The sequence below is a fragment of the Pipistrellus kuhlii genome, unplaced genomic scaffold (assembly GCF_014108245.1).
Source record: "Pipistrellus kuhlii isolate mPipKuh1 unplaced genomic scaffold, mPipKuh1.p scaffold_m20_p_75, whole genome shotgun sequence".
Taxonomy (NCBI): Eukaryota; Metazoa; Chordata; class Mammalia; order Chiroptera; family Vespertilionidae; genus Pipistrellus; species Pipistrellus kuhlii.
Window position 1 is genome coordinate 630994 of NW_023425579.1, and position 69941 is coordinate 700934.

Sequence of the window (69941 nt, forward strand, 5' to 3'; positions counted from 1 at the left end):
CCGAGGTGCACATCGCACACCCCACCAGACCGAGTCTGGTGCTTTCAGCATGTGGGCTGTGGAACCAGGACTCCTGGTCTCCCAGTGGGGGAGGGGCAGGAAGCAGGTAGCAGGAGAAAGAAGGAGCAGAACAGAGTGACCCCAGAGTAATAGTCAGGAAAGCAAAGTTGATTTCTGCCTCAGTCACCAGCTTAGGGCCCCTTTCTGGGAGCTCTCTCGTCTGTGCAGTCCGCGTGTGCAGTCGGGCTCTGGTCTGACTCGGGGCTGGAACTGCATGTGGTGGATTCTGGGCCGGAGGCTATGGGCAGGGCCTCCCGTGCGGGGAGGGCAGACAGTGGACGTGAAGAGTGAGTGACCAACAGCGAGTGCAAACCATGTGGTACCACGGACAGCTCCCACCCTGGCCTTGTTCCTGCAGAGCCAGCAAACTAGGGGTGTTAGCCTCGCCCCCCCCCCTTCTTTCTCTCTCTCTCTCTCTCTCTCTCTCTCTCTCTCTCTCTCTCTCTCTCTCTCTCTCTCTCTCCTCTCTTTCCCTCCTCTCTCCTCCCCGCTCCCCCCTCTCTCCTCCCTCCATCCCCCCTCTCTCCCTTTTTCTCTTCCCCCCCCCTCTCTCTCTCTCTCTCTCTCTCTCTCTCTCTCTCTCTCTCTCTCTCTCTCTCTCTCTCTCTCTCACAATTAAGCTTTAAAACACTATGTTAAAGTAAAAACATTTCCTTGCTAATGGACTGTTTTAGCCTTTAATAGCCTCCTGTTTTCCCTGGGAGGTTAATGATCTGGAGATACTTGTACAGTTGAAGGAGGGAATTGTACTTGGCAGAGCCCAGCAGACAGGGTGAGTGCCCTTCAGAGGGCGGGTGGTCGGGGAAAGCTGAGCTGTTGAGCCTGCGCCCAGGCCTCTCCCAGGCAGAGGGAGCTCCGTCACCACGGTAAGCGTGTCTGCCCCGACCTGAGAGGAGATCTTGGCAGGTGAGCCCGCCTCCAAGTGCATCCGGCTCCCGTCAGTCAGACGGTAGTCACCCGGTGTCTGTGTTCCCGCAGCTCCGCCCTGGCCACGCTCTGGCTCTGTGGGCACCTGTGTCTGTAGCATGGAGCCATGAGGACGCTACAGCCTCAGCTCAGACAGCTGGGGTTGCTTTCAGAAGGTCCTTCACCAGCAGTGTGCCATCCTCTCGACAGTGTCAAAGGGCTGCTGGAAGTGTCTCAGGGCATCAGATCTTGTCTGAGCAGTGAGACCCATTCTTCTTCTCCAAGCTTGTTAATCAGAGATTTGAGGGATGCACTTAAGCTGTCGTTACCTTTTGCAGCTCCTTTACCGGATGCACCAAGGAGCAAGCAAAGCAGAGCACAGAGTAATTGGACGGGAAATCCCTGCAGGTCTGCACCAACGTGGGTTTCACACGTTCTTACTCATCCAGGGGTCTTCCCATTCTCACTGCTCACCTTTGTATAAATAGTTATTTTCAACACATGAAACGACAGATACCAAGAGGACTCCACTTCTGAGTTTCATGAGATTAATGTTGACAATGAATTTCCAGGCTTAGAAGTTTGAGAATCAATAACCCAACCAAGTAAGTGAGCTGAAAGAAAATGCTTTGGTTCTGTGTCCGCACACCAGTGCCAGGAGCATCCTATTGGCAGCTCCTTGGCCACCATCAGGTGGAGCCAGTGAGCCGGTGGGAGGTTCGGCCGCCCCCAGAGGGCGGTCCCAGTGTGACCTCGGGCCAGCGCTGCTCACTGCTCGCCTGCCTGTGATGCCTCAGTCTTCCCTGCTTGTCGCCAGCACGTTGGAATGGGGAGGTTTTATAGGGAACAAGCCTACACTCTGACTTTCTTACCAGGTGGGAGAAGGATGCCGGTGTTTCTCATGGGGCAGCATCTGGTGGGAGCTTGATCAGTGCCGTCACCTGTATCGTCTCCGAGGGCAGATGCAGCCCAGTGCCCACCTGGGCAACTCACCACAGCTTTATTGTCTCAGGCCAGGGTGTGGGTGTCTGAGGCCGGGGTGTGGGTGTCTGAGGCCGGGGTGTGGGCGTCTCAGGTTGGGAGGTGGGCGTCTGAGGCCGGGAGGTGCCACAACCCAGGCATGTGCCGTGACCAGGAATTGAATTGTGACCTCCTGGTTCCACGTGGCTGGGCTTGCTCAGATTTCTGAAAGCTCTGCTGCACTGAGTTTATCTGAGGAGAAAGACAGGGGGTCCAGGCCACATCCCAGCTCCTTCCCGGGGAGATGCACCCTCTGCTGTCTGGAGAGCAGCGGGCGGGTTTGGTTCGTCCTCGGGGCTCCGAGTGTTTTTTGTTCCTTTGTTTATTGAAGCGTTTGCCTTGGACTTATTCCTCTAAAAATAAAGAGGCTTTTCAAGTCAGCTGGGCTCTGCGTGCCATCAGCCAGGAAAGGGCGCTCCTCAATGGCCCGCTGTTCCGCCGGCCACTCAGCATGCAGCGTGCGTCCCCAGTCCCACCTGCGGAGGGCTTTCTGCATTTAACGCTTTGAAACAGATGTGACCTCGTGAGTCACGAGAGGCAGCTGACAGATCGTTCCTCTGCCGTGGACTGTGTTTTCCCACACGCATGTTTATTGCCACAATCCACGTGTATGTCAGCCAGCGGCAGCTGATCGCCCACAGGAAAGGTGCCGCCCAGGAGAAGGAACCAGAACCCCCAGGCCCACCTGCCTGGACGAATCCGCGACTTCCCTCCTCCCCAAAGGAGGTGCTGATGGGGCACGTCATCCCGTAGCACGGATTACCCTGAAAGTCCGGGCATGAGACAGGGTGACTTTCACGCCGCCCGTGACCAGCATGAGGCCAGCAGCAGTGACCAGGCCTTAACCAAAGCCATCGTGAAACCCAAGCTTCTCTCCTAAGAAATCCAGAGTTTGTCTTTTCTCCCGGAACCGAGTGGGCTGCGCACACTTTTATTACCATTGCTTATTACCCTGCCTCGATATGTGATTAGGGCTGAGGTTTAGAAACCCCAAATTAAAAAAAAAACAACACATAAAAACCCACAGTAAGAGGGGAAATAGTCACTGATCTCACAGGAAGTATCGATGGTGATTGGACGCTGGTGCCCACATCCCAGCAAGGACCTCGCGGGGAACAGGTCGTAGGTTAAAGGCCACGACTCTGCAGCGTGGCCAGCTTCCTAGGGGAACTCGGCGCCTCCTCCTTCTGCAGAAATTGTTGAGTAACAAGCAGCCATGCCCTGCTTCCGGGGAGGCAGGGAGCTTCCTTCCCAGATTGAAGACAAACGGAAAAGCGAATTCTGGGACAGCTTGGCATGGCCATGGCAGCGGAGGAGACTTGACCTTGACAGCTGCCAGGGGAGGGGCCACCACTGGCCAGCAAGCTCCAGGCAGGTCCTGTGGCCTCAGGCTCCGTGTCACCAACCTTAGCGGCTGAGGAAAAGCTTCCGGAACATTGAACAGTAAGGCGATCCCATCACAGAGAACGCGCCAGCCCCGGTGAAGTGTGAACTGCGGCCCTTTGTAGGGGTGTCGAACTCAATCAGAGAAGGGGCCAAAATCTAAAATCCAGCCTAAATCACGGGCCGAATGGTTTACTGAACAGTCATAAGCTGTCATTGTGATGGAAACACAGCGGAGTGCAGTGATGACAGCGCGGTGTGGGCCACATTGCAAGGCCTGGCGGGATGGATTTGGCCCGAGGGCCTTGTGTTTGACACATGTGCTTTAGAGGGTCTGACAAGGAGATTCGTTATCACAAGTGAAAACAGATGCTCAAACAGGCAGAAGACATTGCCCAGTCACAGTTACGTCCCTAAGCACGAGCCCTAAAATAGTTACGCCCCCGCCGACTCGGTCCCAGATTTAGTCATTCTTTTCTAATCAAACACGATTATGTGAATTAAATGCTCTCAATAACTCCGCAATTAGATGGCGCCGTGCACCTGCTGCCTCTCCTGCCAGCAGCGGAGCCGCGCGGGGACGCGGAGCGGCTGAGCGGGCCAGAAAGGAGACGGGAGAATGAAAATAGAGACGGAAGGGAAACGGACGAGACAGCCTCCCACTGCGTAAAATCAGATCGAGGGAAAGAGACACGGGTCAGGAGCTAGGGCCCGGCCAGCAGACGACCTTTCCACGTCCAGAGGACAGCCAGGCCACGTCACTACGATGACCCCCCGTGGAGGAGTCAGGTGGGAGGCGAGCCGTGTGTCTTAAAGGGAAGTGCAGTGTCCCCAAGGACGTGGCTGGTAAAGGTTAGATTTATTCTCAGTGGCAGGAGGCAGGACCATAGGACAGCATCCTTCTGGGAAGCCATATTGGTGTCGGGAGCACAAGACTCTGAGTTAAGAGCTTCGTGTTAGGAGTGGAATGCAGTGCGGGTCCCAGATTACAGCGAAGCTCACAGGAAATGACACCACATTAATCTTCTCCCCGCGCACGGCACGTCTGGTCCATGCACTTCCAGCCCAAAACAGTCAGAAGCCAGCACCGTCCCCAGGACTCAGAGGCCTCTTGTCTCCGGGAACAGCGCTCACGTGGATTCTCATCTCTCTGCCCCTTCCCCAGGGGGTGCTCTGCCAGGAAAAGGGGCGGAACCCCAGGTCTCCACTGGTCATGTCGCATGAGGCTCATGTCTAGAGACAAACGGCTCCTTTCAACACTGGGAAAGCCTCTGCTGCCCGACACCCAGCTGAGAATGTATAACCTGGATTCCACTCACAGCTCAGTCCATCTTTATATGCCGTCCCCCATGGAGTTCCCGTGGCTGTGAGATGGTCTGAGCCACGAGGATAAGCCACGATGGCTTTCAGACGCGCTGTGGTGGGCCGTGGGGGAGAAGGTTTGATGAGCTGTCAGCGTTGGCTCAGGTGAGGCTGGGTCAGGAATTAGCCACTCTGTGGGCAATTGAAGGAATCAGTAACGATGGTAAATACAATACAATTTGGAAAACGGGGCAGTAAGTCCTGGTGGGAATAATCCACTCCTTTCATTATTATGTGCTTGTGGTTGAAAGTCAAATATCTGAAAATGAAAATAAAATTCGCGTCACTTATTAGCCAGAGAGAAAAATCTGCCCCGGACTTTCCGAAGCCTGGAGTGCTGTGCTGCTGACCCCCAGGCCAGTGTGTGGTGGGGTGGTTAGTGCCTCCTCAGGCAGGTGCTGGGGCCTGGGCAGACGGTGGCTTCTAGTTACCTGGGCAACGAAGGAGGAAGGCCAAGTGCCTACCCTCTGCCCAGACCTGCTGGCTCTCCTGATGGCAACGATGGCAGGGGCAAGGCATTCCCAATCTGCAAACACCCGTAGGGTCAGGTGGACTCTGTTGCAGGTGGCAGACAGGAGCGTGTGTGCACCAACCCAGGGTGAGCAGCTTCTCAGCCAGCTTCCTCCATCACCCCTCCCTCCACCCCACCCCTACTCCCCCTTACACAGGGGAGGGCCTCTCACCTGCGGGCCAGCAGCTCCACCCCTCGCTCATAGGAGAGCTCAGGAGAGATGCTACTTTATTGAGCCTCTGTGGCCTCCCTGTGACAGTGGGGGGCCGACCCCTCATGTGCTGTGAGGATTAAACAGGTGACCAGCTTGGACCCTGAGCACTCACCTGGCCCATGAAACGTGACTCCCCGCCCCCCCCCCCCCCCCCCCTGCTCTGCTCCTTGTAGCCTAGACCCATGGTCGGCAAACTGCGGCTCGAGAGCCACATGTGGCTCTTTGGCCCCTTGCGTGTGGCTCTTCCACAAAATACTACGGTCTGGGCAACTCTATTTTGAAGAAGTGGTGTTAGAAGAAGTTTAAGTTTAAAAAATTTGGCTCTCCAAAGAATTTTTTTTTTTTTTTGCATGATGGCCCGCCGGTGTTAAAAGAAATTTCAATCGTTCAATCGTCGTACTGTTGCTAATTGGTTCTGTTGACTAATGAGTTTGCGGACCATGGGCTTAGAGCACGTGTGTCAAACACAAGGCCCTCGGGCCAAATCCGTCCCGCCAGGCCTTGCAATGTGGCCCGCACCGCGCTGTCATCACTGCACTCCGCTGCGTTTCCATCACAATGACAGTTTATGACTGTTCAGTAAACCATTCGGCCCGCGATTTAGGCTGGATTTTAGATTTTGGCCCCTTCTCTGATTGAGTTCGACACCCCTAGCTTAGAGCAAGCGAGAGACTCCTAATCCCTCTTTGAACGGTGATTACAAGCTACCCCAGGTAACAACTTCCCAATTGTTGTGGGTTTATAAGAAGCTGAGAAGAACAATTCTTTTGAAGAGAACCATACTCAATTTTTCTTACCTCTATTTTTTTTCTGTAGGATTTTTTTTTATTTTTATTGATTTTAGAGAGGAAGGGAGAAGGAGAAAGAGAGAACATCGATGATGAGAGAGAAATATGGACCAGCTGCCTCCTGCACACCCTACACTGGGGATTGAGCCCGCAACCCCGGAAATCGAACTGTGACCTCTTGTCTCTTAGGTTGATGCTCAACCACTGAGCCACTCCAGCTGGGCCAGATCTGTGGAAGAGGAAGGCCCCCAAAAAAAGTTCGGGTGGAGGGAGCAGGTAGACAAAGGCCAGCAGCCGGGGAAGAGGCATCACCCTGCTGGCTCACCCCAGGAGCCGCCTGCTTCCTCGCTGCAGCCCAGGGGTCAGGGGAAAGCAGCGGCCTCCAGCGGAGCCCGCCCCAGCCCACTGGTGCTCTGTGAATACGTGTGGTGAGTGAGGATGGAGGAGGGCGGGAGAGGTGGGAGGACAGGACAGGACAGAAGGCAGGGGGTCCCCATGGCTGAGGAGGACAGAGGAGACCCTGGGCCACTGGGAGCCCCATGGTGTTATAAGCATTAAGGAGCCTTTTACTGCACCTGACACGCTTCTGTTCAGGGACAGACCGTTTCCAACCACAGTTAAAATTGATGGTGTGTAGTTATCACTTCCTTAAATCACTAATGTTCCTGTCAAGGTGCTGACTGCCTCCTGCGGTAGATGAAGGAGCCCTCATGCAATGGGCCGATGCCAATAAAACCCAACAAGAACTCATTACCACGTGTGGGAGTCCTGATGGGTCAAGTGAAGCAGAGACACGTGGATCCACCCACAGACACCGGGCCTTCCGGACCGAGGCTGCTCCATCGCCCTCTCTGCCTGGCTTTCAGCCGTGAGCGCTCAGCCCAAGACGCAAGATGCAGAATGAGGACGTTTGAAGACTCTGCCATTTTACTGGTTGGCAAGCTTGATTAAAAACTGAAGTGCTTTTTACATAAATGTTTGTGTTTGTGGTTTTACAAATAAATGATGTACGTGGAGTATAGTGTCAGAAGTAGGAATTTCCACTGACTGCACTATTTCTCGAGAGACAGCCTTGCTGTTCAGCTCACCCGGTTTCACGGAATGCCCTTTCCTACAACTACGCTGGAATCCTGGTGGCTTTCCCTTTTAAAATGCCCGAAAGGGAACACGTCACTTACATGTGAGATGCAGGCCTGCCTCCTCCAGGGAATTGGCATTGAGCCTAAGGAAGATTAATGGCTGTTTCCTTCTCTGCTTCCTACTGCAAGCCTCCACGCAGGGGGGACAGATGTGAGGAGCTTGGCACCGAGCAGGGCCAGGCGTAACTTTCCTAATTAATTTGGCTGGAAACCCACGGGCACTGACTTCACTCTCAGAGTATCCCTTAGAGGGTGTGCCTCTTCCCAGTGATGTTGTCTAGATCTGCCTGGAGGTGTGGTCTGTGGCAGCTCTCTCCTCCACCTGGAGCACCTCCTTCCTTCTGCCCCAGGGGTGAGGCTGGAGGGCTGGCCTTGGACCAGAATGGGGAGGCGGGGAAGTCCAGGCTGGGTCCATGCAGATAGTGAGATTCGGGGGGTCAGCTGCTGCTGCACCTGAGGCCCCCACGGAGCAGGCCAGTGAGAGAAGCAGGGGGCAGGGGCGGAGGCTGTGGCTCTAAGCCTGGCACCTGGCTGGGCTTCAGATTTGGAGTCACCTGGGACTTCAGAAAGGACTCCTCCTCATCAGCTCCTGTGACTGTCACCGGCCTGTAATAATAATTATTTTTTTTGTATTTATGCTTTTCTGAAACTTCCATATGTTCTGCAATAAGCATTTATATTGTAATTTAAAACATTTAATAGTATAAAAATATAATTATACTCCTGTGAATTATTTTTCAGAACTAACTTCATAGAATTAAAACCAACTATAAGCACAATATTTACTATAGCTTTATCTTTGTTACTTAAAAAAATGGAATAGCTTGAATATCAGGCAAAAGTGGAATAGTTAAATAACTTGTATATCCACTCTACCAAATATTGTGAAATCATTAAATCAGTAATTATGATTGGATTTAAATATTATAAATATGATTTTGATAGAATGATCAAGTAAAAATTGAAGATGTCCGAGTACTATGCAACTACATAAAACATATCTTCATTTGGCAAGGTCTGGGAGAAATGTGTAAACACAAAAATAATTACATTAGCGAGTGAAGAGTGTGAATATATATTTTTAAGTTCTTATATTGCCCTTCATATTGCAGAAGAGTCCAATGTGATGGCCCCTAAGCAAGCACTTTCAGCAAAGACCAGGGCAGAGGGAGACCCTGCATGGTCTTTTCATATAGGCTGATTGATTCAGTCTGTCCACACTTCCACACTCAAGCCTTGCTTTTTTTGAATCACGGCACTAATCCTGAGTTATGTCTTAAATTACAAGTCGGTCACCTACCCGGGGTAGAAGCACAGTATGACACGCAGAGGTAGAAAGAAACAGTGGTGAGTTGGCGGTTATTTTTAATTGCAACAATTGGAGGATTCTGTGAAAGAGCAGACATGGACTTTTTAAACCAGCAAGAAGGTCCCTCTATTTCCACCAAAGTCCAAGCTTATTAAGAGGAGAAATCAATAGAATCACTTTTCCCCTAAGAAATCATGATCACATGTCAGATGCATTCTGGTTCGGTTAATCGAATTTAGGAAGTGCTATCCACGAGTAACAATGTTAAGACACTGCTTATTTGAGCTAATAAAATGCTGAAGGAGAAATAAAATAAAGTCCTCCAGTTCATTCTTCCTCTAAAAGGTCAATAACTGGGTGAGCACACCCAGGCAGAGGCTAGGTGGCCAGGAATGAGATGTGTTGGCAGGTCAACTGTGTGGCCATCTCTTCTGGATACAAATAGTGGTGATGTTCCAATGAGAGAAGGGGAGAATGAATTTGGGGAGCCATTTAGCAATCTTTGGTCACAAGAGGCATAGAAGAATTTTAATAAGGAAGTGATAGGTCCCGGGTTCGATTCCGGTCAAGGACATGTACTTTGGTTGTGGACACATCCCCAGTAGGGGGTGTGCAGGAGGCAGCTGATCAGTGATTCTCTCTCATCGATGTTTGACTTTCTATCCCTCTCTGTAAAAAATCAATAAAATTATATATATATATATATATATATATATATATATATATATATATATATATATATATATATATATATATATATATATAGGGGCTGCCGGGAGGGGCATAGAGGAAGCCGAAGAGGAGAATCTGCAAAATGAAAACTCCTCCAACAGGCGAGCTGGCACGTGGCCTGGGGAATCGTGCTATTTTTCAAGTATTTCCAAACCAGGTGAGGAATATTCTCCTATTTAGACCGTTTTATGTTCAAGCCGTTAATCTATATAATTCGCTTTCTCCACTGGATCCAAGTAACCGGTTCACCAGCTTCCTCTAGGACCCGCTGTCTCCCTCGCCCCCACCCGCAGCGGCCCTGCTGGCATTGCCCGCAGGTGACCAGCCAAAGGCAGACAGGCTAACGACCCGTCTAGCTCTTCTTTTCATGACTTCCAGCAAGTACAGAGGCCGGCGGTCTCCAACAAGAGAAAACAGCCGTGACTGGGGCGGAGCACACTTCTTCCAGGCCCACCACAGGCCTAAACCAGCTGCAGGACCCTCAGGGCTGTGAACCCGAAGGAGGCAGAACCTGGAGGAGGCGGAACCTGAAGGAGGGGGAACCTGGAGGAGGCGGAACCTGAAGGAGGGGGAACCTGGAGGAGGCGGAACCTGAAGGAGGGGGAACCTGGAGGAGGCGGAACCGGGAGGAGGCGGAACCGGGAGTGGCGGAACAAGGTTAGGGATATCTAGGGGCGATGGAACCTTGGATCCTGCGGAACCAAGTGGCGACGCCCACGGAGCCGCCCGGACTGTGTTGGAAGCGGAAATGCAGAGGCCCCGCTTCCGGGTTGCGGGTCGGCCGAGAGCCAAGTCTGCCGCAGCGATGTTGCCGCTCACGGTGAATTTCAAGGTGTCGGCCCGCACCCTCACCGGGGCCCTCAGCGCCCACAACAAGGCGGCGGTGGACTGGTGAGGGCACCGGGCCCCAGGCCGCCGGGCACGGCCAGGAGTTTGAGGGAAGGGGACAGACCGAGGTGTCACCCGATTCCTGTGGCCTCGCGAGAAGGGGTGCCGCCCTCCCGTCATGGAGATGTTCTCTTCCGCGCTGGATGGTTGTTGCTGTAAAAGCAGTAAATGCCTCGCGTGGGCACTTGCCGCGGGCACATATATTCGCCCCGTCCTTCCTCACATCTTTGTTTCTCTGTCCCCACACCTGCCGGAAGCACCCCGTTTTCCTCTGCCTCTCCCCACTCTGTCCCCCGGGGTCTCCCTCCGCTGACCTGCCCCACCTCTCTCCCCCAAGTCCGCCCTCCCCTTCACTCTGTCCCTGCCCCCGACCTTGATTCATCCCGCCAAGCGCCACGGGGCCAGGCACCTGTTCTCCACCCGCCCTTCACTTCCAGCACCTGTTACAGTGAAAGCCCCGCGGCTCTGGCGGGGCAGTTAGACCAGCGGCCAGCGGGCTTCTGCGGTGGAGGTCGCTGGGGACGTTGGCCTTAGGGCCGCCGCCTCCGGTCTTGCTACCTGGTGGGAGGGACCGGGACTGACCGCAGATGTCACACCGGCCCAGGCGCTGGGCGGAGGCTGAGGATTCCAAGTCGAGGAGGAAGAGGAGCATGGCCTCCAGTATGGAGGACAGGAGCTGCTTCATTCTTCCTCGAGGCCCTGTGTGCACATCTCCTAGAGCCTTTTTACCACACGAAACAGGAATTCCAACAAGCATTTGTTGCGCTCAGGCAAACATTTTATGTAGATGAGATAATGTGAAAGGCTGACCTTTGGGCTTAAATAGTCATGTTACTAATTAATACCTAGTAGTTATATGTCGTTGACTTAGGGCACCTCTTGCTTTGCTTCACGTGAATTCCACCTTACTGTTTTGTTAGGGGCTGGCAAGGTTTAATTGCGTATGGGTGTCATTCCCTGGTGGTGGTGATCGATTCCAGCACTGCCCAAACCCTTCAAGTTTTAGAAAAGCATAAAGCTGATGTTGTCAAGGTAAGTCCGATTCCACTTTGGCCCTGTAACCTGTTGTCTGTTCTGAAGTGTTAAATAGGGCTACACTCTCATTAAGTCATACGTATAAATGTCGGACAGCTTTGAGCTAAAATAATCTATTGGGGTTAACCTAATATTGTACTTCCATGCATATGACTTAATGTCATTCCAGGACGAGCTATGGCATGCTGGTTCTTAGGTCATTTTAAAGCTGATGGAAAACACTCATAAAGCTGTCATTTGCCGGACCACTCATTAATTATTAGTTTTGGGCACTTGGCATGTACCAAGGAGAGAAGTGAAAGCCTTCAGACAATTCATTGTCTAGTGAGGAAGAAGGAAAGCACAAATACGGTGTGATGAGTGAGACGTGCACAATGCGCTGTGGGGAGACCAAGGGGCTACACGTTACCTGGTGGTAGGGATCTGGAGGATCATGGAAGTCTGCGTTTCAGGGCCCTATAAACTGTAGGTAGGCACAGAATACTTTTGGGGAGGAACAGGGCGGGAAAGAGGACGAGTACCGTATACATCCAGGGAAGCAGTGTGCACACGGCTAAAGGACGGGGTACACGTGTTTAACTTCATCCAGTGCCAGTGTTTGCTTGACCCGCCTTCTTCTTGCTGCCAGGTTAAGTGGGCCAGAGAGAACTACCACCATCACATCGGCTCTCCCTACTCCTTGCGCCTTGCGTCTGCCGACGCCAGTGGGAAAATCATCGTTTGGGATGTAGCAGCCGGAGTGGCTCAGTGTGAGATCCAAGAGCACGCCAAGCCCATCCAGGGTGAGGGGAGCCTGCGCTCTGCTGTTTGCATTCGTGCACTTTCTCTTAGTGTGTTTCACCCATTCATTCAGTCTCATCACTTCCCACTGAGTTCTGGATTGTGTTTACCCTGGTCTCCGGATCTGAATCTAGTTGTTTTTTATCCTATACTTCTGGGCATATTTCCTCAAAACTCAGCTGATTTGAGTTTTGATAAAGTGCATTAATTTCAATATCTGCCTCAGTCAAGCTTGATGAGAAAAATTAAGCCGGGATAAACAGTCTTGTAAATGAAGCTCTAGGATAAGTAAACATTACCAAACTGCTATTTTATATTAGCCCTCGGTGCTTACTTTCCATTAATAGAGATGATCAAAATATTTTCATTTTTTATAGATAATTTGTTTGCTTGTTTACTTGTTGTCTTAAAACCAATAAGAGTATTCTGTGAACTCAAGGATTTGACTGATGGGCTGTTTGAATGAGTGAATTTTTTTAAATGGCAGTTTAAAAAATATTTGAGTACTTCCTATGTACTAGGTACTGAGCTAGATCTTTATCCTGATGATGGTTGTGAAAAAACGTGAAACTGCAAAGTCCCATAAAGTCATTCCACAAAAACGTTAGGAAAGTCTGGCACCAGAGATCATGCCTGGGACAGTCTTTGACATAAAGTTTTAAGTATTGGTTTCTGCAAATAGCCTTGTATTTTCTTTGAAGTAATATTTCAGATTACTTGCCAATTTTGACCTTGAGATGCCAATGTCCACACATCTAATTTTTATATAAAATTAACTTTCCTCTGCAATCTTGACACGTAGACACACCTATGCAACACTGAGTGGGAGGGTAGTTAAGAGTTTAAGGATTATGTAAAAAGACGCCACGCTACGAAATATCAAGGAAAGTCAGTATCCAGGTATTTGGAAGTGGGTGCTCACAGCTCTGCCTGGTCTGGTCTTTCAGACGTTCAGTGGTTATGGAGCCAAGACGCCTCCCGAGACTTGCTGCTCGCCATCCACCCGCCAAACTACATTGTGCTTTGGAACGCGGACACCGGCACCAAGCTCTGGAAGAAGAGCTATGCAGACAACATCCTTTCCTTTGCTTTCGACCCTTTTGACTCCTCCCATTTAACTTGTGAGTGATGGTTCCCTGTGGAGATAACGAGTGAGGTGTTTATAATGCGGTGACACTGTGTACATAAGTCACATACGTCTGCACCCACACTGTCCGAGCCGCTGAGCAGAGGGGGAGACACCCCTCCGAGCTCCTCCTACAGGCGTGAGTCGTAGCCTGCCACTGCCGATGCAGGCGCTGCCTCAGCCCGCAGCGATGGCAGGTGTTTGTACTTAGACGTTGGATTCAGCAGCTGGACTCCACTTGTTGAATTTGTGTATAGAATTAGGTTAGCCAGAGAGAATTGCTGTGCTGTTCTAACTCAAATTTAATTAAACTTGTTTTTTCTGGAACATTTAAAAAATCTGAGTTAAGGATTTCATTTAATCTGGCCAAATTCAGCCCTTCCCTTTTTAAAAAACACTGTTCTAATCAGGGCCATCACCAGATGCATGCAGGGAACAGAGAAGCCCAAGGGAGTTTTTTCCTGCAGAAGTTGCTTTTACCAACGTGCAGAGTAAAACAGGAGAAAGTAGGTTTTGTTTTTAGACAGATATTTTTATGACTTAATTACTTAGACAACATTTTTATCCAATTATCCAACAGACGTTTCTTGAGCTTTTACTATATGGGAGGCATGTTCTGGGGCCTCGAATATATCTGTGAGACAAGGCAAAGACTCCACCCTCATCAAGTTTGCGTTCTAGTGAGAGGGAGTCAGGTCTAACCTCAGAGCATAATGAGTTAGTAGCGTCTAGTGTGTTAAGAGGTTGTAGGTGGTATAACAGAGGGAAACAGCATAAAGGGAACAACACGGGGCCTGCTGTGTTGGATGTAGGCCCCTGTTGGTATTCTACCTTCCCTGTAGATCCACAGAGAAAAAGAACTCTGGACATCCTAAGATTTCATCTGAGGATCAAGAAGAAAAAGACATATTTAGACTGAGTAGTTCATGATAATCATAAATTTATATCATCAAGTCAAATATTTGAACCTAGCTAAGTGTGATAAGCAGGGCCTCATATATACAGGGTGTCCCCAAAAAGTGTATGTGAATAATTATAAAGGCAGTGTTTATTAAAATACATTTCATTTCCAAATGTAATAGAATCTACATTGTGTGTATATGTTTTGGGGGGACACCCTGTACATACGGGATTTTTGTGATTTTATATTCAGAAAAGTAGATGCTACAGCTATAGGATATAATGAGGGAAGGTTTTTAATGGAAGTCCATGCACTGAATTATTTGAAAGAACAAACATTTTTTATTTTTCTGCCAGGAGCCTTCTGGTATCAGTTTTTTGTTTTGTTTTTTTAAAAAATATATTTTTATTGATTTCGGAGAGGAAGAGAGGGGGTGAGAGAGAGAAAAATATCAATGATGAGAGACAATCATTGACCAGCTGCCTCCTGCATGCCCCCTACTAGGGATTGAGCTCGAAACTCAGGCATGTGCCCTTGACCGGAATCGAACTCAGGACCCTTCAGTCCTCAGGCCGACGCTCTATCCACTGAGCCAAATGGCTAGGGCTCTGGTATCTTTATAATATAAAACATTAATTTAGAATGCTGAGCTTGGAGGCCTCAGATGAATCGCAATGGGCCACCTGTTTCACTTCAACTTGGAGAACATCCCCGTTATGACTGCAAACGCTGCCAGTTCTGTATTGTTAAAATTATCATTACCTTGCTCTCAACATCATATTGGAGAAAACTGTGTTAAACTTGATTAAATTTGAATCGGGTTTGCTTCTCTCCATACAGTACTCACCAGCGAGGGCATTGTGTTCATCTCAGACTTCTCCCCATCCAAGCCTCCCTCAGGCCCTGGGAAAAAAGTCTACATATCCAGCCCACACTCTAGCCCGGCTCATGGCAAGCTGGCTGCCGCCACGGGGGCTAAGAAGGCTCTTAATAAAGTTAAAATCTTAATCACGCAGGAGAAACCTAGGTAAGTTAAAGGTGTGAAGCTGACAACAGCCTTCATCTGTTTATTGTCTGTTCTTGAAAAAAATCAGTTTTGAACTTGTACTGTGATTGATTTTCTTCATCCCAAGCTTTCTCCCTTCCACTTCTGAATATATAAGAGGAACCATGTTCTTTTTGTCTCCTCCCCTTAGAGGAGACTCAGCATTTAACCTGGCTCCTTGGTGTCCTCTCATTGTGCCACACACCCCGACCCCCGCTGACTTTTACTGATTAACATTTTTGTCTTCTGATATTTACTTTTGAAATATTGAATGAATGTTCTAACATTGTGGCTATTGAATATATTTGAAATTTGAGGACAAAATCTGGCTTTTATTTTAAAATAAATGCTGTGCAGTTCCTTGAGCTATCAAATATAGGTATTTTTCTTATGTACGTAGAGATGTTTCTCAGACTGGTTAAGGGCCTGGATTCTAGAGGAAATGGTAGCTCTCTGACTCAGAAAATTCTTCCCTCTTGCTCAGATTTCACTCTCCCAATCTCTAACCTCGTGTTCTAGGGATTTCCCAGGGATACTGTGAGGGCTAACAGATGCGGTAACTTAGGTACTTACCACTGTGGCTGATACTTCATGATTGTTCACTAGGTAAATCCTAGCGATCATTGTTCATATCAGAAGCTGCAGCTGAATAAGATTTTATTTTACGTAACTTGTTTTATGCATTGGAAGTGGATTTCTGTATTCTTCCTAGAGCCATGATTATACTTTCATTTGTATTGCTTTGGCAGTTTTTTTTGCATTTATTTTAAAAGAGCTTTACTTTTAATATGCTAAGATTATTCTATCTAGACTTTGTGGTAATCACCTGAAAATATATGGTAAAATACAAATTGCTCTACAAATACACTTTTAATTTATATGTAAATATCATTTTTATATATTAAGCTACAGGCTGGTTAAGTTCACTAATCTACCCCCAACCCTGTGCCAAAATAATTTAAGATAGCTCCTTAAATAGCATATGAGAACTTTATATTTATTTTTCATTGATTCTGTCTCATAAAGAAATAATTATTTTGTGGCCTGAGTGGTTTTATAAGTTATGATTTATATATATTACATTTTTTTCTCATATGAATCATGTTCACCTTGAGTTTAGGGAAAATGAATTATGAATACCTTCACATAGAAGTGCTTTGGGTTTTCACATACATTATTATATTTTAATCTTGCTACAGTCCTGGGCAGTAGTACTGGTCCCATGTTATAAATGAGGAAATTGTGTCACACGTTGTTTTAAGTGTTACTCAACTCACCCAAACAGGAAATGGCAGAGCCAGGAGTTTAATGCAGTCCACGTTCCTCTCTCTAGTCCTCTAACTTTATTTTAAATTTCAAAACCTTTTAATAGTATTATTATGTAGAAATAGAATATAACTGTATGCCTATTCCTATTGAAATATATTTATTATAAAAAGGTTATGATTAAGTATAAGCAATAATTACAGATTACTAAAATGCTTTTTTGAATCTCTTTAACAATCTTTTACATTCCTCATGGAGTTGTGTATATTTTATTTACACAGAAGAAAATGCTATGATAAATGAGTAAATTGCCCTACTTTGTTTCAAAAAAGATTTCAGGCAGCTTAAAAGGAAAAGAATCCCGGCTGGTGTGGCTCAGTGGTTGAGTGTTGACCTATGAGCCAGAGATCGAGGTTTGATTCCTGGTTGGAGCCCAGGTTGTGGGCTCGATTCCCAGTGAGGGGTGTGCAGGAGGCAGCCTATCTATGATTCTGTCTCATCATCAATGTTTCTATCTCTCCTCTCCCTTCCTCTCTGAAATCAATAAATATGTTTTCTTTAAGAAGGAAATGAAGTCAGAGTAGAGGAAGTAACCTGCCCAAGGCCACACACAGCCCGCGGACTCCTGGTCCGTGTCCCTCATTACTCAACGTTCTGTTTTATCCTGAGTCTGGATTTCAGCATCTGTTAGTACTTCTAATTGCAAGTGAAGATAAAACACTCTCCTATGAATGCCTAATATAGTATAGACTTAACCTGTCATCTTATATCATAGACTTACTCTTACTGCTCTATATATTTAGAAACACTTCTCACTCAGCCTACACGATATTGTCATAATTTGAGTTTTGGCATGTAGAGGAGGTGTAAGTTTTAGGTACTCGCCTCTGTTGGTCATTTCATAAAACCACTGTGCATTCTCATTGACAGTTTAAAAAAAAAATATTACAAAATGCAGTTCTTTATTAGCTTTGCCTGATATGAATAAGTCTTTGATTCATTTGTTTTTTTCAGTGCTGAGTTCATAACCCTCAACGATTGCCTGCAGCTGGCCTATCTGCCTTCCAAAAGGAGCCACATGTTGTTGCTCTATCCCCGTGAGATCCTGATCCTGGACCTCGAGGTGAACCAGACGGTGGGCGTGATCGCAATAGAGCGCACGGGCGTCCCGTTTCTGCAGGTACCGGCAGCTGATCTTGTCTCCCGCAGGTCGGTTGTAGGGGAGGAATATAACCATGCGAACAGCCTTAGTTTGACTCGCTGTTTTCTGTTTATTAAAAATTAACTGTTATTGTACATTTATTTTTTTACACTTTTGATTGACTTGACGCCTCCTAGAAACTCTTCTGATTGATCTGGAGATATTTACTGAACTATTTAAGTTACATGGATAAAGACAACTTTTTTATGATTATAAATGGATTTTTAAAATATTCATTTAGTTTTAAAACTTGAGAACTATGTAGTATATTTTTGTGTTTGTCTTTTTTCTTTTAGCCTATATTCTCTACATATGAACTTATGAATCCCACAGTATATATTCTTTAATTTATTTTGTTTTTAAAAAATAAATAAATCATCTGTTTAAAGGTAATACCCTGCTTTCAACGAGATGGTTTATTTTGTCTACATGAGAATGGTTGCATAACTTTACGTGTTCGAAGATCTTATAGTAGTATTTTCACCACTTCAAATGAGGAACCAGGTGAGTTTCTATCTCACAGTAATGTTACTTTTTTTCAGAATTATTTCATAAAGCAAGAACCAGCCAAATCTTAGAGTTAACGAGAATCCTGGCCTTGAGAAAGAAGAAAGTTACAATGTGAGGCCTGGAGCATCTCCTGGTGTGGCGACAGTGCCCCTGCGTACCACAGGAGCAGCCGGTTGTCACTCCTGATGGCTTCCAGGGCCAAGCAGCTGTGATGTTTTATGAGTTTTTCTTCAGCACAAGCCCAGCCTTGTGTGCACGTTTATTTCACCCCCGACCTTTCCTCTGCTTCAGGAATCTCCCTGTAAAGAGACAGGAAGTAAGGCTCTGGGTCGTTCTGTTGTCAGTCTCAGTCTTACCCTGAGAAGAACAATTCTGTTTTGTGAAGTCATGTACTACGTACTAGACATGAAGTGACGTTAACATCTTTTGTAAAGTACAGTGATTTGCAGGCTTATTACAGACATGTAAATTAGGATGTTCATGACATAATCATATATCACCGTTCAGAGCCTTTATTTTAGAGACATTAAAAACAGGCCATCTTTTTTTTTTTTTTTTTAAGTATATTTTTTTATTTCAGAGAGGAAGGGAGAAGGAGATAGAAACATCAATGATGAGGGAGAATTATGGATTGCCTGTCTCCTGCATGCCCCCTACTGGGGATCGAGCCTACAACCAGGACTTGTGCCCTTAAACCAGAATTGAACCCGGTCCCTTCAGTCTACAGGCCAACACTCTATTCACTGAGCCAAACCAGCTAGGGCAAAAAAACAAGCTATCTTGATTGTAATTGTCATTTTGGAAATGAAACTTGGTGTAGACAATCAATAAAGTAATTATCTATATATTCTGGTGAAATTGTTGAAAGAGAAGCCATTCTTGACGGACTTTTCATTAGTGAAGGACTGGTAACCTTAGTGGAGGTTTTATTTGAAGTAAAGGGACTAGCAGTGATGCTGATGGGGTTGCTTACTGACAGTGACCAGAAGGCGCCACTGTGTTCAGATGCAGATCCCGTCCAAGAGCTCACCTATGACTTACGCAGCCAGTGCGATGCCATCCGCGTGACGAAGACGGTCCGCCCCTTCAGCATGGTGTGCTGCCCCGTCAACGAGAACGCCGCCGCCCTCGTGGTGAGCGACGGCCGCGTCATGGTATGGGAGCTGAGGTCTGCCGTTTGCAGTCGAAGTGCACGGAGCAGGTAAGTCCTGCAGTAGGGTTCTTCCTTTGTTTTCTGTTTCTTTTTTTTTTCCTTTTTAATTGCCAGAATCATAAAAATAGCAGGGCCTTTTAAAGTGATAATTAAGACTTTATGTAAAGCTGCTGGAGATGTTTCACTTGTGGGTGAGGAAAGTTGAATGCCGTGATCGGAAGTGAGTGGTTGGCTAGTTGCTGTCATGGGCTGCAGGTGTTAAGGACGTGAACCAGCTAACCATGGTGTCCTTGCAGTGGCCCCGGCGTGTCGCCTCTGTACGCCCCGGTGTCTTTCTGTGGGGCTCCGGTGGGGATGCTGCAGAATCAACTCCCCGACCTCTCTCTGGACAACATGATCGGTGAGCTTTTGTTTCCCCTGATTTCTGTGCTGTGGATCCTTCCTGAAGGCACAGTTAATAGTCTCAGGACTTGCAGTTACAAAGGCAAAGTGAGTGCTTGAGAAAGTGGCAGTGGGAGAGCCGAGCTCTGTGCGCTCAGACGCGCGGTGACATTGATGGAGGAGCAATAACGAGCTGGGAAGGAGCGAGGCAATTATTTTAACTGGAGACACACATTGTCTTGTTTACATGCTGATGAGCCTTCCTTTCAAATGCTTATTTGCAGTTAAAGTAATGCTTCCAACTTGTTCCATTAACTTAGGGCCAGTATAAAGTAAATGAAGAATAAAGATTATATAACTAGAAATTATAAATACTCTATGTCAAGAAATTTTGATGTCTAATTCTTTTAAAATTGTAGCTGTGGTTTATAAAGGATTTTGTGTATCATTATTTGTTCTTCCATAATGTAATTGAAAATCGCTTTTATTTAGTAGGTTGTTTTGTTGAAATGCTTGATAGATGATATACAAGAAAAGTGCATTACCTTATTAATTGTTTTTATGTTTTTGGTTTTTTTTTTAATTGATTTCAGAGAGGAAGGGAGAAGGATGAAGGAATAGCGACATCAGTGATAGAATCATTGATCCGCTGCCTCCTGCACACCCCCTATGGGGGATCAAGCTCACAACCTGGGCATGTTCCCTGATGAGAAATTGGGCCTTGACCTCCTGGTTCATAGGATGATGCTCAACCACTGAGCCACAGCAGCTAGGCACTTACTAATCTTTTTAATCAGAGATGACATTTATTGGTTGCTCAGCATTAGATTCAGTGCTGTGCTAAATGCTCTGTAGGTAGGTGATGTTATTTCCATTTTGTGTTTGTGGGAACTGAGACCCCGAGATATTTTTAAAACTTTCTTAGAGCCACACAGCCCGTACCTGGAGAGCTGAAGGAACCTGCTCACCTGGCCTGGTGCCTGATCCTTGGCCAGGGCCTCCAGTCCTGGCCGCCCCATGTGACCTCGGCAGGACAGACCTCCAGCCTCGGCTCTCTCATGGCTCCTGAAGATGTCAAGTCCTTTTGCTCAGTGTCACTTTTATTTATTTATTTATTTATTTATTTATTTATTTATTTATTTATTTATAATATATTTTATTGATTTTTCACAGGGAGGAAGAGAGAGGGATAGAGAGTTAGAAACATCGAGAGAGAATCATCGATCAGCTGCCTCTTGCACACCCCCTACTGGGGACGTGCCCGCAACCAAGGTACATGCCCTTGCCCGGAATCGAACCCGGGACTTTTCAGTCCGCAGGCCGACGCTCTATCCACTGAGCCAAACCGGTCTCAGCTCAGTGTCACTTTTAAATCTCAAATTCTCCTCCTACCTGCCAGGCATAAATCCATATTAGGAAATTTGGACACATACTCGTTTTGCAAAATGCATTTTATCAGTAACACAATTTTCTGAGTTAATTGACCTTGTCTGCACTTGATAAAAATATTAAATTGAAAAGAATTATGAATACACACATGCACAGAACTAATTGATAATATGAAAGACATTGGGATTTTATGCTGATTAAGCGATACAAATTACACGTTCAAGAGACAAAAGGATACAGATTGTGCATTAGTTCTTGACAGTGTAGCTGATTTAAAAGTATTACATCTTTGTTACTTGTTAATTAAAACTTAATTAAATTTTTAATTTGAAATTCACTATTTCTTTAATGATAATTGAAAGCAGTTCAGTTAAATATGAGGCCTGATTTCTATTTGTTGGGTAAAGGCTACTGCTTATTAAGGCCTGCTCTGCCCTGCCGGTGAGTTGCCGCTGTGGAAGGTGCTCGCACAGATGTGTGGAAGGTGCTCGCACAGATGTGTGGAAGGTGCCCTCACATATGTGTGAAAGGTGCTTGCACAGACATGTGGCAGCTTTGGGAGTCATTGCATGATGCTGGGGTGGTGAGGGTATAGTTGCCTGTGAATTTACTGTTCCTTTAGATCCGTCCTTGGTAACCAAAGACTGATACTAAAGTTAGCGCTGTTCCTAAGAGATCACTTTTATTTGCATTAAATTGGTGGCCATTTTTTTCTGTATATTTTATGGATTTTAAAACAACTTAGTATTAGAAGAACTTCATAGCTTCGAAAGATTATATTCAGAGTCCTAACACACACTCTTAGTATTTACATATTTCCTTAACACATAAGCGCCTGTTAGTCACTGGTGACTGACACTATACTTTCATCAGGAAGACAAAACAGGCTGGGCGCTTACTGTGTTAAAATGTACATGTATGTGTGTATTCACTGTGCACTCACAGATTCTTTACTGTAGTATTTTTGACATTTTAATCCAGTCATCAGTAGTGGTGTATAGGAAGAAAGTGAACAGTATTGATTTTGTTGTAGTCTTCATATTTGTTACACTTGTTTTTGTTGGAGTCATCTTTTTAGTTTGATACTGAATTTCCTAAGTGTAAATGTTATATCTGAAAGTTATGCCATTTAATACCTAGCTCTTGGCAGTTACAGGTTATATGCAATATACATTTTATGTATTAACATATAATGGATTTAAGTGTAAAGCTTACATTTTGTAAGATTTCTTATTAGAAAGCCATGTTAGTTCTTGAACCTGTTGTGTGTTGTGTGATTCTGGGTGCCTTTTACCAAGTCATCGATTAAGAGTCACTCCACGGAAATGGCCCTCTAACGGAGGGCCCTGGCTTGTCTTCGGTGCCCTAATTCCCGGAGCTCTGGCTGAAACAGTGTTTCTTAGAAGACAGGTTGCATTCTGGAAGCATGCCTGGGAGTTTCTGCCTCAGGGCGTCAGGCAGCGCGGCAGGGCCCACAGCCAAGGGCAGGGCCGCTCCTGCTCCCGCCCGTGGTGCACAGCTCACCTTCGGCCCTGGTGTGCTCTATGAAGATCGCACACATTGTAATTGATGCATTGATCTTGTTACCAATCAGGGCAAAGCGCAATTGCTGGAGAAGAGCATCCCAAAGGCTCGGCGCTGCAGGAAGTGCACCTCAAATTCCTGCTCACAGGACTGATTTCAGGACTGCCTGCGCCACCGTTCACCGTCCGTATGTGTCCCCCGTTGACCACAAAGAACATCAAGATGTATCAGCCATTGCTTGCTGTTGGTGAGTGTTGGACCTGTTTTTGTTTGTTGGTTTGTTTATTAAGACATTTTTATGGTTTTTAGAGAGAGAGAGAGAGGAGAGAGAGAGAGAGAAACATTTTAAGAGGAAAACATTGATCGTTGCCTCTGCATGGGTATGGAGCCTGCAACCCGGGCATGTGTCCTGACCAGGAATTGATCCTGCAACCCTCTGGTGCAGGGGATAATGCCCAACCCCACTGAGCCACACCAGCCAGGGCAAGGACCTGTTTGTCTTTAGTTCATCATGCATGTTTTATAAGACTTTTAACTTGCTAGTTCCTGGAAAATCCTTGTTTATCTTTGAGAAGAAAGAGGAAGAGGCTAAGTGAAATTGTTTTTTTTAAAGCTGTGATTTGTTGGCCTCTGGCTTTTTCCCCAGGTCTATGAACAGGTTCTTTGTGTTTTTGTTTTTATGTTTCTAAAATGAAAACCTGACCACATTTATTTTGTTGCTGGTATGTCTGAGTTATGCTAGTATGTCAGCTGAATGGCTGACATGTGAGTACTGATGGTTCATTTGAATATTGCTATTTGGCAACATTTTTCCCCTCATGTTTTTCTTTTTTTTTCCTTTTTTTAAATATATTTTATTGATTTTCCACAGAGAGGAAGAGAGAGGGACAGAGAGCTAGAAACATCGATGAGAGAGAATCAACAATCAGCTGCCTCTTGCACACCCCCTACTGGGGATGTGCCCGCAACCAAGGTACATGCCCTTAACTGGAATCGAACCCGGGACCTTTCAGTCCGCAGACCAACGCTCTATCCACTGAGCCAAACCGGTTTCAGCTCCCTCATGTTTTTCATTATTATCTTCTGAAAGTGATTGGAATTTTAAGGTTCAGTAAGATTTCAGAGCACACAAGATCAGGCCCATTTTTGATAGGAAGGAAGACAGAATTTTAATTTTTTTTATCACATAGCTTTGGTCCCTTTTATAAAAGAGAAATGTAAATGATTGAAATCTTGAGAAAAGACTCATGTTGGGAAGATCTGGACCTCCCTCTGGGTAACTGCTCTCCTGTGTGTGCAGGTACAGGGAACGGCTCCGTCCTGGTGTACCACCTGACCAGCGGACTGCTGCACAAGGAGCTGAGCGTCCACTCCTGTGAAGTCAGGTGAGGGCCCTGTGTCACCGACACCACGCCCGGCGCTCTGCACAGTGCTCTGCCGTGCGGTGAAGCCCGATAGCTCCGCACGGTCAGCAGTCGTCAGGCACGGCTCGCTCAGCGAGGATGGGCGCCGATGGCTGCTTCTGTAAGGGCAGTGCAGGGAGCACTGCCCGCACTTCCATCGCTGTGACGAGGTGTTTCTCCCGAGGCTCGGGCTGTTTTCTTACTGGAAGTCACTGTTTCCTTGGTCGGGTTTATCAGCTGGTTTGTCATTTCTATAAAGATTCCTTAGTAGGACTGCTGATGAAAATTTGAATAAGGTCATTTTAATAATTAATCTCATTTATGTTTTTGTTTAAGCACCATGAGAACAGAACCAAACGCTAGCATTGTAAAATTTCGAGATGTGATTTTTTTGTGAGTGTGCAGACATAGTGAGGGAGAGCCAGAGTGACAGAGGGTGCGTGCCTCTTGCTGTCTGTCTGCTCATGGCCTTGCTGTGCTGATGGTATGGCTGTTTCCCTTTTGTGCCTGAGCAAGGATGGACTGTGTAATGTAAAGACATTAAATTGTCGGTATTGTTGATGATATTATAACAAACGTACTATCTATACTTTCTCTATACTTTTGTTATAATATCATCTATACTTTTCTTTATACGTTTGTTATAATTCTTGGCGAACCCTTAAAGAGCACGCTATTCTGAGCAAACGCCGTGTCTGAAGGGGCAGAGGTTGGCCCTGCGGGTATCCGAGCTGCTGAGGGGGTGGAGGCTCCTGAGGAGTTCTATGGGCTCTTCTCCCAGGGGCAGTGCTCTGTGGTGCAGCCGGGGTGACCGTCCACCCTGTGGCTCCCTGATACGCGCCATGGGGCACATTGTCTCCAAAAGCTGGCCTCTGCCTCCTCCTCTGCAGGAGTCTGTGTGCCCACAGCTCCGACAGCCTCCACCTTTCCTCATGGCAGCACCAGCAGCCAGACTCCACTTGCCCACACTCGCTCTCAGGTCAGGCAGGCATTGCTCCCATTGAACCGCCTCTCAGCTCCCGACGGGAGGCCTTCCTTCCCAGTTCATTGGGGGGCCTCCTGCAGATGGACGGTGTGTGCACCTGAGCAGGAGACGTTTTGACAGTAAGGTAAAAATTTGGCCGAGCCAGGATCCATGTTAGGACTCTGGCTTCTGGAAAATCAAGCACATTTTCCTTCTCTCTGAACACTGGCATGTAGCTAGTCCCAGTGAACTGCTCATTTCTTAACGTCAGATTTGTTCTCCTGGCTCCGTTGGGTTCTAGATGTCAGTCAGTCCATAACTTAGAGTTGTTATGGTAATACTTATTACTGAGTGACACTGAGAGTGCCTAGAAACTGTTACCTGGATTCCAGACAACTCCGGGGGTACATTCCTCACTCGTGCTGGTGTGAAGGATACACCAATCTGGACCCTATTTCATATGAATTCTCCCTGTTAATTGCCATTTTGAAGATAATTCACCTTTTATATTCAGAGATGTTACCCAAGAAGATGCCAACGTCCTGCCGTCCTGTGCTTCAATTAATGCAATTATAGCATCATAATTACAAAAGCCATTATGAGAATCTCACAGCATGTTACAAAAACTGCTGATCTTATTAGCAATCAACCCACTACACTCTGGATATTCACATGCAAATTAAAGGCCAGCTTTTAGAAAGTTGTTTTTCTACCCCATGCTAAATGTGTTGTGTAAAACCACTTAGTCTGAGCACTTGAATCTCACGCACACTCACAGCCAGGGATCACCCAGCTGCAAGTTGTCTCTGTGTGGTCTTTGAAAGTCATGGTGTTTTAACCAGTTATCTTTTATTGAGCAGCTTCTGTGCCTGCAGACTGGTGTGGCTCATGATCTGATGGAAGATTCCTAGAAGTAGGTGAAGTGGCTACATGTCAGTTTTCTTAGGTTATTAGCTTGTGTCTTTGTCCAGAAGACTAGATTATAATTCTAGAGGCCCGGTGCATGAATTCATGCATGGGTGGGGTTCCTTGGCCTGCCCAGCAATTGGGCTGATCTGGGTTGGCTAAGGGAGGTTGGCCGAGGGAGCACACTGACCAGAAGGGGGCAGCTCCTGCATTGTCTGCCCTCTGGTGGTCAGTGCACACAATGGCAACCAGTTGCAAAAGTTGCTTACCGTAGGCTTTTATATATATATAGATAGCCCGATACTATTTTCAGTATCAGAAATTGTTAGATTAGTAGTTTATATGGGTATCAGAACATTGTCTGGCTCAGTGCTGTTTTGAGGAAATGGAGTGATTGTGGAAAGTAAAATGATCTCTGTTTTGTCTTTCAATAAATTTGCAGACGTTCGTTTTATATAATCCCAGAACTTTAGGGCCTGTCAGGAAGTGTGTGCTCCCCCAGCACCCACACCATGTCCTGGGAAGGACTAGAAGTAAATGGTGGCACCCATCCCCAGTGGGGGTCTGCGCGCCCAGCAGGAAACCTTAGGGGGTCAGAACCCCAGACATTGCTCAGTAGTTAGGGATCCTACAGAACTTGCCTGGATAGAGTCCGAGCGTGAGCTGCTGCTCTCCCATTGTGTGTGAAGCTCAGTGCACAGTATAACATAAGCAATAGTTTCTAATCCTCAGAGCAAGCACTGGGTGTTTAGCTGTGTCTGACAAGAGTTTTCACTCTTTTCTTTTGAGAAATAACCCCCTCGTCTCATCTACTCTGAGGTCCCACCTGATTTTCTTTCTCTGCAGTGGATCAGTAGGTGTGGGATGGATATAGCAGCTGCTGCTGGAATCGATTGGCTCAAAGGCAGCACGCCTGATGTTAGAATTAAATCAAATCAAATAATAGCCACCCCCTTTCTGTTATGTGTGAACCCTGGGACATCCTGTAAGCCAGGGGGCAAGCACTCCTTGAATAGGTGTGGGACTAACATAAGACAGAATTCGAGGCTTTTCTCCACCTCGCTCATTTAACCGGAGGAGTTTACCACAGGGGCAGCGTGTCCTGTGCCTGTGAGACGCACTGGCCCCTCCCTTCAGAGAGAGAGAGAATGTCTAGGTCTAGTGCCGTTTCTCAGCCAGCTGCCCCGGCCCTTTTCGGGCCTCCCCCCCCCCCCCCCCCCAGCCCCTCGGTGGTGCAGGCTTCCAGGCACAGCCCTGTGCGCCCTCTGGTCTCAGCTTTATGGTCCTGGAAGCCTCGCCTGCCCCGAGGAACTGACAGCTCTGCTGACCTCTGCGCCTCTCCGGTCCTCGGGAACTAGAATGAGGTGCGATCGCTCCTGCTGCATCGGAAGCTCAGGAGGGCAGCGTTCCCAGGGCCTAGCGCACCCACTGGCACGCACCGGGTACTTGGGTGTGTTTTTATAAACGTGGAGTGGAGCGCTGGGGCTGGAGTTTTCAGTGCCCGGCGACAGTGGCCGTCCTGGGCGGAGCCGAGCGGTTCAGATGCCAGCAGTGAGGCTTGGAGTGTGCCCTGAGGTTCTGTCTGATTGAAGCCTCAGACTTAGGAGCAGAGTGAATCCAAGCTGACTCTCCTCTTTGGAGAAAACCGATTGAGGATGTTACCCATCAGGAGAAAGAGAAACTGGAGACAGGACTTCCCCAGTGGTGAGTGACCACGTCGTAGTGCGTTCACCGGACGTGCTGTTTGCATTTGACAAGGGGGAGGCTCTCCAGATCGCACGGCTCAGTGAGTGTGGCTTGCTTTGGGAGTTTATGCCTCCTCACCAAGAATGTTGATAAAATTTGATAAAATTCCTAAGTGGACTCAACTTCAAGCAGTCTGCTCAGAATATTTCTGTACCACTTGTTTTTAAGCAGAGGAATTCCCAGAAACCACCGCAGCATGACTCCTTTACCGTATTTTAAGTTATTTTGCTGCTACCGATGCCGATAGCCAAACTGTCTTGTCAGTATCTGGAGATAAAGTTTTAACTAGAAATAATTTCATATGTGTTGGAAATATATGGTAATTTAGGCTCAAATAAGAGATTATGTTAATATTACTTTTTAATTAACTTGTATAATTTAGGTCTTTGGAAAACTTACTTGTCAAATAACTTACTTGTCAAATAACTTTTTCAAACAGAAAAGGTATTAGATTAATCTTTAATTTCTCATTTTAGGGGTATTGAGTGGACGAGTTTGACTGGCTTCCTTTCTTTTGCTACCTCAACACCGAACAATATGGGGCTGGTGAGGAACGAGCTTCAGCTGGTTGACCTTCCCACAGGTGTGTGCTCTGGGCCTGTTGCCGGTGGTGACGGCTGGTCATGCGATCAGAGCCATTGCCATTCCTGTACAGGCTCTGAAGCTCTTGCTTCCCCACGGAGCTCTGTTGCTGTGTCTGTAAGTGCGTGTCTTGCTGCTGTTCTCTCACCGTGTCCTGGGGAGGACTCAGCGTTGTTTGTATGTGTGTGATGAAGGGAGCCCCATTGACCTGAACAGGAGATTCATAAATACATATGACATCAGTTCTTCTTTTACACACAGTTACAGATAGACAGCAGAAGTTCTGTTTTAAAATAAATCCAGGTAGCTCAACTCATATTCTGTTTCAGAATTTTGGACTTTAAAGGAAATCCTTAAAAAACTTACAGGTGAGGATTGTTTCTAAATGATCGCATTTAAGACATTTGATAGTCTCTGGCTGACTAATCAGGGAGATTTAATTTGGGAGCTTAAAGACTTTACCACAGGAAACTTCCTGTAAAGTAACTTTTTCAGAATTGTTAAAAACCTACAGCCCAAAGAATTTCAAAGTGAAAAACTTGAAAGTAGAATAAGGTGAGGATTTTAAATTATTTTATAACACATGCATTGATTTCAAATAAATTTTTTTTACAAAATTGTGGTTTCTTTAAAATGCCGTAGCAATATGAATATATGTAGATGGTTTTAACCAATAAAAAGCGTATGTGTGTGGTAAATCAGGTATATTGTTGCTTCCTTATATTCTCAAGGTGTATTTCCAAGGTAGAGTAGAGAACAGCTAAGGTACAGATCAGTGTTACTAATCCTCAAGGACTTGGCGACACCTGCAGGCCAGTGTTGCTCTTGCATCCCTGGAAGTGACTAGGTCCCAGATTCCCCAGGTGCCCCACAAGGCTGCTTGTCTCTGGTCCCAAGGTTCCGAGGATGAAATGGCGCTCTCTCGTGTCCTTCACTAAAACAAGCAAACAAACAAAAACCCTGTTCGCTTTTTCCCATCGCTCCGGTTCAGGACTTGTAGATAACTGTCTGTTACAACCTGCTTCTGAGGAACCAATGTCTGAGTGGAGGCCTGCAGGCATCATTGTCTTTAAATTGAGTGTGTTCTCTCCTGATTAATGTGAATAAAACACTATGAAAATGTATTACAATAAAATATATGTTCAGACATAAGGTAGAATTTTCTTTTTTGTTTGTTTAAATTCTCACCTGAGGACATGCTGAGGGTTGAGAGGGTGGGGGCGGGAAGAAACATCGATGGGAGAAACATCCACAGGTTTCCTTCGGTCCTGGGGATCGAACCACAGCGCAGGTGTGTGCCTGCCCAGGAACCAGGCGCAACCCTTGTGCACAGGATGCCGTTCAGCCAGCTGAGCCGCTCCAGCTGGGCACGCTTTTTTGATGAGAAAACGTCATTGGCTTCTCCGGCAGTTAACTAGTTCCTGCCATTCCCAATTTCAGTTTGTAGAGAACTTTTGGTAGGAACAGGTCAGAGTATTGCAGTTGGGTATTTTGCTCCTGGAATAAGAACTCCTCGATTCCTGTCATCTTTTCCCCACGTGTTAGTGTTTGTCAGCATGGGAATGTTTATATTCCTTTGAATGTACAGTCCTTTTCACAGTGACAGTGCTCCTGTAATGCCTTCAAACTTTAGAAATCGGTATTTCTAAATTTATAAAATTAAAGTATTGAAAGAAACCACAGAAGAAATATAAGAAACTATAACAAGTGAAGATATCTTTTTATAAAATAGGATTTGAATATAAGTAATATATTATTGGTCTTTAACTTGTAATGCTTTTGAGAATATGGCTTGAATTTGACTATTAGATGCAGAAGCAGAGGGGAGAAGAGGGTTTCAGGGGTCAGAGTACATGATGTAACTCCTAGTTTCCCAAGTTCTATGGGCCGTTTTCTCACCTTGTCTTCAATATTTGCAATCACAGGCAGGAGCATTGCTTTCCGAGGAGAACGAGGCAATGATGAATCACCCATCGAAATGATTAAAGTATCTCATTTGAAGTAAGTATCAGCCTAAACACATCTATGGTGTTATTGCAGTAGAATCTCTATCCTCTTTAAGGGTGAGAATGTGCTAAAGTCCATAGGGGAGCTCTTCCTGATAGCAAATGTTGACATGCAGCCATATCAAAGGAAATAATTTAATCACAAAATTAATATGCTGTCTCTTTTTAAAAGTTTTTTTTTTTTTTTATTTCAGAGAGGAAGGGAGAGAGAGAGAAACATCAATGATGAGAGAGAATCATTGATTAGCTGCCTCCTGCATGCCCTCTACTGGAGATTGAGCCTGCAACCCAGGCATGTGCCCTTAGACTGGAATCGAACCCGGGTCCCTTCAGCCTGCAGGCTCAGGCTCTATCCACTGCGCCAAACTAGCTAAGACAAGTTGCTGTCTCCATTTCTCCACTTCTACAGAGATGAGGGGACTTGTGTGGATCATAGTTCATTAGGTTGGTAAAAACAGCAGCCCCGTTTTGTTCTGCTGCAAATTGACATAAATCCTGCCAGCCACTAAGAAAAGGCAGTTCGTTAGATGATGAAATTCTCTTTTTTTGAAGTTACCATATGAAGATTTTATTTTCATATAATAAAAGAAAATATAACACTCTAGAACTGATCACTTGACCCCTTCTCTTCTTATCTCCTCCCAGTTCAAAATGCTTGCATCTCTTAATAGCCAGCATTCTCTTAGATCTGATGTTAGGCTCAATGCATTCAAGCCTCAGCACAATCTTCTTTGCAGTTTTAGCCTTTTTTCGGGAAATAGGCTCAGTCTGCCCACCACAGCCACTTTGCTTCCCGTCATAACGCTGCTTTCCCTGGCACTCAGAGGATCCTGCCCTTCTTGTGCTGTGTTACTGTGGGGGGTTGGTGCTTGTCACACTTCTCACAGAAAGTTCGGCCGGTTTCAGGAACGTTCACTATGTTTGTGAGCACTATCAGCAATGGAAGGAAGACTACTTGAAATGTTCTTGTACTTCCACCTGATTGTGGTTTATGAAGTGAAAGAACTTACTTTATTTGTAATGTATACTCATTTTACCTCCAGGACATTTCTGAGTTTTTTGCTCCAAGGGGAATATACAGCAGGATTATCTACACTAATAAAAGAGAAAGATTCAAATGGACCGTACATTTGTGATTTACTGAACTTTTTACCATGTATGTGAACATTTTGCAAAAAGGCACTTTAGTAATTTTGTTTGTTTTAGGCAGTATTTGGCAGTTGTATTCAAAGATAAACCACTCGAATTATGGGATGTTAGGACTTGTACCATTCTTCGAGAAATGTCCAAGAACTTCCCTGGGATAACCGCTTTGGTAAGTTGTACCTTAACGAAACCGTTTATTTAGGGATGGGTGTGTGTGGCGAATAGTTGTCTTAGCTTGAGTTGAAATTGCTATCGCCATGTGTTTTCTTGTAAAAATGTGTGTCCAAAGAAGATGATCTGAATAAATGAAGACAGTTTATTCTTGGATGTGTTAAGCTAATACTACGTTAGTGCAATTCTAATTCAAATTTTATTCAGAAGTTTGAGGAGCAGGATGGATAGCACAGTGCTACTTATGTAAGTTACAAATGCATACAAAATGACTACATGCTAATCCTACATAATAAAAGCCTAATATGCTAAGTGTTTGGTTGTCTGGTCGGCCATTCAACCAATCAAAGTGTAATATGCTAATAACTAGAGGCCCAGTGCAGCAAAGAATTTTCAGTAACCACCAGAGGCTCACCCCAACCTGGCACCCCCGCTCACCTGCTCCGCCATCCTGCTGTGGCCAATGCCCGCCATGTTCCGTGCACACCCCTTGGTGGTCAGTGAACATCATAGCGACAGGTTGTTCAGTTGTTCCACTGTTCGGTCTATTTGCATATTAGCCTTTTATTATATAGGACTAGAGGCCAGTCCATGAAAATTCATGCACTGAGGGGCCATCCCTCAGCTTTGACTGCCCCCTCTCACAGTCCTGGAGCCTTCAGGGGCGGGAGGTGACCTGGCGATCAGGGGAAGGTGACGCCCCCATCACACCTCTGCTGCTGCCACTACAGGCAGCACAAGCCTTGGCCAGCCCTGGTAACCTGAGCCTTGGGCAGCCCTGTGCGGCTGTGCAGCTGCCATCCAAGGCCTATGCCTTGGGTCGGCCCTGAGGGGTTGGGGGCTGAGGGGACTGGGGAACTCCAGAGGCAGGCGCACGGAGTGGCCAGATCAGCCTTGGGGCAGGCCTGGCCATGCTATGTGCCTGCAGCCCTGGTGGAGCTGAGGGGACTGGGTGCCGCCATCTTGTGGCTGTGGGCGCTGCCATCTTTTGAAGATGTGTCTGTCAGTTAGCATAATTTCTTCTTATTGGCTGTGGGTACCACCATCTTTGTGAGGGTGTGATGGTCAATTAGCATATTTCTTTTTTTTATTAGATAGGATATGCTAAGGCTGTTCAACTGCTTGCTATGATGTGCACTAACCACCATGGGGCAGAGTTGGCCAGTTGCTATGACATGCACTGACCACCAGGGGGCAGAATCTCTGACCAGTAAGTTAGCTTGCTGCTGGGGTCCAGATGATCAGGACTGAGCAAGATGGGCTGGATACACTCTGGAGCCCTCCTGTGGTCCTTCCCCAGCTCGTCAACCTCCCATGTCCCTCCCCCACCCTGATAGTGCACCGGTGGGAACCCTTGGCCGGGCCTGTGCCCTCTCCAAATCTGGGACCCCTCGGGGGATGTCAGAGAGCCGGTTTTGGTCCGATCCTGTAGGCCAGGATGAGGGACCCCACTGGTGCATGAATTTGCAGCGGGCCTCTAGTTTATACGTACGAGACGATAGTAGACTAAATGCATTAAAGCAGGAGGCATGTAAAAGGAGCAATAAATAGAGAGGTTGGAAGTGGACCTGCGGGTGATAACACTGAGCAGAGAACACTGTCAGCTCTCCCTGGCACCAGGCTGTGGGAGGGGTGGGAGTGTGCCTGGGAGATACACCGTTGAGTTTATTATTTCCAGTTCATAAAAAGGGAGTATCAAAGGGTTAGACTTTTTAGAAGTTCGCCATTAAATTCTTCTACTTTAAGCTCTAATTGAAGATGAGAGGTAGCAATGGGTGGAGGTAGATTATGAAAATCGTCTGCCTTAAGCTGTAATGCAAATGCATTCCTTAGGCCTTTCTGTAAATAATGAATCCCAGGGACAACTGTAACTCCTGGGCAGCAATAGTAAGTGACGCTCATAGTTATAATTAGTAATCAGTGACGGCACCACAGGAGCCCGCTGCTCTGGGTGGACGCTGAGCAGCACGTCTCCCTTCACAGGAGTGGTCCCCGTCTCACAACCTCAAGAGTCTGAGGAAGAAGCAGCTGGCCACCCGGGAGGCCATGGCTCGCCAGACCGTGGTCTCCGACGCCGAGCTGAGCATCGCCGAGTCGTCCGTGATCAGGTGCGGTGCCCTTGCCCGCCTGCCACCTGTGATGCCCGGGTCATGGGGGAGAGTCACATCGCTGCCGCACCACTGAGTGCAGTCAGTGCTTCATCATGTCCGTCGTGCAGTGATCCTTCTGTCCCACACCGTCTGCTCTGACAGTAAAACAGCCTTGTACATACAGAGGTCATGCTGTCATTGATGTGCAAAGAAAACTTTCAGCGTTCTACACGTAGTATTGTTCTCACCCATCCCCACCAGTTTTCCAATAAAATCGCCCCAGGGAAGGATGGCCCGGGAAGGCCCCGCCTGCAGAGAGCGCTCTGGGGCAGAGCAGTGAGGAGGGGCCTCCTGTGTGATGGAGCTGCTCCTCCCCGGAGGACTGCCGGGGAGGGGCTTGTGTTTTCCTGTTATTAGCTTCCTCTTTTTTAAAATGGTTTTGGACACCCCCTTCCCCATTAATTTTGGGTGAGTTAATTAGTCAAGGTGTAGCTCTAAGGAGATGAGTATTTTTATCTCATTTCGCCCAAAGCTTGCTGCAGGAGGCGGAGAGCAAGTCTGAGCTCAGTCAGAACATCTCGGCGCGGGAGCACTTTGTGTTCACGGACAGCGACGGGCAGGTCTACCACTTCACCGTAGAGGGCAGCTCCGTGAAGGACAGCGCCCGGATCCCCCCCGACGTGAGTCCCGCCGAGCACGGCTGCTGAGCACTGGTCAGAGGGTGTTGGTTCATACTCGGTGAAGCCACACCTACGCTGGAAAACTATTTCAGAAAAATGAAATGTAAATAAGTTCAGTGTCTAAGGAGACGGTATCACCGATGGAGCTTGTTCACACTGCAGTAGCATTAATCACAGCTGTGGCCCAGTACTTCCAGGTGCTGCTTCCCTAGAGAACTGAATGCGTGGGTTTTATATCGCTCTATAGAAGCAAATACAAGATGCTTTTTAATAAGTAACTGAGCAATAATGTTATTTAATAGCGAATGTGTGTGGACCCTTGACTGTGTGGTAGACATTATTCTGAGGCCTTGACCTGCATACTTTTATTAATAATTTTATTAATGGGAACTCCTGTTTCATGACTTGCCCTACTTTATTGATGATAAAACCCAAGACAGACAGATGAAGTGAACATGCCCAAATCACGCAGCCGTCATGTGGTCAAGCTGGGTTCGAGCCCAGGCTCCTCGGCTCCCATCCCACAGCCTGGGGGACTGTGCTGCCGCAGCAGGTCCTCCCACCGCAAGGGCCCAGGTGTGCCGGTGTGACCTCCTGCCTCTCACGTGCCTGCTTTGCACGGCTCTCTGTGGGTCCCAGGGTGCAGTGCCTGTGCGGGCTGCAGTCTCTTCACCCCCACTTTCCCGGAGACACAGGCTGGATCCTCTGCCTCAGGAGAAAAATTGCTGCCGGTGGTTGTGAAACCGCTTTGGCTTCCCCTGGAGATGGTTTCTCTTGTGCAGCGAGAGAAGCTGGAGCCCTTCTCTTTCCTTTCCTTTCCTTTCCTTTCCTTTCCTTTCCGTTCCGTTCCGTTCCGTTCCGTTCCGTTCCGTTCCATTCCGATAGTTCTTTCTCAAGGACACACCTTCTCCATAAAGCAGGTTCAGATAACTTAATATCCATCAAGTTGAAATCTGGTTTTTCACCGTTGAAAGTGATATGCTAGTGATTTGATTGCATGCATAATAAAGCTGACTATTTATAATTAAGTATTATTAAAATACTAGCTTGTCTCGGTTATTAAGTAAAGACATTGTTCTGTTAGGACAGCGTGTGGTAGGGCTTATGTGTGCTTGTTGCCGTTCTCTCCTAGGGAAGCATGGGCAGCATTACCTGCATCGCTTGGAAAGGGGATATGCTAGTCCTTGGAGATATGGACGGGAATTTAAATTTTTGGGACTTGAAAGGCAGAGTATCCAGGTATGAGCTAAGAATGCATTCTTATCTGGTTTTAAAAAGTGACCTCTTGAGCTGAGTCTCCTTTCACTGAACTTGGGAGGAAGGCCCTGGGCCGAGCCTGCCTCTGGATCCTTCAGTACTGCAGGCGGTCCACACTGAGGTGCGGGGACATTATCCCAGCTGCTGGGAAGGGGCAGACCCTCTGTCAGCTCGCCCCGGCCCGGGAAGGGAAGTGGCTCTCCCATCACAGACCTTGTCTGAAGCAGAAATAGGAAGGGACGTGGATATAGCTCCCAGTCTCTCTCTCCTCACACTGTGCTCTGTCTGTGTGTCCTCAGAGGGGTCCCGACCCACCGCAGCTGGGTGAGGAAGATCCGTTTTGCCCCGGGGAAAGGGAACCAGAAGTTGGTCGCCATGTACAACGACGGAGCTGAGGTGTGGGACACCAAGGAGGTAGGCCCAGTGCGGGCGCCGCAGAGGGCGCGGGCCGTCAGCCTGAGAGCAGCTTCCTCCGCTGAGTTTCCTTTCAGCGTTTCTGCTCCAGAGGGACAGCTCAGCGATGGTAGATGTTAGCACCGCCTTGGGGCCTTCAAAGTGCAGCTGCATGTGGGAGGCAGGCAGATGCCCGAGCCCTCGGCTTTGCCCTGGCCCCGGGCCTTTGTGTGACGATGACCAGACGGTGAGCATCCCCTGCTCTTCCTGAAGGTGCAGATGGTGAGCAGCTTGCGGAGTGGCAGGAACGTGACCTTCCGGGTGTTGGACGTGGACTGGTGCACGTCGGACAAAGTGATCCTGGCGTCGGACGACGGGTGCCTCCGAGTGCTGGAGATGTCCATGAAGCCCGCGGGCGTCCGGGTGGACGAGCAGGAGCTCACTGGTAGGCACTCTGACAGGAGCTTTATTCTGTGCGGGTGCTCCCTGTGGGGGGCGCGTCTGTTCCCTCAGCCCTTGCTTCCGAGGTCTGATGGAAGGGGTGGGAGCTGGGGTGCTGCTACGCGGAGACGCTGGACTCTAATCGCAGGTGTCAGTCACTCCCCAGCTCGTTTCCCACGTGCCTTCTCTGACCCTTTTCGGGGGTTTTCAAAGAGGAGAGAAGTTTGCGTTCACAGGAAGGGCTGACTCGGAATGTCGGGGACTCATCAGAGGGCACAGCTCTGGTGGCTGCTGCTTCCCAGGGACGAGCTCGTGTCCCCGCAGCCCTCCGTCGTTGGGAAATCGCTCTGGAAAGCGTTCAGAGAGTTAATGAATTCTGATGCCTATCTTACGACTCATTAAAAATGAAAACATCATGTGAGATCAAAAGCAAAGTGGGAGGTCTGTCCTGTAGCCTCGGAGACGAGAGACAGGACAAGCCAGTGCAGGCGGGGCCCTGCCGAGGCCCCGGGTTTCTGGAAAGAAGACAGCTCTTGGGGACAGGAGGGTCGCAGAGGACTGTTGAGTGTGAACTGCGTTTTAGGTGATTTCATCGGATCAATGGTAACACTTTGGGTTGTGGAAAAATGTAGAATGAGAAATACTCTTGACCACTTTCCAACTTCAAAATTGAAAAGTCCACATAAAATATTTTATCTGTGACTTAATTTATACTTAACTACATAGAACGAAGTGTTCTACAGCCGTGTGTCCAATAGAAACACAGCGGACCACATAAATTTAAATTTCCCGAACCACATAAAAAAGAAACAGATGAAGTTGATTTTAATAAGAATTGTATTTAAGCCAGTATACACAAAGTTATATCATTTTAACATAAAATCATTATTAAAAATTACTAATGAGATAGTTTATATTTTCAGGACTTAGTCTTCAAATCCAGTGTATTTTCACGTAGAGCGTACCTCAGTTCAGAAGCAGGTTCTCCATTGAAACGCGTGTTAGTCATATTTAGATTTTATAAAACTCACCGCTCAGAGCGTAGTGCTGTAGTCAGACTCTTCCCAGTGTTCTTAGATGACTGGTCGGGTGTCACATTTTAAGTGTAAATTAATTAAAATTAAGTGAGAGAAGAGTTCACCCGCTTCCCTGTGTGACCGCGTTCCCGGTGTTCCGGAGCCGAGGCCGAGGCTGGGACTGGACAGCACACGTGGCTGCGTGTCTCACGGAGGCAGCACGGGTGCAGGTTCCTGTTGCTGCTGTGTGCAGCTGTCCACGGATCCTGGCGAGGGCTCTGTGGGATACGGGAGTGGGCGTGCGGCCCTGCAGGGAGTCAGAGTGCAGATGTCGGGTTGGAATTCTGGATCTCCTGTTAGTTTGCACAGGAACTTGTTGAAAACAGGCAGATTGTCGGTGTGTCCTAAGTAAGCCAACCACTGCGTGTCGGGATTCTAGGGCCCAGAGCCCGGGAAGATGGGGCTTTTGTTCACGGGCCCCTTCTCAGTGAGGCCTGAACACATACTGGGCCCGGGTAGCCTGGCCCTGCAGCCAGCAGCTCAGGGCAAGGGCCATGCTGGTTTAATGGTCTCAGGAAAGCAGCCATCGAATGGGAAGATGGCACGGGTGAGTGTTTGCTAGGATGGTCAAGTAATGACCTGTATGGCACCTGCTGGATTGCCGCACTGGGTCTTGCAGTCAGATGGGGTAATTATCCTGTACCACGCAGGACACCAGGTCTTTGAAAGAAAAATTTTAGTTTGAGGAAGAATCTCTCCACTTGCGTGTCTAAGTGGTGATGATGTCAGCCACACTGTCTCACCCACCACCATGCTCTGTAAACTGTCTATAGCTGAAGCTTTGTCCTATCTAATAGAAGCCTAATATACTAGGTATCCAGTCCATTCAACCAATCAAAGCATAATATGCTAATGATATGCTAAAGTCGCTCAACTGCTATGACGTGTACTGACCACCAGGGGCAGAGCTCCAACCAGTAGGTTAGCTTGCTGCTGAGGTCCAGCCGATTGGAACTGAGCAAGATGGGCCGGACACACCCTGGAGCTCTGCCTCGGTCCCTTCTTGGCTGGCCAACCTCCCTCATCCCTCCCCAGCCTTGATTGTGCACCAGTGGGGTCCCTCAGCCTGGCCTGTGCCCTCTCGCAATCTGGAATCCCTTGGGGGATGTCGGAGAGCTGGTTTCAGCCTGATCCCACAGGCCAGGCCCAGGGACACAAATTTGCGCACCAGGCCTTTAGTAGTAGCATAGCAATTGTGTTTTCGTAAACCCACTTTTTGTTTGTGTGTCCAGAGCCCGTGTGGTGCCCGTATCTCCTTGTCCCAAGAGCCTCCCTCGCCTTGAAGGCTTTCTTGCTGCACCAGCCATGGAGCGGACAGCACTCATTGGATATTTCTCACGTGTGAGTGTCTGCACTTCTGTTTCCCCTTGTCATCTCCTTGGGGGTGAAGGACGTCCATGAAAGTTAGCTGGGTGCCCATGCTGCCCTCGGCAGTGTTCCTGCACTTGTGTCATGCGGGGTGCAAGACAGGCTTTCTCTCCAGGGGAAGGGACACCTGACCCAGCAAGGGGCCCTCTCTCAGGGAGTGTCTGCCTGGGAAGGGGCGCCCTCTGGTGGAGCGGAGGGCACACACTCCACTCGTCATCGCCGAACCTGGTGGGTTTGGCGCTCACTGATAAGTCTTCTGGTTTCTTGAAAGTCAGAGGGGCTCTCTTTGCCCGTGTCCTCGGTTTGATGCAATGAGGCAGAAGCCAGCACCAAAGATGATGGGGGGAGGGAGAGTCCCTGAGAACAGTGCTGCTGTTTTGGTCTGCAGCCAGCTTTTAACCAAGGACTACAAACAGGTTATTTCTCTAATTAACCTTTTTTTATGGTGAACAAATGAATGGTTGTACCTGAAAAAATAATGAACTCACTCAAAATCTCTTTTTGCAGTGATTATCCAGAAAATGAAGAAATAAAGAGCCTCCTTCAAGAGCAGTTGAACTCGTTGTCCAAGTAAGCACTCCACCATGTTTATTAGAAGATGAGAAGGAAACACACCGTACGTCAGGCTGTTTAAAGTGAAGACAGGTGCAGCGCAGGAAACACGTGTGCCAGGAGACGTGTCCCCCAGGAGTCTGTGTCCCCAGGCCTGGTGGTTGGGAAGGGACGCTGACCTATTGGCACATTCCTGGGGCCTGGGGCCCTGGTCTCCTGTCCAGGCAGGAGCAGAGCTGGGGGCGAGCAGCCCCCGGCTCAGGCTGCATCCACCACAAACCCACGAGCTCCTGCGAGCACAAGCACAGGCGGCCTGTGTGCCCACTTCCTGCTCCTACATCGGGCCTTGTCCAGCCCGGGCACCGTCTGGCGAGGAGGTCAGCGCTCCGTAAGCCAGGAGCAGGTAGATTATGTAGGAATGATGCTGCAAAGGAAGTGGAAGCATACAGGTAACACCTAACCCATTTATGCAATCCAGAGTCTGTTATACTTAATTATAACAGTGCACCATAATGGAATGCTTTATTGAGGTCAAATGCCAAATAATTACCTTATTGTTTTCTCTAGTCAAAGGTTAACATTTGTGTTTAAATGGAAAAGGATAGGTTTAAAGAATATCTCTCTTTTATGAGTATATATTTGGCTATCTTAGAAATACCAGTTTATAAATACACTAGCCCTTCCTTAAATATGTTACATCAGATATTTCAGAAGCAAATGCTGAATGTGCTTCTCAGGGGCGCGCTGCTGCTGGTGACCAGCGGGTCGTCTGTGGGCAGCGACATCCCCGTTCCTGCTCTTGGGCAGCTGTTCTCTTTTTCAAAACTGAGTCTCAGTGTCGCAAGAAGGTCAGACACGGTCAGAGCCTCAGCCCTGAGTGTGACGGACCCTCTCCAGGCCACACGCTCTGGGCTCCAGAAGTGTCTATAGTGCCAGGGATGTGTTCTGAACACAGCCTTGAGTGGAATTTCCATCTCTAGAGCCTGTTGATTCATCCCCTTGCTTTATTGTCTAATTAAATGTTTTTTCTTGCCTTTGATTCGTCTGCAGTGACATAAAGAAACTCTTGCTCGATCCAGAATTCACTCTTCTGCAAAGATGCCTGCTGGTTTCCAGGTAACATTTTCTGAAGAACTCTGTGGCTGAGTGTTGTCCTGGCATCAAGGGGTGGCGTTGATTCCCATCAGGGCACGGGACTGGGCTGTGGGCTTAACTCCCAGGGGGCTTGCAGGAGACGGCCCAAGGATGTTTCTCTGTCATCAATGTTTCTATATCCCTCTCCCTTCCTCTCTAAGGTTAATCTTTAAAAAGCCATATATTTAAAAGAAAAGAGTTCTGTATAAGAGACAGAATTGGTTAACTCATTTCTTTTATGGATTTTTAGTTAAGACCAAACTCTCTTAGATTAGAAAAATATAGTGCAGTTTATTCTTTAATATAACAGTTTTTAAAGTAGTAACACAAATAGAAAAAACATTACATTTAAACGTGAGATCTAGGCCTTTTCTATTGAAAAGACTCCCTCCTCAGACAGCCTTTTACAGTGCCGGCTATAAAGGGCGTGCACCTCAGTGTACCGATGAGTTATGTCAGACTCCATCACCGGTACTCTCACCGTACCATGGAGTTGTCACCTGTGAGAAGACACTTCCCTCCACTCCCCGGAGGACAGATTGACAGCCCAGACCTCATTCGTGCAGGCAGCTAACCCAGGGAGCCGCCTCCGTGTGGTGCTGTGGCTCCGAGGAAAAGGCGCTTTGGCAAACGGGGCATATGGCCCAGGCTCCTCGCTGGCACTGCTCTGGGCACAGAACGGAGAGGCCTGGGCTGAGGCCCTGCTGTGGCCAGGCCTGTATTGTTTGAGCCGGGCACCTCCCTCCCCGGGGTCACGTGGCAGCACTGAGCCCGGCGTTCAGGCGCTCAGAGCCCGTCCAGCGTCTGCGGGGGTTCATTTAACACTTGGCTTTGCCTCGCAGGCTCTATGGCGACGAGTCCGAGCTGCACTTCTGGACGGTGGCCGCCCACTACCTGCACAGCTGGTCCCAGGAGAAGGCGGCTAGCACCCCCGCTGCCCAGGAGGCTGCCCCTCAGGACAGAGCGAGCAACCCGCTGGACATCTGCTACGACGTGCTCTGTGAGAACGCCTACTTCCAGGTGCCGTGTGCAGGCAGGAGACCCTGAGCTTGTCCCCGGTCACTGCCGTGTTTCTGAGCCTCCTCACCTTGGGACGCTGGAGCTAAGTGACAGCCCGCAAAGCGGAATGAGCCCAGGCCCTGAAACGATGGATGGTTCTAGGTTTTTTTTAATACCATTGATATTTTGTTAGCAGTCTTTTATTTTTTCTTTGCCTAAAATTTTTTAACTTAAGTTTATTCTCTCTCTTTTATTATTTCCTATAAATAACAAATATTTCTTTCTCTTGGTTTGAATGTGCTTTTTATATATGAAAGGACAGCTTCCTGACCTTTAACCTGTGGTATACGCAGCACCCACTGGGCTTCCCGTCCTCTGCAGTTGCTGTCTGAGCGGCAGCCTGTGCGGACGGCAGGCTCACCCGCTCCTGTCCCAGTCCTTCCGTAAAGTGGGTTAATGACTCAGAAGTCAGTGACGTCAGTAAAAATAAAGTTACTAAGTATAGTAATATTTAAATAACTCAAGTCTTCTAATCCAGATCCAATTCTCCTTTTCCCCTCTCTAGAAATTTCAGCTGGAGAGGGTTAATCTGCAGGAGGTGAAACGGTCAACTTACGATCACACGCGCAAGTGCACGGACCAGCTTCTGCTCTTGGGACAAGTACGTCAGTTTTTATAGCTTTTCGTGCTCATTGGAGCTGCTGGTTGATTAGTGCTTCAGAGCATTGCCCCTTCTCCCCCCCCCCCCCACCATAGCATTTCTCTGAAAGTATAATATAAATGTGGGCTTTCTCTCAAAGTAAGACCAGCAAATCTTCTAAGAAAATGAAACTGTGGTGACCCAGCTTGTGATTTTGGCCTCCTGATGCTGGTGAGGCCTTGGTGTGTTGTGTTGTGGCCTGAGCCGACGGGCACTGTTGTAGACCAGGCGGGTCACGCTGCACGGAGGAGCGGGAACAGTCTCAGTGTTTGTCTCGTAAACTGAGTCGGGAGTTCTTAAAGGAAAGTCCTCTTGCAGCTGTGAGCGTCAGTGTCCAGGGGATGAGCCTGAGGTGGGAGGGGGGAGAGTCGTTGGAGAAACTGTGTCCCTGCCAGACAGACAGGGCCGTGCAGCTGCTGCTGGAGACAAGTGCGGACAACCAGCACTACTACTGCGACGCGCTGAAGGCCTGCCTGGTCACCACCGTCACCTCCTCCGGGCCCTCCCAGAGCACCATCAAGCTGGTGGCCACCAACATGATCGCCAGCGGCAAGCTGGCAGGTAAGCGAGCTGGGGCCTGCTCACCAGGGCCCTGGGAAGCCGGGCCGTTCCCAGCAGGAGGAGGTGGTCAGTGGGGGCGTTTCTGCCTTTTTGTGGGCGCTGGAGAAGCAGGGGGTTATTGCTGGCTCTTCAGGAGGTGGCTCTGATTTAGTTGCCTGGACCAGAGCACTTTCTAGGAGTGAAAGGGGCACTGGACATAAATGCCAAGACAGTGGGCACCAGTCGGGCACTCTGGGCAGATCAGCTGCCTGCTGAAAGCCAGAGCGGGAGCTGTGCTGGACCGGCTGATTCACTTGCGGGCTGGATTGTGCTTCCGGCTGGTCACTGGAGTGGCAGCGTCGTGGAACTGGAGCCAGGGGTCTCCAGAGGTGAAATGATGTGTTCTGGCTGGCGTGTTCTGGCGGCGGCGGACAGCGGGCGTGGGCTCACGGGACGGCCTGGGTCTTACAGAGGGTGTGCAGCTGCTCTGCCTGATTGACAAGGCCGCGGATGCCTGCCGCTACCTGCAGACCTACGGGGAGTGGAGCCGGGCCGCGTGGCTCGCAAAGGTAGGGGCTCCCGTGGGTGCCCTGAGCACTTGGCTAGAAACTTTAATCTTGAACCTTATACTTGAGGTTTAGAAGCAGTTTGGCTGCAGAGATGCTTTGCAAATACTTTCTTAAAACATCCTCGTGCTCTTCTGAGCACAGACTGCATGGCTTCTTGTTGGAAGATGCAGTTCCCACTGTAGCCGGAGTGCCAGCCCTCGTGCCCTGCAGGCTGCCCCGTCCCCTCGCTGTGGTCAGCAGCGGCGCCAGGGCATTGCCAGTGCAGCCACGCCCAGCCGTGGTCTCGGGAGCGGTGTGGTCATCGGTCCTGTGATCGGTCCTGTGTCTGTTCTCACGCGGCGTCTCTCCAGGTCCGCCTGAGCTCGGAGGAGTGCGCCGATGTTCTGAAGCGGTGGGTGGACCACCTGTGCTCTCCCCAGGTCAACCAGAAGTCCAAGGCCCTCCTGGTCCTCCTCTCCCTGGGCTGCTTCTCCAGCGTCGCTGAGATGCTGCACAGGTACCTGCGGGGCTGCTCCGGGCTGGGCCAGGCCACTCTGTTCCTGCCTGCATCCTGGTCAGACGTACGGTGCCTCTCGAGGAAGACGGGAAGTCTCTAGAGACATGGGCACATTCAGCTTTGAGTCCAGCCCCTGAGGGGAAGGCCCGGGAGCGGTGGGAGGGTCGCCTGAGAGTCTGAGGAGCATCGCCCTGGACTCATTAGGGACATTTCACGTGTTTAAAAGGACGGAGGTCGGGAGGTGAGTACAGAGAGAGGATTGTTACACCTGAGCAGCGGCTCTGAAGGTTTCTGTCCCGGCTCCTCACCGGTTCCGTGTTAGTACAAGGGGCTCAGGGGAGAGCTGTGCGGGCCTCCTCTCCTCGGAAGCCGGGCTTAGAAAGGCGCTGGTGAGAGTGGCTCAGCGCCTGGGTTCCTTGGACATTCTCCCTGAGGACGGTGACCCCCTGACCTGTGTGTTCTGTCAAGCAGCATGAGGTACTTCGATCGCGCAGCCCTGTTTGTGGAGGCGTGTCTGCAGCACGGGGCCCTGGAGGGCGGCCAGGACACGCATATCCTTTCCGAAGCGATGCTGAGGAGGGGGCGATGGGCGGGTGCCGATGCTGAGGGGGGGGCGATGGGCGGGTGCCGATGCTGAGGCGGGGACGATGGGCAGGTGCTGATGAGGAGGGGGCGATGGGCGGGTGCGGATGCTGAGGGGGGGGCGATGGGCGGGTGCTGATGAGGAGGGGGCGATGGGCGGGTGGCTCAGAGCCCCTTGGGAGCGCTGCCTGGGCAGGGGCTGTAGTTCCTCCAGAAAGATCCCGTTCTGATCCCGAGCCCAGAGGGGGTGGGGGGAGGGGGAGGGGGAGGGTGGCGGCCTTGCTGCTGCAGCTCGGAGGACGATGTCCGTCAGGACGGGGTCTCGGGCTCTGTAATGCGGTTTGAGCTTAGAGAAGGTGAAGTGTCCTTTAGGGAAGGCAAGGAGCCTGCTTCTTTAATGTGGTCCATTCCAGACCTCCGCCCTTGCTCTGCATGTTCCTCTGGAAACATTTCCAGGAGTAAATGTGGGGGGCTGGGGGGGAGAGGAGGGGGCGGACACCGTGACCCGCGGGCGGATGGCTTGCGCCATGGGCCACGTGGGCCCTGTCCCCGCAGCGGGAACAGGCCGCCTCTCTTTAGTGGAACCATTTCCTCTTGGATGAGAACGGGCGTGAGGTGCCGGCTCCCTTCCTTCCGGGTGCGGCCCTGCCTGTGGTCGCTGCCCTTCTCCCGACACCGTCTGTGCGTCTTGTTACCAGCTCCCTCAGCCCTGCAGCAGCTGGTTCAGGGGAGCCATTGCGACAGCAGCCCAGCTGAGCGGGGCCCTCAGCCCCAAGCCCAGAGAGCAGGCTCCTGTGCAGTCAGGCCTGGACTGGCCTCTGCCCGGCCCTCTCTGCCCTGACGCCGGCCTCTCGGATGGGCAGGCAGCTCCTGCTTTTCCAGGGGGGGCTGTGCTGGGTGTGGGACCTGGGAGGACGTTAGCGGATCTTCTGGGGCAGCGGTCGCCAGCCAGCGTGGACACTGGTGGTGTGTAAGGTCCAGAAGGCTGGAGACCGCTGTCCTGGGAGAAGATGGGCCCTGCTGGTGCTGTGCGGTGACGTCACAGACAGAACGGCCTTCGCCATGCCAGGAGTGGCCTCAGGCCCTGCGCCTGCGGGTGGAGCTGGTCCTCCCCACTGGGAGCTGGGGGGGTGGGGGGAGCAGGCCTGCCGCCTTCAGCTCCTTGACTGCAGCTCACAGAGACTCGTCTCCGCCGTGTATGCAGACTACGCCCGGAGCTTGAAGAGCCTCGGTTTTAAACAGGGAGCAGTTCTTTTCGCTTCAAAAGCTGGAGCCGCTGGCAGAGATTTGCTGAACGAGCTGGAATCCCCCAAACAGGAACTGGCTGAAGAGTGACAGGGTAGCAGGCGCCAGGAAACCTGACCTCGCCAGCCAGGTGAGGCGGGCGTCGGTCGGGCCGTGGTCACAGGCACGGTCACGGTCACAGCCCAGACTGGTGGACGCGTCGCTCCAGGTCCTCGAGCTCGCACCAGCTCCAGCCCTGCACAGCTCAGGAGAGGAGCGAGTGCACCATTTTATACTTTTGGGGAGAGAGCTTTAAGAGTCCCTGGAAAGACTTAATTTTTTTAAATTTAAAATTCAAGCAACTGAATTACTTTCCTCATCAGTTACGTTTGGAGAACCTGGGGTGAGTTTGTGAGCCCTGTTCCCAGATGGGTGCTGGCCTGTGTGTGCGGCTGTTGAAGGCACAGACGACAGAGCGGAGCAGTGCCGAGGCCACCGAGCGCCCTGCGTCCTCACCTGGAGCGCACGGGCTCCCGTCCCGGGCTGCATCGCGGGGAGTTCACCCTGAGCGCGCAGTTCCACACAGGTCTGTGGCATTTGAACGTTAACTGCTGTGATGCATTACTGAAGCCTCCTGTTTGAAATCTGTGCTTTAATTTTGTCTGTGTTCTTAACATGCGATGTGACTATTGCAAATTATTGCTGAGAATTTCATGTCCATAACGCACAGAAATGAGGAATAAACAGGAAGTCTGGCCAGGCCTCGCGCTGTCTGTGCCTGAGGCGGGCGCTGTGCCGGCTCCTCAGGAGTCCGGCCAGCCGCACCCGAACCCGGAGAGCCCAGGCTGTGGTCCGAGGGGGCAGCGCCTGGACCCTGAGCCTCGGTCTGTGTGGCTTCCAGAGGTGAGGAGGAGGTGTACGCCCACTGCAGACAGGATTCCAGGGGGAACCCTCCCTCTGCCTGTCTCCTCCTGAGGAGCTGGAGCCACCGAGGGCCGCCCTGCGTGACTGTCCAGCACTGAATGTCCCCCTCGGGCTCCATGACTAGTGACCCTCGCTGATTCACTTCATGTGCAACTGCAGGTCTACCGTCTGTCCCCCCCGACCCCCCCCCCCCCCCCCCCCCAACCAGGGCAGAACCAGCCGCGAACAGCTGCTCGGTCTGCAGGGCACATGCCTGGGGCTCAGGGAATGGTTGCCAAGTGGGTGGGTGAGGAGCGAGCTTGGATCAGCACTGTCTGGAAGATCCAGCCTCCGCGCCTGCGTGGACTGTCTCGCCCGACTCTTGAGTCCGAGACCAGGACTCTGTCTCCCGGAGTGGCGCCCACGTCGCCCAGGACAGAGACTTCCCACCCGCCCGGGAGTGTGCTCTCCGCAGAAGCTCCGGCCGGCCCACTGTGCGCCTGGAGCGGGGAAGGAAAGCAGGGCTCCGTCCACTCCTGCGTTTCCCCTCGCACCCAACTGTTCTATCGAGCTGTGCAGGACGGTCAGAGTCCAGCTGCTTCTCCGACTCCACCTAGAGCAGGGATCCCTGGGCCTGAACCGCAGGCCGAGCCCCACCCACCTTCCCACCTCCAGGGCCACGTGGGGCCGAGAGGCGGCCTGTCAGCCAGTTCCCAGGACAGGCGGATGCTACCCACTCCCGCGTCTTCCTAGGATCGTTATCCAGAGACTTGCTGTGTGGCCTGGAGGAAACCTGCCCATTCTGAGCCTCAGGTTCCCGTGGTTAAGAGACCCTTCCAGCGTGCTTCTGCCTCGCTGCTCTCTGCCCGCACCGCGCTCCAGCCTGCACTGGGCAGCAGGGGGCAGCAGAGACGGGGACATGAGGTCGTGGCCTCACTGCAGCCCTGAAGCTCCCTTTGGGGAACTGCCCTTTGTCTGTCTGGCAGCTAAGAGGGGAGAGAATCCATGCCCATATTCCACGTGGCCTTACAGCTCTGCACGCGGCTGCCGAGGCTGTGGCCCAGGATGGGGATGCCCAGGCCTGTCAGGAGCTTCCTGTCCTGGGAGGGGCCCCACCAGCAGACCTGGGACACGCTTCCTCCCGGGGTTTGGGTCCGGAGGAGGCCCAGGGCCATGGGTTGGGAGGGGCATGAGTGTTCTGGGTTGGTCCCTCCATGTGCAGCTGGGAAAGGGGGTTCCCCATAAATGTCTGACCCCAGGGCCCCCAACATCTCTTCAGAGACATCTGTGCCTCTGCCGCTGTCTCCCCAGTCCTGGGAGGTGTGCAGACGCCCAGAGTCTGCGTGCCAGGGACCTGGGCCTGGGGGCCTCGGTGCCCGGAGACGGCAGAGCCGGGATAGCCGCCTCGGGCCTGGCCGGGGGCTGCGGGCAGGTGGGAGGCCTCAAAACTCCGAGGCTGGAAGGACGGCAGCACCCAAGACTGAGCCGGCTGCCTGGAGGGGGCCTGTGGACAGACGCAGCTGGAAGGGGCTGGCTGCCTGGGCAGGTCCTGGAGCCTCAGGACCAGTGGCAGCAGCCAGGGGGCAGGGGGAGCTATTCAGATGCAGCTCTCTGGCCCCCTCCTGAATCTGTGTTTTAACAAGGCCCCAAAGAACCTACTCCCACAAAGCAAAAGAACTAGGGAGCCTGTTTGTATCCAGTGGACACACATTGGAGGAGCATGCCTCCCTCCTGCACCTCAGCTTCCTGTCCCTCCCTCCCCTGGCACCTTCCCGCCCTCGGGCCTTCCCCCAAAGCTGCCCCTCAGGCCCTCTGCACCATCCCCTCCGTGCCTGCCAGGCCTCCACCCGGGCGCACACAGCTCGTCTGCATGTAGTTTGCTCTGCTGTGTCCCCTCCAGGCCGGGTCACGCCTTGCCGTGTCCCAGAAGAGGCCAGTGCATGTTTGTCGGATGGCAGTGAGGCCCTGTCTCATGGGCATGGCCGGACGTGCTGGAGAAAGGACATTTGACATGAGGGAAGGCGTAGGCGGCCAGAGCCCTAAGCCAGGAGGCCCAGCGTGGCGCTGCCCGCCTCAAGGACCCTCGCCTGTGGGCGGCAGAGGGAGCGATGGGGGCATCCCTGGTGGGGGGTTCGGGGCCCAGCTTCCGGGGCTGGGTCTGTGCAGGTAGGAGGCCCGCCCGGCTCGGCTGTGCCAGCCCGAGGCCCGCGGCTCCAGGAACCCTCCCAGAACCTGCTTGCAGGGACTTGCTCTCTGGCACGCCGGGAGCTTTGTGCTGGCTGCCTCGGGAGGAGATTAAGCTTCTTTTTAAAAGACGGGAAAACCTAGCAAAGGCCTAAGGAGCTGACTCCGGGAGGCGGCCTGGTGACTGATGGGCACCGAGTTCTTCTGGTTAATCTTCTTGTCAACAGCGTGTTCCTGCCAGTGCCAGCTGACATCACCCCGCAGCCTGCCTCGCTGGTTCCAACCCACCCACAGGCCACTTCTGACCCAGCCCTGCGCTCCCCGCCACCCCAGAACGCTGCCTGTGGTGCTGTGGCCGGTGGGACTGGTGGGAGCAGGTGCCTCCCTGTTGGCCTCGGAGGGACTGGGGCCCCATAGGATGGACATGGGTGGAGGCTGGAAGGACCCGGAAGCTGAGCTTCAGCTGCAGATTCAGCTCTGGGAGGTTCTGCTCCCCAGCCGTTGGCTGTTGTCCGTGGGTTGCCCCAGGCAGCAACATTGCAAATCCCAGTGCAGGGCCTGGGCAGCACAGACATGAGTCTGACTGGCTTAGAATTGGGGGGGATGGGGCTCAGGCTGGGGTCCTTGGCAGGCGTGTCAACTGTTCAGACGGGGTAGCGTCACTAGCTGAACAGGGCCCCCTGGTGGCCATTGCCTGCCTCTGCACCAGGTATTGTCCGCCCACGTCCGGCCTCCTAACCCGGGGTCCGCGGACAAAGCTGGGGCCCCGGTGTGGGTGGGGCGGCCGAGCAGCCTCATTCGCTCTGACCTCTGACGGCTGTGGTCACAGCGCAGTGCGGGGTGCCGCCATCAGGGGGCGCACTGCTCCGGGGCGCAGGGTGTTGGCGCAGTTGCAGGACGTGCCTCCCCCATCCCTGTCCGCCCCACCCCGGTCCGCCCCATGCTGCGGTGAGCGCGGGCCTGCGGGTTGGCTCATGGGTTGGAGGACCGGCTGCCCAGCAGGTCAGGGCGAGTCTGAGCCCAGGAGCCCAGGGTCTCCGGTTCCGGGCCCTCTTGCCCCTTGGACCTCAGCCCCCGCCGCAGGCCCTGCACACAGTAGGTGCTCGTTACGTTTTCCCGCCTGAGACGGGCGGACACACGGCCGCTGCAGTGACTGTCCGCAGGGGGCGCCCAGCGGAGCCGGCCTCGCCCGCTCGGACCCGCATGTCCCCGGGAGGAGGGGAGCCCTTGGCGGGACGAGCCGCGGCCCCGCGGACAGGGGCCCCGCCCGCCGTTCCTTGTGCTGCTGCAGCCTCAGGCCGCCGCGCCCCGCGAGCCCGGGGTTCCCCAGGGGACCCCAGTCCCGCCGCCGCCGCCCGCTCACCCACGTGGGCTGAGCCCTCGGCCTGGGCTGCGCGGCCCGGCCACGCGGTGGCGCTGCGCCCCTGGCCGCCTCTCCCACCGGCGGGATCCGTCACCGCGTCACCCTCCGCTCCTCGGGCCTGGAAGTCGCCCCAGTCCGGAGGGGGCCCCGCGGGGGAGGAGCGGGGTCTCGCAGCCTGGGGGGGGGGGGGCGCCCCAGGAGCCCGGCTTTGAGCGCCTCGCTGTGCGCACCCCGTGTTCTCAGAGGCGCCCGGCGCCGGCCTGAGACCGGTGGACCTGAAGCCGGTCCCGTCCCTGCCTTCCGCCCCGTCTTCCTCTTGCAGAAGCGGGACCGGGCCTGGCCGGTGGGGGGAGCGGAGCTGGGAGAGGCCGACAGCGCCCTGCACCCCGCACCCCGCACCGACCGCCCTGCTGGCTGGGCGGGGCGGCCGTCAGCATCGCGAAGGGGGACCCCCCCCGCCCCCGCCCCCGCTTTGTTGCGGATTTGGAGGCGCCGCTCGCACAGCTGCTCATGGGCTGGCGCATCCGCATCGCAAAGCCCAGCCCCTCACCGGGCTCCGGGGCGCACGTGGCGGGACCTGCCCCACGGCCCCCGTTTTCTAGAGGGAATTTGAGAGAGAACTCGGGGCGGCGAGCATCCACCCCGAACCCGTGATCCCGGAGCGGCCGCTCAGGAAACGGTTCTGGGGGAGGAAGGCGCTGGAGAGGGAGGGGCTGCGCTGGGACCAGGGCCGGGAAGGGTGAGGCCGGCCTGGCTGAGCTGATGGTCCTGGGTCCCCCCGCCCCTGCAGCGTCCGTGTGCCGGTCAGCGGGGCTGCGGGCTGGAGCTGTCTGAGCCACCGGAGGGGGCACAGTCAGGAGACCCGGTCAGGAGAGTCCCTGCTGGGGTCCCTGGCCCAGGAGTCCCACCCGGTGGCCGGCTGGGAGAGCCGGGGTTACGGGTGACGTATTATCAGGATAACGAGCTGCTTATGAAGTGTTAAATGCAGCCATGTGCGCTCGCATTTTATTTGTAGACTTCAAACTGGGTGCTTGGCATTTGAAAATGCCATTTAATGGTGTAAAATCAGAATTTCCTTTAAAAAAAATCATAATTTCTAGTGGGGAGTAAGGTTTTAGCAGTTTTTTAAATGATCCCAAAATGTATCCAAATCACACAGGCATACACACACACACACAAGCAACCGCAACCACAGAGACTGACAATGTATAAACATATACACACACTTTTTACTAAAGCAGCAGCGATGTATGCTCTGCTCTGTGGCATGATTTGGAGTGTTTTAGCTGGAGGAAAGAATGAGTTTAAAACAGAGGTAGTACCAACACACATTTCCCAGAAGTTGCTCTAGGAAATTTGTCATTTCTACTCGTTTCTTGCAGGCCAGAAAACAGACGGTCTCCAGGAATATTTACTGTGCTTTCATGAGAAAATTTCCAGGCTGTCCCTTGAAGCAAGGGAGTTGGATTTGGAGCAAATGGAAACATTGTGAAATTGCTTATTTTCTTCCAAAATTTGCATTTTCTTCCCTGCTTTCTGTTCAGTCAGGCCCGCTCATTAGCAACCATGTTTCTGCGTTATACTCAGCAGAAGTTTTGCTCCGTGACCATTTTCCAAATCAAACTATTAGGTTTCCAGGAAAAGTGTAACAAGTGTTTAAATCAGTCAGAACTTAGACTAATGAGAGGATGGAAGGGTGGGGGTGGGGAGAGAATGGTCTTCTCTCGACAATTGCTTTCTCTCTGCTTCGAACTTTGGGAGCTTTCATCCCTGGGGTCTTAGACGCCCGCCCGGGAAGCCGAGAGGCTGAACTTAGAGCTGTTGGGAGTCCTGGCCACACCGGCTTTGGGAAGACAAGGCGGCTGTGAGGGTGTGGGCGGTGCCCGCAGCCAGCTGCCCTGTGTTGGAGCTGGAAGGGTGTCCCATCTGGAAGCGCATTTTGCAGGTGGGGTGGCAGCAGCACCGGAGAGAACGGAGTGACACTGTGACCGGGGAGCTCACACCCTTGGCTGCGAGTCGCCCATCCGGTGTCTCTCTGCCGGGAGCAGTGAAGACGGGCGTGGCTAAACGCAAGCTATTGCTGCCAGCCAAGCGCAGAGTGACAGACCACGTTAGTTTTCTGTCACCGTGGCCCAGCAAGACCCTCGCCCTGTCTCCATTCCGCCGTGTTTGCTTCTCTGCTCCAAAAGAGCATCTTCCTCCAGGCAGTTGCTCAGTGGCTGAGCACTGACCTAGGAACCAGGTGGTCGTGGCACAGGCCGGGCTGCAGGCCTCTCCCTCTCCCTCCCTAAGATCAATGAAAAAAATGTATTCTCCTTTCTCTCTCTCTCTCTCTCTCTCTCTCTCTCTCTCTCTCTCTCTCTCTCTCACACACACACACACACACACACACAGCTGAAGAGCATTTCCCGGGAGCCGTTGTAAACCTGACTGAGTGGCAGAGACAGGGCGGCTGCCCCGCTGAACGCGCTGTGCTCAGTCGAGCCGTGCGCAGTAGCATGGTGCTGCTCCTGAGGAAATCCCGGAGGGTGATCCAGCCCAGAACACGTGGGGAAAGAAGGGCATTGAGGGCATTTTCTCGTTGAGGGGAAAAAAGAAAACAATGTCAATCACCAAATGAAACCATCAACAGGTGAGGGCCATCGCCACGCCTCCAGCACGGACCCCGTGGAGCTAATACTCGGTAAAGGCCTGTGAAGAAAATGCGATTAGTCAGTGGATGATGTGAGGACCGGCCATGTGGAAAACATTAGCGATAATCCCAGCTCTCCCAATATACCAAATAAGTTCCACGTGCACTTAACGGTTATGCAAAAACAACGCACGCAGGAGGGCTTTGTCGCTGTAAGTGCTTACGGAGAGGCTAATAAATAAGCCATTACCGGGGCTGACCACAGCGGCACGGAAACTGCGCACGGTACGTCGGAGGCTTTGGTGGGAAATATCAGTGAAGCTGATTTTTGTGTGAAAGGCGAGTGCAAAACGGGAAGACAATAACGAACACTATTCACAGGCAAAGAAGTAGAGTACAAATATTCAATAAACATTAAATAATATTCAAACTTATGAATTAAAAACTGTAACTTGAACCCAAACGTAACTGTGAAGCAGTGACGGAGCCGTGGCCCAGCGTGGCTTTTCGGGATGTTTTCCTGTTCCTGTGCGCGCTCCCATCAGACCCGAGGCCCGGCTCAGAGGTGTCCGTTTGTTACTGCAGCGTGTGGGGCTGGCCTGCACGTCCAGGGATCAGACCATTCCTCAGCCATTATTAGTTATTAAAGATGTAAGGATACGGGGAATGGCCAGGATGTCGTCTAAGTGGAAGATTTGGAGAGGAGACCTGTGCGTCGAGTATTTTTTAAAGACTGAGAACATGCCCTAGTTTTCAGTAGGAATTGGGCATGGAGCATCGCTTTTATGTTCCCCTTTTATGTTCCCCATAAAAAAACAGCAACAGCCAAAACCGGTGTGGCTCAGTGGATAGAGCGTCGGCCTGCAGACTGAAAGGTCCCAGGTTTGATTCCAGTCAAGGGCATGTACATTGGTTGCAGGCACATCCCCGATGCGGGTGTGCAAGAGGCAGCTGGTCGATGTTTCTCTCTCATCGACGTTTCTAGCTCTCTATCCTTCTCCCTTCCTCTCTGTGGAAAATCAATAAAATACGTGTGGTTTTTTTTTTTAAAAAAAACAACAACAGATTGGTTTATGACAGAAAACAGGTTGTTGAAAATAACTTGATCATCTTCGTCTGACTCCGGGACGCAGACCCCATTGGGCCAGTGGGGCAGACTTCCTGGGAGCTGGGGCGGGGGGTGGGGGTGGGCGTTCTCACTGGAAACGCCCGCATCCTCACGCCCCCTGCCGCACGCAGACCCCCAGGCAGCTTTGCCGCTAGTCTTCAATATTTTTATTGATTTCAGAGAAGAAGGGAGAGGGAGGGAGAGGAAACATCAAAGAGAAACGATCATTGACCGGCTGCCTCCTGCACATCCCCCACCGGGATTGAGCCCGCAACCCAGGAATTGAACCTGGGACTCTTCAGTCCACAGTCTGATGCTCTATCCACTGAGCCAAAGCAGCGAGGGCAATAGCTGTCCTGTATTTTAGCTGTAACTGATGTGATTGTGGACCGTGTTGACCTACACCGCCATCTTGGTTCTCCTCTGAGCGTCCAGCTGCTGAGGGTCATCCACTGGCGAGGGAGTGTGTGTGTGAGGCTGACACTGTGCACACGGAGGGGAACATGGTACCTGTGAGCGCTGCGTGCACATGCAGCCACACGCACACGCGTGTCAGCAGTGTATGATCTGATGGCTGTGAGCCGCTGTGTCAGCAGAAATGTACAATTTTTAAAATGACCATTTTGGGGCCACGGCACTGAGCTATGTTCCTAAACTCTTACCGTCTACGAACATCCTATGAGGCGATGGCTGTGTGTTTTATACAATAATTTGCAGTAAGAATGGAAGTAGCCTCGAGATCCCAGCCTCAGGCTGCAGCGTGGAACGGAGGCTCTGCACCCCCCGCAGGGCAGAGCTGGGAGCCTCTGGCCAGCCCCGGGCGCAGGAAGTGCTGAGGCCGGAGCCGGCAGCCAGGCGGATTCCTGGGGCTTGGCCACGGGACCGGGAGCGGATTGGGGCAGGAATTCTGTCTCCGTCTTTGTTTTTAAAAGAAATAGCCCGGCCTCGCCTGGGCTGGCCCAGCTCTATCTGGTTTTCTTCAAAGGCTCAGCCACAGGAGCTGAGCTAGGCAGACGGGGGAGGGCTGGGGTGGCCGTGCTGGGCCCGACCAGAACCCGCCATGGCCGTGCTGGGCCCGACCAGAACCGCGGCGGCCGTGCTGGGCCGGACCAGAGCCGCGGTGGCTGGACCTGGGAGGCGCAGGGACGAGCTCAGCAGATGGAGACCTGTCAGCGTGAGAGTTTCTGCTCATGATTCATCCCCAGGAGCACGCCTGGGTCCCCGGCTGGTCTCTCCGTCAGTCAGCAAATCAAACCGCCCGCCGGGCACAGGGAACCTGCCCGCCCTCCCTGTGGAGGGCGCCCTTCCCGGCCGGCCCAGCTGCTCGAGGCCCAGCAGACGCTCAGCCCCGCCTCTGAGCAGCTCTGAGGGCAGAGGGCCTCCGTGCCCTGGAGCTGAGCCATTGGCGCCTCCGGCCTCGGTGCACCGTCGGAAAAACAGGTTTAACCGTCAGGCCCCGTTTCGGTTTGTTGACTGTTTAGAAGATGTACCAATCGGAAGTAAAGAGAAACCCAGCGGGTGACCTTTTCCTGAGGCCAAAGCAGTGAAAACAGTGTATTAAAGAGCCCCTGGACCTTCAGTGTCAGCGAGCTTCCTGGCTGTTTCTGTGGGAAGAGGGTGTTCCACCACCTCACACCCCACGGGGTGTTCCCACCACCTCACACCACCTCACACCCCACGGGGTGTTCCCACCACCTCACACCCCACGGGATGTTCCCACCACCTCACACCCTACGGGGTGTTCCCACCACCTCACACCACCTCACACCCCACGGGGTGTTCCCACCACCTCACACCCCACGGGGTGTTCCCACCACCTCACACCCCACGGGGTGTTCCCACCACCTCACACCACCTCACACCCCACGGGGTGTTCCCACCACCTCACACCCATGGTCACACCCACCTCATACACACAGGGGCCTCAGACCTGCATAAAGCACATCAGGGACCTGGGGTGGGGGTGGGGGTGGCAGCACCTCAGACCACGTGGAGAACGAGGCAGAATCTGGCCCGTTTATGGCCCTTTTCAGGGAACCCAGTTTCCAAGACCCGGTGAAGTCGGCTCCATGAGAATTCACTCTGAAGTCCCAGCGTCTCCATCCTCCGCCCCCTCTCCTCCCAGCTGCCCTGCACCCGAGGTGCCAGATCACAGCATCGCCACACGAGTGGGCTCCGGGCTCGGCTTATGGCGTCCTCCGGCCTGTCCGCCTCTCGCTGGCTCACACGTGGTGGCGAGTCCTGGGGGCAGGAGCCTCTGGCTGATGCACACGCTCCCCCCACCCCCCCGCCCCTCCCAGCTCAGCCAGGCCCCGAGGCCCTGTGTGAACGGGAGGCCCCGCAGGGGAGGGAGGTGCGCGCCGCGGTGGGTGCCTCCTGGCCCGCCAGCCGGGCCTGCCTGCCTGAGCCCGCCCGAAGGGGAGGCACCCAGGAGTGTGGAGCGGTGAGCTCACATCTGCGCCCGCCCAGGCAGGCGGCTGCCGGGTGCAGGTGTGTCTCCAGGGAAGACACGGGGGTTAAAGAAGCTCATGCATTGGGAGGGGCCAGAGGGGGAGGTGAGGAGGAGCAAGGGGAGCAGGAGGGAGGGCCTGAGAGGAGGGCAGGGGGCCCCGGGCAGAGCCATGTGGGGACAGCTCCCTCCGAGCACAGCCAGGAGGTGGAGGGAGAGCCAGCAGGAGGCAGGACAGGGTCGGGCCAGGGTCAGGGTCAGGGACGGTGAGTCTAGTGCAGTCCCGGGAGATAATGAAGAGGAGGAAAGCGACCCTCCCAGCTCTGAGCCCCTGTCCCCAGGTTTGGCAGGTCTCAGCGGCACTGGCTCTGAGGCCCCGGCTCCCGCAGACGGGGAAGCAGCTGCAGGAACACGCGTGGAAGCCAAGTATCGCCTCCAGAAGGTGTATGTCAGCACGTTCCCCGTGAGCTGGGGGTGGTGTCTCCTCCGAGGCCAGAGCCGGGCCCCAGACCGGCTGCACCCCAAAGAGCCAGGAGGTGCAAGAAGCTGACCCACCACCTCCGCGCGGAGCCTCATGGGGCCCTGGCCCGGCTCAGAGGGACCCGCCTGACCCCAGAGGCCAGCGCCTCGCTCCAGCCCGGCCCCGCAGCGAGCCAGCAGGACCGGCCTCCTGAGCACCACGCCCCCGGCCCCGGTGGATGGCCCTTGGAGCCCGACGTGCTGGCTCTTCACCGGGAGCTGAGAGCCTCCTCCCAGGGATCCCACTCCAGGCAAAGGGTCACCCGGGGGCCCTCCCTCTCCCTCACCCCAACCTTGGACCTTCCTGCTCTCGCTGCCCCCGGCAGGGACAGGAGACGCGGGCCTGGAGCTCGGCTCCACCGCACGCCCACGTGCCCTCGCCCAGCGGCCCCCACGCTCCGCCCGCGCCGTCCCCCCTCACTCGGCGGAGAAGGGAGCTCGTGGCTCTGCCATCCTTTTAAGTCCTTCCTTCTCCGCCGCACCGGCTGCCAGGCTCCCTCCCCGGTCTGTTTGACCTGGCCGCCCGCCAGCCCTTGGGCCTCCTCCTCGCCACCTCCTCCCCCGCGGCCTTGCTGAGGTTTGCTCCGAGAAGCTTGGACAGGCTGCCCCACCCCTGGTCCTCCCCCCAATCCTTCCCCCGTCCTCTCCCCAATCCTCCCCCCTGTCCTTCCCCGCCCCAACCGTCCTCCCACTGTCTGCCCCCCCCCCCGTCCTCCCCCATCCCTGCCCCCATCCTCCCCCATCTCCCCCCAATCCTCCCCGTCCCCCATTTAGCCGGCTCCATCCCCAGCCAGCGCTTCCATGTCGCGCGGCTGAGTCGCTGCCCTCGCGGGTGGGGGTGCTGGCACGCGGTGGCTGATGTTGGCCACGCTCCACGGGGGCGGCCCGGGGCACATGTGTGTGTCACGCTGGGGGCGAGGGGCGGGGAGGGGGAAAGGACATCAAAGCCGCTTTCGGGGAGTCAGCCTCGACCCCGTGTCACACGGCAAACACAAACCCCAATAACAGCAGGACCCAGGCGGCTCCGCGGCCGGCTTTCCGAAGGCCGCCGAGCGCAGACACCCGGTTCCTCTCTCGCCATCGCCTCGGCCGCACCGGCGGCTGCTCGCTCCCGTCACCGCGTCGGGGACGTGCTCAGACCGCGGTGCCAAGCACAGAGCAGAGCCGGTTTATGGGGGAATAAAGCCGCAGAGCAGGCTCCGGGGGGCGGCCGGCGGCGGGTTTACGAGCGCAGCCCATCGACGCCATTGTAATTAGTTCCCCCGAAAGCCCCCTTTCGGGGCCGGGATGGGAGCCTCTCTGCACGTGGCACCTCCGACTCAGCACCAGCACCGCGGAGGGTGAGGCCGGCCAGCCTGGCTTCACAGAGCCCGGATCCTATAAACCGACCCGCATTCCTCCCCGGAGCGACGGCTTTTATGGAAACCGAGGCCGTAAATCAGAAACCCAGATCGCTCGCTTTGCCGCAGATAAACACAGATTTATGTGGCGGCTGAGCCAGCCTCGCCCTCCAGGAGCCAGAGGACCCTGGGGGCCGGGTGTGTGTGTGTGTGTGTGTGTGTGTGTGTGTGTGAGGGTGCCGGGTGCTCAGTCAGCGGCATTTCGGCCTCAGCGGGGACATGGCCAGGAGTGGTGCCCGTGCCTGCCTCAGCCGGCAGAGGTGGGGGCACGGGGAGCCTTTCTGTGGCCAGGCATGCAGCCCCCTCAGCGGGGGACACCCCGAACCCTCAGGCCCTGGTTCCTCCAAAGGCCAGCCCCACCCCGTGGGCACACACGGGCTCCCCAGGCCGCGGCCCCCCTGCCCCCTCAGGCTCTCCCCGCCCCACCCCCTCGCCCTCAGCTCTGACCCGCAGCCGCCCTCCCCACACTCAGTCCACCCTCGCTCATTAATGGTTGACCCGGAGCGGGAACAGCCCCCTCCAGCGTTCCCCAGAGCGGGGCCCGGGCCCCGTGAGAGTCCTTCCTTCCGTCCTCCCTGGGGGAGGGGGGCCCGCACACCGGCTCTTCCCAGGAATGTAAAGAGCCCGTGTGTGTATGTGTGTGTATATGGTGTGTGTACATGTATGTGTATGGTGTGTGCATGTGTGTATGGTGTGTGTGTATGGTGTGTGTGGTGTGTATATGGTGTGTGCATGTGTGTATGTGTGTGCATGTATATGTATGTATGGCATGTCTGTGTATGTACATGTATGTGTGGTGTGTGCATGGTGTGTGTATATGGTGTGTGTGTGGTGTGTGTGTATGGTGTGTGTTGTATGGTGTGTGTGTGGTATGTGTGTGTATGGTGTGTGTGTATGGTGTGTGTATGGTGTGTGTGTGTATGGTTGTGTGTGTATGGTGTGTTTGTGTGGTGCGTGTGTATGGTGTGTGTATGTGTATGGTTGTGTGTGTGTATGGTGTGTTTGTGTGGTGCGTGTGTACGGTGTGTGTATGGTTGTGTGTGTATGGGTGTGTTTGTGTGGTGCGTGTGTATGGTGTGTGTATGTGTATGGTTGTGTGTGTGTATGGTGTGTGCGTGTGTATGCACGTGTGTGGTGTGTATGCGTGTGTGTGTGGGTGTGTATGTGTATGGGGTGTGTGTGGGAGGGCGCGGGTCCCTGGTTTCTATTTACTTTTCCTCCTCTAACAATCAGCTCAGCTCCACAGGGGTTGCTAAAGGGGTGAGTTATCACCCCCCACACCCCCCCTCACACACCGAAGCACCTAGAAAGCCAGTCGGTGGAGAAGGGACAGGTTGAGCCTGAATTCAGAAAACAGGTTTCCTGGCTCTGGAAGCCCCTCCGCTGCCCCTTCCAGTCACTGCCCCCCACTTCCCCCAAAGGGGACCCCATCTCACACCCTCATCCGAGGAGCTGGGCTCACACCAGCCCCACAGCCTGGGCCCAGCTGCTTTCGCTCAGCATTTGGGAAGTTCATCCTCTCCTAGCCGCCCCTGGCCCCGTGTGTGGTCCGAGACGGTGCTTTCTCATCGCTGCCGGCATCCATTGGGTTTGCTTTTTAAAATATATTTTTATTGATGTCAGAAGAACGTCAGTGATGAGAGAGAACCATGGACGGCTGACAACCCGGGCTTGTGCCCTGACCGGAACCGAACGTGACCTCCTTGTCCATAAGGTGACACTCAGCCTCTGAGCCACACGGCCGGCGAAACAGCCTCATTTTGTAGAAACGGAAGCAAAACAGCTTCAGTGCCGATCCTTAGGATGGGCCGCTTGTCAGTGTCAACGCATAACCCCCTACCCCACCCCCCGCTCTCATCATGCACCTGTCCCATCGTCCATCCCGGTGTGGCTCCCCGTACCCGCCCCCCCCCCCCCAATCGGGCACCCGTCCCATCGTCCATCCCGGTGTGGCTCCCCGTACCCGCCCCCCCCCCCCCATCGGGCACCCGTCCCATCGTCCATCCCCGCGTGGCTCCCCGTACCCCCTGCTCCCATCGGGAGGGGAGACAGAATTCCCTCGAAGCAGAGGACGGAACGGGCTCGGGGAAGAGCACACACCGCCCGCTCTTGGCTGTGAAACCCCGGAGAGCGAGCGTGGGTGGGGCTTCCATCAGGTGTGCGGTGGACGTGGAGAAGATTTTATTGCATCTTAAAGTAAATAGTTACTTCAGCCGGCTGGATAACTTAAGAGTTATGCAAGACTCAAATGTGGCTTATAATTAAAACAGCCAGTGCTCCCTACACGAATCTATAAAAATAAAGTCAAGCACACCCACATTCCAGTGGGATTTTTTCACTTGCACAAATTATTCAAACATGTACTTAACAGAACAAGTTTACACAGATTGCCAAGAAAGCCAAAGAAGAATGACAGAGGAGGACTTCCCTCCACAAGATACTGATGCGTATGACGAAGCCACAGACGTCAGCCCAGCATGGACCTCCCATCGGAAAGCGCACCTGCTGTGCCAACACAGAGCGGGTCCCGGGAGAAACAACGGGTGAGGCAGGAGGACACGGGGGCAGGGGGGCTGGAGGGGTCCCCGGCCTCGGTTTCCAGATGAGAAGGAAAGGCTTGTGTGCCCAGGCCTTGCCCGGGGTCACACGCCAGAACCGAAAGCCAGGCCCCGGCGACCTCACTGTCCGTGGGCTCCTTCACGCCCTCGCTCTCATCTGGCCTCAGACCGAGCGGCCGGGTGGTGAGAGAAGGGGCATTTTCTTACCAATGCCCTCGGAGGGCCTCCGCTCCTGTGGAGGGTGCTCCCCCTTGGAGGGCGTTCTGCGCTCCGAGACTCGGGCGATGGCTTGTCCACCTCTCAGCCTCTCAGGAGCTCCGCTCGGAGGGACTCGGGCTGCTCCTGGCCTCTCACTTGCCAGTGGCTACTTCTCACGCCCGGAGGGCCCCGGTGTGGAGGTGCGCCCCCGGGCCTGAGCGAACCTGGTCGTCACCTGGAAGGTCCCAGGAGGTCACGGACCGGACGCATAACCAGCCCCAGCCCCTGGGGAGAGAGCCACTGCGCCGCGGGCACGGACCACTGTTCACCATGGCGGCGGTGGCGGCCGGGAGCACCGGACGCCGCTATGGCTGCGACGCCAGGTTTAGGAGCCAGGATCTTACCTGGAAACTCGCTCGTGGAGAGCCTTGTGGAGAGAGTTGGATCTTGGCTCCTCGCTGGGGCCATGAACACTCCTCCCTGCGCAGTGAGGCTGTGCCGGCCGGAGGCACTCAGCGCTCAGGACGCTGCTCTCTGGGCGGCGCCAGATCAGCTCGGACGTCAGACGCCGTCCACGGATTCGAGATTCGAGTTCAGACTCTGGGCCTCAGGCCCCCGTTGTGTTACTTCCCACCGTGTCATGTCACCGTGTCGCCGGCAAGCAGAGCCAGGCCCAGACCACGGTCAGTCCCCTCGGTGAACCACCAGAGAGATGGGCGGACTCTCGTCACCGTAATCCGTCTCTACCCCCATGTTCTCCAGCACTGAGTCCACACGTTTATCTATTTATTGCCACGATGTCTTCTAACTACCTCTTAAGGCTGAAGAGCCCCCTGCCTCAGAGCAGCCAGTCCCCTGCACGGGCCACCCGGGGCCCCTTTCTGCTTTATAAAGAGAGCGAGGGGCCCGGCCACGCACCTAGGAACCAGGAGGTCACAGTTAATAGATTCCCGGTCAGGGCACAGGCCTGGGTTGTGGGCTCAATCCCCAGCGTGGGGCATGCAGGAGGCAGCCAATCCATGATTCTCTCTCATCGTGGATGTTTCTCTCTCTCTCCCTCTCTGAAATCAATTAAAATATATTTAAAAAAACTTAAAAAATAAAAAAGAAGGGGCGTGAGGGGAGCAGATGGACGTGCTGTCCACGGCAGAAGGCCGTGCTGTGTGTCCTGAGAGCCCGACCCGGCCGCCTCCAGGCGTATAACTGAGTTCTCACATTCCGGTCCGTGGAGTGCGGCTGGTGGGGCACATCTGGAACCACTCGGCGCTGTCCTTGCGGCTTTGTGAACAATAAAAGCCACGCCGGATGGTTCCTGATGCTCAGACACGGCCGGGCATCCTGGCCGCCGCTGACAAACACGCAATTGTGATTCCCTGCGGGTCCGAAGGCGGCCGGCACCGAGCAGAGGCCCAGTGTTCTCCTCCGCGGTGGGCGCTGTCTCCGCGGCGATATTGCTGCTGCAGGCACACGGCTCAGCATTTCCCACGTCGGGCAAACCTCTGGCTCCCCGCCCAGCATAGCCCCTTCTCAAAGGACCAGGCGAGCGGCGGTGACTGACTTCCTGAGTGCGGTCCTGCCGGGACAGAGACGCAGCCTTGGAGCTGCTGACCAGCCCGCCTCCTCCCAGCCTGTGACCAGCCCACCTCTCACTTTGTTCTCATCACTCCGACAGGCTTCTTCGTGGGACCCCCGAGCTGTCTGCAGTCAATGTTCAAACTCACCATCATCTTCAGGAATGTTGTCAGGACCAAAAAGGGTGAGACCTTTGGGCCAAACCTGAGAAAGCAAACACAACTGCCCCGGGGGGGGGGGGGGGGGGAGGGCAAAGGTGTGGGGAGGGGGGAGGGCAAAGGTTGGGGAGCGGAGTGGGTAAAGGTGGGGAGGGGGGCATCTGCAATAATGTGAACATCAAAATCTATATATATAAAAGCCTAAGTGATGTTATGACTGGTTGACCGAATGACCAGTTGACTGGTCGCTATGATGCACACTGACCACCAGGGGGCAGATGTTCAATGCCAACATCCGACGGTCCCTCCCCCAGCTGACCGGACCTAATTGGCCCCGACTGGGACTGGCAAAATGGTCCCGATGGGCCCTGATCACTGGCCAGGCCAAGGGACCCCGCCCATGCACTAATTCCTGCACCAGGACTCGTGCTTAATAAACATAAGTGAACTGGGAAATACAGGAGAATGCGCGTCTCTCCTACGACAACATGGCCCAATGGTCACCATGGATCGTAAGCTGGTGCACAGGGTGTGATGCCATCACTTCACTGCTGGTTAAAGGGACATGGGTGGTTGGGAGTCGGGAGTAAAGCACCCGCAGCGTTGAAGCCAGGCCCGAGGTCGAGGCCAGCCGGCTGCACGCCGAGGGCTCGCTCGCTCTCTCTGCGTCTGGCAGGCCTCGCCTCAGGCCTGGCCCTCCATGCGGGCCAGTGACAGACCCGTGAATTCCAGGAGCAGACGATAACCAACCTGCATGCTCGTCCTTGGAAACGCATGACGCTCGCCTGCTCCGCGGAGACCACAGCGCAGGCCCAGAGGAGAGACTGGCCCTTCATCCGCCTCCCGGAGGCACAGGCAGTCCCCTCAGACGCTCGGACGGACCTGCCCCGAGAGGGGCTTTTAGCGGGAGCCCCTCGAACCACTGCCACCCGCCCCCCACGACGGTTCACAGAGGAGGGAGGCGTCGCCGCTCCGCAGGATGGGACTCCGCTCCAGACCTGCCTCCTGCGGGTCGTCGCTGTTCCCGCATCTCCCGCCTCACCAGCTCCTGCCCTCGGCCTCCACCACGTCCTCCCAAAGTTCACCAGCCCTGGCCGGTGCTCAGTCAGTGGCTTAGAGCATCACCCTGACACCACGAGGGTGTGGTTCGGTCCTGGTCTGGGCACATGAGAAGCAACTAGTGATACATGAATGGGTGAACAACTCTTGCTCCCTCCCTCCTTGTCCCTCAATCAATCAATCAAGCAAGCAATCGATCAATCATCAAGAACAACAGTTATCCGGAGTGCACTTCCTTTTGCCAATAAGCACGTGAACAGCCTGCTCGGCAGGCGGCAGCGCCATGGACACAGATGGCAGAGGGAAACTGAGAGGCACCGAGTAAACATCGCTCTGGCGAGGGGCTCTATGCTCCGGGGCGAGGGCCAGCCGGCGCCGACGGCAGATGGCCGAGACGTTTGCCAAAACCTTCTTCTCTTGGATCTTGCTCCCAACTCTCTGATCGCGATGTAGCTGGAGAACGAAGGAATGAATTGCAGGAGAATTTTATCATCCGGAGCTCAACTGCTAACCGGCTCCATCGGAACCCCACGTGGCCGCTGCCTGTTCCACGGTGATGGAATTTGGGGACAGTCAGGGGACGAGAGAGGCGGAGGCCGAGTCAGGCGGGTCCGAGTTTGGCTCTCTGACCCCCTGGTTATGAGCCACGGGACTCGAGCCCCAGCTTCCCTGCCGCTGAGACGGGGTCGTTACTGACCTGCTGGGAGCGCGGTGGGAATTCAGTGAAACCTGTGCCTGTGTCTGTCCATAGGCTGCGTGATGGACGAGTGTCCAGGTTGGTTATCGTCTGCTCCTAGAACTCACGGATCTATCACTGGCTCGTATGAAGGGCCACTTGGGGGGACTCCAGGGCGGGTACTTCCTGTCTCTTCGGCTCCTGGGGCTCCGTGGCTCCTGGCCGCATCCCTTCCATTTCAGCTTCCGTCCTCACGTGGCCCTGCCCGTTGTTCACGTGATCATGCCCCTTGTTCATGTGATCATGCCCTTTGTTCACAAGGTCATGCCCCTTGTTCACATGGCCCTGCCCCTTGTTCCCTTGACTACCAGGCTGCACCATGGGTAGCGGGTAGAGTGGCCCCACAGCACAGCCGTGTCCCAGGATTTTAATCTCCTGAACTTCCTTGTCCACAAAGTGATGTTTGTCTGAACCTCAGTATTTACACATTAAATATTTAAAACCTCAATCGCCTTGGAATGAGCAAGTACTCAGGGCCAACGTGCTTCCTTCTTCACCGGCTCAATCATTAACGCGGCAGGAAAATTATCTCCAAAGCCTCTCTGCTATCAGGGGAAGGCAGATACCAGAAGCCGCTCCAGACTGGTGTTTCCGATGCCGTCACGTGTTTGTGCTCTGGTTCTGCTGCTGCAAACCTGTGAGATTATGTCTCTAAGGAGCTCGCCAAACACTCAGCGACGGCCGGGAGCCGGGAGGTGAGAGCCGCTGAGACCGGAGACCACTCGGCGGACCCCTTCCTGTCCCGCTGGGGAAACAGTGTCCCGAGTGCTCACACCTGTTCCCCCCGGAGAGCGAACCCCCGTCACCTCCGTACAGATGGGTAACAGGAGGGTGCTGAGGGCATGGTGGGGTGGAAACAGCTCACACAGCGTCCCCTCGGAAGCCGCCATCGTCCCCTCGGAGGCCGCCATCTCCGGCAGCTTCACGTGGTCCTGCAGGGCCACGTCCAAGCGCCTCAGGTTTTACCAAAGCATCAAGCTGACAACTGGGGGTGGGGGACACAACAGCGCCCCCTCCCTCTGCCTCACACGTTTACATGCTCTTAGGCCCCGCCACTGCGGCTCCGCTGGTCGGAGCACCGTCCCAAACACAAGGTGAGGTGAGGAGGCAACCGGTCCATGTCCCTCTCCCAGTGATGTCCCTCTCTCTCTCCCCCTCTCTCTCTCTCTCTCTCTCCCCCTCCCTCTCTCTCTCTCTCCCTCTCTCTTCCTCTCTCTCCCTCTCTCTCTCCCTCTCTCTCTCCCCCGCCACCCCCCCACACTTAGAAAGAAATAAAAGTGAAGATATTTCAGTATTTCTCCCCGTTGCTTAGGGCGGGGAACCCTCGGCAGCAGGAGTGGGATCCCCTCTGCTCTGTCCCTGCGCCGCCCACTCTGAGCTCCGGGAACGGTGCCAGCGGCATCTGGGGAAGGAGGGCGTCTTTGCATCTGCGTGATGCTCAGACCGAGGCCTGACTCACTGCATCCGGCGTGGACACAGGCCGGATGGGGACATTGCGGGGCCTGCCCTCCGCCCGGGGAACTGGGCACAGAGCACAGGGCAGGACGGACCCAGCAGCCAGGCCGTTCGCTCCGACAGACGCTAAACCTGACTGCACAGGCCGTCTGTGCCGAGAGTGCCGGGCAGGCGCGCCTGGTCCCCACCGCCTGTGCCGCAGCCCGCTCGGAGCTCCGTGGAAATGCCCCTCGGGGCAGCCTGGCTCCGCTGGCCGAGGCGCGTGGTCCGCACACCACACGCCTGCCGACGGGGCTGGGCTTGCTCTTCCCTGGAGAAGGTCCGTGGCCTCAGCCTCGAGTTCCTGACTCATCCCGTGTGCAGACCGCATCCAGGAACTGCTTCCTACTGAGAACGTCCCTCTGGTCCCGAGGCCGCGGGCAGACATGGAATTCCGCCTGGTGATGTGACCGCCCAGCGCTTGAGATGTTCCCTCTGGCCAGCGTGGGGCCGGCGGCCGCCCAAGCCAGTACGAGCTCACGGGCACCGTCGCCAACACGTGGCTCCAACCACCTTTTCCATCTGCGTCACTTTCCTGTCAATCAAGGTCGGCTCCCGGGCTGATGGGGCGTGGGGAACAGGGCGGAGCTTGTGTCACCTCACAGTGGTTTCGTGGGATTTTTACCAACAACAGTCACGGTCAGAAGAAAGCATCTTATGACGAAATGACCTTGGCAGCGATGAGGTTTTTTCCTAATATTTTATGTAAATTGTTGATTTCAGGGGAAAGGAAAGGGAGAGAGAGATAAAAACATCAATGATGAGGGAGAATCACTGATCAGCTGCCTCCTATACGCCCCCTACTGGGGATGGAGCCCACAACCCAGGCCTGTGCCCTGACCGAGAATCGAAACCCTCCCTCCTGGTTCCTAGGTCAACGCTCAGTCGTTGAGTCACGCCGGCCGGGCGAGGAAGTCTCATTGGCTGGAAAGTTTAAGTGCGAACATCAGACCACACACGTTGCCACAAACACACGTTCTCTGCGGAAGCTGCCGAGTCCTAGGCCGACATGCTGCCGACAACTGAGGCTGGCCCAGCGCTCAGTGCTCCCAGTTCTCCGCAGAGCACTCCGGTCTGAGCACCCCCGTCTGACTCTGAGATCTAATGTGAAGAGAAAGGGTTCAAGGTTGGGGTCAACCAGGCACTGAAAGTCATCTGCTTGTAGCGTTCGGCTCAAATCAAAAGCTGGCCCTGGCTTACTGAGCCCCAATTTCTGGGCCAAGATGTCCAGGATGTCCCCCAGGGGGTGGTCATGACGGCGAGGCTCCCTCGCCTCCATGTGCTGTCTGAGACCCTGCGGAAAAGTCACTCTAACACGGAGGGACCAGCCGGCCGGTGTTGCTCAGTGGTTGAGCGTCGACCTAGGAACCAGGAGGTCAGGGTTCGATTCCCGGTCAGAGCACAGGCCCGGGCTGTGGGCTGATTCTCAGTGATTCTCTCTCATCGTAGATGGTTCTATGTTTCTCCTTCTTCCTTTCTCTCTGAGATCAATTTTTTTAAAAAAGCATGGACACTTTCACGGGAAATTGGGTTTCCTCCACTCCCTGCCCCGTCTGTTCAACAACAAACACCAAGCGGCCTCTCACTGAGGCCCAGGCCTCCTGCCTGAAACCCGAGTCCTGGGGAGCTCACCCACAGCCCGGCCCCTGGCCCCTCGGATGGGAGACCCTTCCGCTCTCACGGATGGACAGTCCTGAGGCTGCTCCCCGGAGCTCACACCGAATGAGCCCCGGGCGCTTTGTAAAAGTAAGGAATTGGTGCCGCGTGCGCGTCCTCGTCACACGTTCACGACCGAGCTGGCCCGGAGCTGCTCGCACTGCCAGAACCCTGTCCACCAAACACCTTCTCCGTCGCTTTCTTTCCTGCAAACATGGAGCTGGCCTCTGAAAGGGCCATGGTGCGCCTCCACGGCGCCCTCCGGAGGCAGGACCCTGCACTTTGCACTCGAGGCAGCAGATGCCCAAGAGGCAGGGAACCGGTGGCAGCCAAAGCCGCCCTCACTGCGACGGACTTGGAGATAACAGAGCGGTAAACGCGGGAGCCGGCTGCAAGGGTTCCACCCATGGCAGCAGCTGGGCCGGGCCGGCTGCCCGTGGGGCCCGCGCGGGGCGATGGGGCGCCACCCCTGCCACAGGCGGGCGGCGGGCCACGCCCTCCTCCAGCCCCAGCCCCGGCTCTCCAAGCCCGGCCCCTGCCAGGCGGCCCAGATGGCAGAGCAGCCGTGGCCGAGACTGGAGCATAGACAGACCGGGAGTGCAGCTGGGCGGCCGCCGGGTCCCCTAAACGCATTGCAGGGGAGCCCTCAGGAAGCCAGGAGGCTCCTCCACCATTTATCAGACGTGGGGACCCCCAGCCCAACCCCCCCGCCTGAGGGTAAGGGACTTGCCAGCAGCCTCATCGCCTGCAGAGGGCTGAGCTGAGGCCTGGGAAGTGGGGGGTCCGCCCCCTCGGTCCTCGCGCTCCCACGGCCCTGTGGGAAGATGGCCCACGTCCTGCGGACGCACAGCTGGGCGGGAGGGCGGGAGCCGGGCCGAGTCTTGGAGCTTTTCCCCGAATTGTGTGGATTTTGAAAGACATTCGCTTTCAAGGCGGGCCTTTGTTCTTTGGAGGAAAATAATCTCTTCCCTTTGCACGTGGCCTGGCGAGCGCCGTACACAGAGCAGCCAACTTCACCCCATGTGCTCGGCGCACACGCCCCCTCGCACACGCCCTCCCCCACACACACACACGCCCCTGCGCACACGCCCCCTCGCGCACATGTCCCCCCTCCACGCACATGCCCCCTCGCACACACAGCCGACCCACCCTTGCAAGGAGCCTCCTCCAGCTTTCCCATGAAGGATGCCTCTGCACCGATAACCATGTGGCACGGACCCCAGCTCGGACCCGGGCCTGCATCGTGGGGACACGACGGAAGAGATCGCTGGAGCGCAAAGGGCCGCTTAACGCAAACGCAGCAGCTTTCGGGACCCGGCGGGGAAACAAGGAAGAAACCCAAGATGCTCCAGGCTTCTGTCCTGGTTGCCAGGCAACCAGATGCGGGTGCCGGAGGGGAGAGGGGCTTTCTTCTGGTGCCAGCAGTGCTGAGGGACAGCGGGTGCTTTCCGGCCGAGGGGCGGGACGGAGGAAGCTGCACAAGCCTCATTGCCCTAATCGGCCCGGAGCTGCCGCCAGCAGGGAGCTGGAAGGAGCCCATCGTCTGCAGGGCGAGGGGTGGGGAACAGGCTGCAGGGCAGGGGGTATAGGGGCTGCAAGGCTGGGGGTGTAGGGGCTGCAAGGCTGGGGGGGGGCTGCAGGGAGCCTGGGGGTTCCCCGGAGCTGGCTCCGTGGCAGCTACAGAGGCGAGTAATGCAGGGGGGCAGGTGGGCAGGAGGCACCTACACAGTTCGGGGAGGGGGCCCCGGGAACCACGCTGGGGACGAGGGCAGAAGACAGACGGGGCCCCCAAGGAGCTACGTGCCCGGCACAGCGCCCAGGCCAGTGCAGGCGCAGCTGGCGGCCCAGAACCAAACGCTTCTCGTCCGAGTCGGGTCCCCAGGGACCCAGGACTAGGGGCCCTCAGGGCCCTCAGATCCGCGCTCTGCCACCCATGGGGGGGGCGTGCCTCGCACCCTGAGCTTCCGGCCTCTCTGCCCACAGGGCCTGGGACTCAGCCGTCCGCACAACCGTTTCCTTCCCCTCGAAGCTGTGCCGTCCGCAGCCGCAGAGAAGGGGAGAGGCGGCTTCATCAGGGGTTCCCGGGCGATTTCCTTGTCACTGCACGTGCATTTCTTTTTAAAAAATATATGTTTTTGTTGGTTTTATAAAGAGAGACAGAGAGAGGGAGAGAGAGAAAACATCGATGAGAAACATCCATCCGCTGCCTCCTGCACGCCCCACCCTGGGGGTCGAGCCCGCAAACCAGGCCTGAACCTGGCCCGGAATGGAGCTGGTGAGCTCCTGGTCCAGTTTGAGGTCCTA

The 69941-nt window shown here is 53.1% G+C and overlaps 1 protein-coding gene and 1 pseudogene across 3 annotated transcripts; one reads left to right on the top strand and one right to left on the bottom strand.

The window, feature by feature from the left end:
- The first annotated feature begins 10091 nt into the window (after nucleotides 1–10091).
- Nucleotides 10092–46411, top strand: WDR11 (WD repeat domain 11). 3 transcript variants are annotated; one of them, XM_045576138.1, is made up of 30 exons: nucleotides 10092–10315; nucleotides 11233–11344; nucleotides 11976–12129; nucleotides 13075–13248; nucleotides 14995–15181; nucleotides 17480–17645; nucleotides 18056–18170; nucleotides 19182–19377; nucleotides 19626–19729; nucleotides 22694–22870; nucleotides 23924–24008; nucleotides 28119–28225; nucleotides 30150–30225; nucleotides 31437–31545; nucleotides 33531–33655; nucleotides 34170–34317; nucleotides 35450–35556; nucleotides 35874–35988; nucleotides 36241–36412; nucleotides 38717–38825; nucleotides 39360–39422; nucleotides 40455–40520; nucleotides 41381–41558; nucleotides 42103–42198; nucleotides 42633–42798; nucleotides 43249–43346; nucleotides 43697–43842; nucleotides 44314–44393; nucleotides 45602–45799; nucleotides 46032–46411. In XM_045576138.1, the coding sequence occupies exons 1-29, from the start codon at nucleotides 10173–10175 to the stop codon at nucleotides 45757–45759; spliced, it is 3732 nt and encodes a 1243-aa protein (XP_045432094.1). In that variant the 5' UTR covers nucleotides 10092–10172; the 3' UTR covers nucleotides 45760–45799; nucleotides 46032–46411. The 3 variants fall into 3 exon arrangements, with proteins under 3 accessions (XP_045432094.1, XP_036278931.1, XP_045432092.1); XM_036423038.2 differs by having other exon boundaries at nucleotides 44314–44390; nucleotides 45599–46411; XM_045576136.1 differs by having other exon boundaries at nucleotides 10093–10315; nucleotides 45602–46411.
- Nucleotides 30618–31386, bottom strand: LOC118710490 (annotated as a pseudogene).
- Nucleotides 46412–69941: the final 23530 nt, after the last annotated feature.

Excerpts from the sequence above, each read along its gene's own strand:
- WDR11 (XM_045576138.1), top strand. The coding sequence starts at position 10,173 with ATGCAGAGGCCCCGCTTCCGGGTTGCGGGTCGGCCGAGAGCCAAGTCT. Across the intron at positions 18,171-19,181 it reads CACTTCAAATGAGGAACCAG|ATGCAGATCCCGTCCAAGAG; the intron begins GTGAGTTTCTAT and ends CACTGTGTTCAG. Across the intron at positions 38,826-39,359 it reads TCATTGGATATTTCTCACGT|TGATTATCCAGAAAATGAAG; the intron begins GTGAGTGTCTGC and ends CTCTTTTTGCAG.